The 60,948-nt window shown below is 59.9% G+C and overlaps 2 protein-coding genes across 3 annotated transcripts; both read right to left on the bottom strand.

Moving 5' to 3' along the window:
- Positions 1 to 7,631: 7,631 nt before the first annotated feature.
- LOC141974375 (rho guanine nucleotide exchange factor 19-like) lies at positions 7,632 to 19,657 on the bottom strand. The gene is made up of 11 exons (XM_074934049.1): positions 19,393 to 19,657; positions 18,639 to 18,828; positions 15,929 to 16,005; positions 14,628 to 14,869; positions 12,505 to 12,665; positions 12,182 to 12,334; positions 11,096 to 11,225; positions 10,547 to 10,621; positions 8,886 to 8,978; positions 8,251 to 8,411; positions 7,632 to 7,797 (listed from the first exon to the last, which is right to left on the bottom strand). Exons 1-11 carry the CDS (start codon positions 19,655 to 19,657, stop codon positions 7,632 to 7,634), a joined length of 1,713 nt encoding a protein of 570 aa, XP_074790150.1.
- Positions 19,658 to 31,222: 11,565 nt separating this feature from the next.
- Positions 31,223 to 60,184, bottom strand: LOC142000856 (rho guanine nucleotide exchange factor 19-like). 2 transcript variants are annotated; one of them, XM_074975487.1, is made up of 17 exons: positions 59,845 to 60,184; positions 54,915 to 55,051; positions 48,986 to 49,620; positions 45,236 to 45,628; positions 44,469 to 44,565; positions 43,390 to 43,466; positions 42,565 to 42,845; positions 41,242 to 41,402; positions 40,595 to 40,747; positions 39,160 to 39,289; positions 36,625 to 36,699; positions 35,930 to 36,019; positions 34,865 to 35,028; positions 34,108 to 34,266; positions 33,340 to 33,419; positions 32,756 to 32,860; positions 31,223 to 32,627 (listed from the first exon to the last, which is right to left on the bottom strand). In XM_074975487.1, the coding sequence occupies exons 3-17, from the start codon at positions 49,593 to 49,595 to the stop codon at positions 32,470 to 32,472; spliced, it is 2,733 nt and encodes a 910-aa protein (XP_074831588.1). In that variant the 5' UTR covers positions 49,596 to 49,620; positions 54,915 to 55,051; positions 59,845 to 60,184; the 3' UTR covers positions 31,223 to 32,469. The 2 variants fall into 2 exon arrangements, with proteins under 2 accessions (XP_074831588.1, XP_074831587.1); XM_074975486.1 differs by lacking the exon at positions 54,915 to 55,051.
- Between the last annotated feature and the right edge of the window lie 764 nt (positions 60,185 to 60,948).

The following is a 60,948-nucleotide window of genomic DNA, read 5'->3' on the forward strand; positions in this document are numbered from 1 at the left end:
GGACCATGACACCCCAGTCACCAGGACTGTGCCTCCCCCCGTATCCTCCTAAGCAGCATTCCAGACAGGGGTGCTGTAAAGTCCTATGGCCCTGTATAAATGATACTGCATGCACAAGAGCGCCACCTACAGGGGCCACAGAGGACTGCCACTCTCAGGGGACAGACAAGCACCAGGCTCCACCCTGTTGCTGCCTCAGTCAGTCAAACAGCAGCCTGCAAATGCCAGGTAATTAGCAGAGGGAGAGAGCTGTGGGTGTGGGAAAGGCTGGGTTACATAAGGTGGGAATGGGGCACGATGGGAAAAGATGAAAGTGCATGACACTGCTTAAAAGGACGGCAGGGTGAAGGGTTCAATTCCCGGTTCTGCTACCGACTCTGTGACCTTGGGCGAGTCATTTAAACTAGCCCTTGCCTCACTTCCCCATCTGTGAAATGGGGCTAATGCGGCTCTGCCTGCTGAGAGCATAAACCCACCTACATGCAGGGGGCTCGAAGTGTCACAGCTGCGATCTCAGGAACCTGCCCGCTAGAAGCATCCACTGCCCGCTTGGTGGAAGCAGCCATACGATCAGTCAGCTGCATCAGAGACCCCCTGCCTGCGAGGGTAATTACAGAGCAGGCCTGCCCGGGTCTCGCTACATTGGCTCTCCTGCCCTTATGGGTAAGAAAGGCAGTTTCCTCAGGGAGGCTTTGCTAAAAGGCCACTGACCTGCAGATCAGCAATTCCCCATAGGACTCTGGTTCAGATTCCTGGCTCCTGGAAGGGGAAAAATATCCCCTGCCCGCTACAAAGATGGGTGGGGACACAACTAGCCAGTAGAACTCATTGCCCCAAGGCAGGCTGGAGGCTGAGAGCTTAGCAGGATTAAAAAAAGAAAGTGTGGGATATTTCTATAGAGAACAAGAGGTTGGAGGGTTTTAATAGTAAGAATTAAACCACCACCAAGGGAGGTACAAATGCCTTCAGGGTAGCAGCCGGCCCCCAGCTAATGGGGGTCAGGCAGGAGCTTGCCCTAGGAGGAGGTTATTCCAGAACTGCCCACTAGGGGGTTTCTTGCACAGGCTCCTGGAATTGGCCCATCAGAGGCTGCACTGATCGATCAGATGCAGGAGGGCAACTCCCAGGTCAAAAGCTGAAGCCCCAGCAGGTGGGCAGCCCAGCCCAGGCAGCGAAGGAGGGCTAGAGCCCAGCATGCAGCTTGCTAGGGTGACGGGGAAGGTTGGATTCCAGAGCCGCAGTCCCCAAGAGCCAGCCAGCACACCCAGCCCTGGGCTCCAGCAACACCTGGGCTTGAACCGCTACCCACAGACGAGACTGGTCTGCTGCAGCCCAGCCTGTGGGTGGGAAATGAGGGGGGAGGTGTCTCTGCTGCGATAGAAACCATGGGGTGCCTGTGGAGCCAGTCCACAACTCAGGAGAGGTGTGTGTACAGCACCAAGTGCAAGAGCCTTGTCTTTGAGGCTCTTGCAGGGGCCTAGTGGATCACAGGTTGAGGGGAGAACTGGCATCTAGCCCTGCTTCGCCACAGACTTTGGGCAAGTCGTGTCTCCTCCCCCTGCCTCAGTTTCCCCACCTGTAATATGGGGATAAGGCTACTGATCATAAAAGCGAGCTAGCACCTCTCTCTCAGCATTACATGTGTCTTCCTGCTAAACCGCCCTGGGGATGGAAGAGAGAGAGGGGGTAGAGCACCACCCTGGGCATGGAGTCCTGCTTCCAGGAAGATTGAGGGTGAATGGGTAGCACCTGCCTATGTAACTCCGAGGGACTGAGGGTCTTTTAGCTTCCCTTATACCTGGGAGGTGATGCTAACGGTGAAGCAGGGGGTGGGGTGGATGGAGCCAGGAAACAGCCCTGCCTTTGCTTTCTGGGTACCAGGCCTTCCCACCTCTAAATACTCAGCCTGCGCCCAGACAGCAGCCGCTGTGTGTTTAGTTCAGCGCAGATTGGAGCGGCCAAGACCCTGCAAACCCCGTGCTCTCACATCTGGGAACTCTTCAGCTGTTTTTTTTCCCCCTTGATCTGAAATAAAAGGCCAGCTGGTCCAGAAGCAGAGCGGGGAGTGACACAAACAGGCCAGCCATGGCCAATGCTCCTGGTTTAATGGCAAACCTCGTGTTATACAAAGAATAAGAACCACCCCCCCACTTATCTTTTCAACATCTGCTGGGGTCAGGTTTTGCCATTTGTCCATTTTTTGAGGGGCCTGACTCCTGAAAATTTGGGCTGGAGTCACATTTTAGAGGGTGGGGAAGAGGGGCCATAGGCCAAGGTACATCGAGGACAAGGAAGAGGAAGAGCAGAGGTTGCAGCATCTGGCTGTCCAGGGAAAACTGCACCAGGCTAGAATTAGACAACACGCGCCCAGGTGGTGAAAAAGCCAGGATTGCCATTTCAAATTGCATGCGGAGGACCCTGTTCATTGACCAACCCCTCATGGGGGCTGCTATTTCACTTCTCTGCAGCTAAGAGAACCCTGTGTTTCTCTAGCAACCCCTCTACCAAAGGCAGCACTTCCCATACACAGCAGCAGAAAAATGCAGCCATCTCTGGGGTGGAGCAGTCACCCACCAGCACGGAGGGCTCAGCCCAACAGGGGAGAAATCTTTGGAAGGAGAAGGACATAGGCCATAAGGGCTGAAGCCCATGCAGGAGTGTGCTGTGAAGGCCTGATCCTGTTCCCGTTGGCACCAAAGGGAGTTTTGCTTTAAGGTCTCAGTGCAAAGAATCCCCCACCTCCCGCACTGTATCTCACAGTCTAGGGAGCAGGCTGGAGCAGCTCACCAGTCCCCCCAGAGCTGGTTTTAAAATTTTCCCCTTTGAACAGGCTCCCAAGGCTATAGGGAGGTGCCTGGGCTGACCCCCATGGACAGGAGGCCCCCTGGGAATGGCCGCACAGTCCCGCTGCCTGCCCTCCCTCCAGCCAACCCCTCTGGGGCCGGGGTGACAAAACCTGCCAGTGCTCAGACAGCTGGTGTGCTGAGAGCACTGCCTGCCAGCTCATTCTCGCCTTGTGCTCCTCACTCCCTCTGTAGCCACCGCTGGGCGCTCGGGCTGTCCCGTCCTGCGGCAGCGACGTCCTTTGTGCTGTGGGTTCGTACAGCGCCTAGCGCAACAAGGGCTTGACCATGGCTGCAGCTGAGAGACCACTGCAGTGCAAGTTAATAGACACTGACCACGGGGGCCAAGCCCTCCAGTCACTATCTCCCTCCCTGGGGACGTACGTACCCCTAAAACGACGCCGGTTGCGGCCCATCCCACATTGCAGTCTGGGACCTCAGCAGCCTGGCCTGGGAAGCAGCCCTGAGGGAGCTGGGCCTGGCCCAGTGACTCAGTTTCCTTCTGAGTGGCTCTGGCCCTGCCCAGAGGCTGCTGTGGGGTGACAGGACAGGCACAGGGCCAGCCTAAGGCCAGGGAGCCAGACTCAGAGGCAGAGCTCTGCTGCCCCCTGGTGTCTGGAACTAGGTCCAGTGCTTGGCAGCCCCTGACCCACAGAAAGTGGGGGTGCTGGGTGGAGGGAGACCAAGGATCTGCCAACTCTCCCCTCCCCACCAAAAAATGCAAAATCACAGGAAGCAGCATGCACTGAATGGAGAGCGTGTTTCCCCCCCACACACCCCCGAGCCTGCTGGGCACAGACCGGCGACTCAGAGGGGGATCTCTGCCCCACACAGAGGGGCACGTCCCAGGGGCAGGGCTCATTGCCAGAGCTTTGCTTGCCACTGTCAACTGACAGGACGCATGAGGCAATCCCTCCTACAGGTGTAGGGTACAGAGGGGGCGAAGGTCAAGGGCACATCTCACAAATTGGAACCCAGTGCCAGCATCAAATTGTTCAGCCTTTGAAAAACCTTCCACTCAGCCCTCCTCCAGATTGCCTGTTGAGAAAACACACCCCTGCTGGATTTCCTGCCCCCAGGTCTCGGGCCCCTAGTTCTTTATAACCAATTATTGATTGTATTCAGGTGATGCCCTGGGGCCACACCTGAGATCGGGGCCCCATTGTGCTAGGCACTCTACATCCAGAGCATGAGATGCCCTGGCTTAAGAGTCCCTGCTCCAAGGAGCTTACAGTCTAACCACACGGAGATTTTCACTTCCAGCTGAGGGAAAGTGAGGCCCAGAGCGACTAAGTGACTTGCCCAAGGGCTCCGAGAGGCTCGGGCAGAGTCCGGACATGACCCCATCTCCAGTCCCAGCCTAGCCCCTCTAACCTCAAGACAAAGGCGCTTCCTCTAAGCCAAGGCATTCGGGGAGGGAGGAACAAGGAAGGGGGAAGACAAGCTCAGACCCTAGGTTCTGGAAGCTCAGTTTAGTCCTTACCTGGAGGAGCAGATAATGCGCGGCTGGAGAAAGCCTCAGTCACTCACCAGCCCCTGGGGCAGGCCGGGTGGGAGTTATTGGAATGGTTAAGCCTCCACCTGCCAGAATCTCATTTTTCATGCAGATGCCGTTGCTGGTCCCAGCAGGGGGAGAGATTCAGCAGCCACAGACCAGCCCATGGCCAAAGCTTGGCCCTTGGCGCCTTGTTTTAAATCAAGTTTGCTGGAAACGCCGTGGCTTGGTGGCCTGCAGGCTAAGGGGGGGGTCTCTTCCCCCCACCCCCAAAGGATACTGCTGTAGACACAAGGGCAGGCCGGGTCCTTAAAACAAGGTCAATATTTATTTCAAAACAACAAGAGACTTTGACAAGTGTTAGCCCGTCAGACACACTGCGTGGCTAGAGCCCAGCTGCGGCCTGGGGGTGGCTCAGCGAAAGGAACAGATCCGGCCCTCCTCCCCCAGCTTCTCTGTACTGAGCCCAGACACAGGGCTCGCCCCCTACCAGCTGGGCCCTGGGCCCTCTCCCCTATGCCAGGGTAAGACACAGCAGGGACTAAGCCCCTGGCCTCCCTACCGATCCCAGGAGAGCTGCCCCACACACAAAGCACAGCTGGACTCTGTGGGGTTGAGACCTCAACCCCTCCAATGGAGCCTGGGCAGCAGGTACCAACGTCTGGATAGAGACCCCTCCCCAGCTAACACGCCCCAACCAAGCATCTTCTCTTCCGTCAGTGGTGCCCGGATCAGCCCCTCCCTGTAGCCGTGATTCGTGGGGATTTGCAGGGGGACAGATGTTGGCGACACCTGGTTGTAGCACCCCAGCTTCCTGCAGTCTTCCATCCCCAGCCACCAGCCCTCCCCGCTCCATCGCTGAGCAGTGGCCCCCTGCAGCTCCCCAGCCAGGCATTTCCTGCCCAGCTGGGCCAACAAACATTCCCCAGGATCTGCTAATTGCCCAGCTGGTGTGGGGAAGCAGACAGACACCTCTCACTTTCCGGCCCTGCGGGGGCTGAGGGTCACTGACGCCCGGCAGAGCTGGGGGGAGATCAGCTCGGAAAGCCAGCCCGCGCTAAGGCCAGCAGTTCCCAGGCCGGGCAGGAGACAGACAGGGGGCTTGTACCCTCAGCTGCTCCTCCCAGGAGGAACGAGGCCCCCAGAGCCCCATTTAGAACCACAGCTAATGAAAATCCCCCATCAACCACCCCAAAGTGTGAACAGCTGGACCCACGCGCCAGGTCTTGGTGCTTCTGGAGTGGGCCTGCTCCAGAGGCCCCCTGCCCTGGGTCAATCCAGGCCGGGAACACAGGGTTAGTGCCAAAAGCACCAACCCACACCATGGCCCCATACAGACCAGGACCCAAGACACTGCTTGGTCCAGCCAGCACGGCCTCTGTGGGAATCACCCTCCAAACTTCCAAATGAGCCTGGGTCAGGGGGAACCTACAAGCTCCATTTGCAAAAATAAACCAATGGGAAAGAGGATGTTCAGAGACCAAAGCTCAAATATCCTGCCAGGCAGCTATAGCAAGTGAGAGACCAGCTCCCCCCGAGCGCCCTCCGCAGGATCATGTCCTCTGCAATAGGCACATGTAGGGGACACCCCTCCCCCCCAAGAGGCAGTGGGCAGCATCCTCCCCTTTGCTGGGAGATTTGGGGAGCTTTTGGCTTCTCAAGGGCTGTTCCAGTCAGATCAAAGACCCCATGTAACGCAAGAACTGGAGATTTCCTGGAGAAGCCGGGAACTCGCTTGACAGACAAGCGCTTAGAACCCAGAGGACTTGCTCCCATCTAGTGCTTCCCACTGGCTCCCCTGCAGGTCGAGGGCCGGAACCAGGCTTCTGGCTCAGACCCCATAAGTTTTCCAAAGGGTTTCTTGGCAAAGGGTCTCGCCCCCCAGAACACTACTGGCCTGATGCACGCCAAGGCTTGGCGCTACTTGGGCAGCGAGCTGGGAATCTGTACCCTCCTCACTGGGGCCTGTCGGGGGACCCCATTTGGGCAGATCCCCCAGAAACACACCAGCACTCAGAGATCGGCTCCTGACCGCAGCTTCTAAGAGCGTATGGCTTTCAGAGAGAGCAGCTTGCCACACCATGCACCGCCCCACCGCTGAGTCCAGTGCAGCCTGCTGCATTCAACCCGCACAAGGTCCCCAAGTGGAGCTCCCAGGCCTGCGAAGAACAGCTGGGCCCGGACAGGGCTCCAAACAGGCGAGGGGCTGCAGACCCCCTTGTGCAGCAGGTCGTCCTCTGGGGGAGCAGCCAGGGACAGGAAAAGGAAAGGCCAAGCATGGAGTCCGGCTGGCCTGGGCCCCAGTGAGTCAGAGACCAGTGCAGGCATCTCTCAGGGCTTTGATCACACCTGCAGGCCGAGGGGACGCCTGGCTGGTTATCAGTGAGATCCACTCCTGCCTCTGGGCCCTAGGAGAGGTCAGACAGAAGAGGGATCACATGCCAAGCCCCCATAATCCACACCCTGTGGGGGAGCGGGGCTGCATCTTTCCAAAAGGGGAACTCCGCAAGCTGCATAGCTACCCCTCAGTTTGAGGCTTAGGTCCCAGCGTGAGCCGGGGCGTGTTCGTGGAGGGGCTGGGCATTCCTAATGTCTCCCTCCCTAACACCATCCTCCTCTTCCTCCCCTGTGGGCCACTCAGACCCCACCACGCCTCCCCCAGCCACATCCCACCAGTTCACGGCCCCCCAAGAGCTCACAGGAGGGGGCTGGGAGCAGGACATTTGTGGGGAGGGGTCCTCATTTCCAGAGCCCCTTTGATGTGTCAGAGCTGGAGGCACTGGCCTCAGGACACTGCAGGGCTCCCGTTTTCCCAGGGGCCCCCAGGGGACGGAAGGGCTGGTTTGGCAGGTCCTTGCCATGGTCCCCACCTGTGAGCTCTGGCTGCGTTTGCCCCTCACACTGCACTAGGGCATCGGGTACGTATCTTCCTCCCCACCAAGCCAGCTGCCTCCCAGCCCCCTCCCCACAACACACCCACGTCTCGCCAGGGAGAGGGTCTGCAAGCCCATGCACCTGCCCCTTAAGGCCTCTGCCAAGGTCCCCCAGGTGGCACTCGAAGAAACCAGGCTACAAAGCTCCCTGGATGTTGAGCTGCTAGCAACTTACAGCTTGGCAGATCTCCTTCAAAACCCCCTTCCTGCCAATGGTGCCAGCTTGGCAGGCCCAATGCCCCCCCGGCAGCTAGCATGGCTTTGGGTCTGCAGCAGCCCCACACGGCCACCAGCCAGCCAGCTAAGGAACCCACCTCCCACCCCACCAGCCACCAGTCTCCCCGAGCGGGAGCCCCGCACTCACTCGCTGGCTGCTTTGAGGATGAACTCGGTGCTGGCCCCGCGGTGGTTGCGGGAGAGGCACAGGAGGAAGGTTGGGTCAGGGAGCCCCAGCGGTTTGGCTCTGAGGAGCTCTGCTCTCACATGGCAGGTCTGGGCGTAATCCTTGACGGAAAACCTGCCATCGCTGCGGGGGAAGTACAAGGGGCAGCGTTCGTGGGGTGGAGCCGGGCGATGGTGCCCCACCCCTAACGCCCAGCTCCTGGCTTCCTGGCAATGCTCACTGCAACAGGCCATTAGATCCTGTACCCACAGACGGGGCATCCCCACCTGGGACCTCCAGCTTTCCCTCCTCGACAGAGAGATGGGCACTGCCACCGTACCCACCCCACCCTGCCCCACTGCCTGCTCCTTCTTCCAGGGCTGGAGACAATGCAACCCCCCGATGGCTCGCCCTGCCAGCTGGATCCACCAGGACACTGGAGGGGAACTGCAGGCGGGCAGTGGGCACGGGAACAGCAGATTGATGCACCCCTACCCCTACCCCCACCCCCACCCCCGGGAGGTTTCGGTGCCTCTGGCCAGGGCAGCAGGGCCCCCAGGGTGCCGAGGGTAGAGCACGGGCGCCACCCAGACTTACTCCCTCTGGCGGGACAAGAGCAGCAGGTCGCTGAGGAGGTGCAGGTGGATGGGCTTGGTGCTCAGGCGGGGTTTGTACCCCACGCCCACCTCCTGGATGAGGACCTGGGAGAACTCCCCTGCCCTGACCAGCCAGCGGCCCCGGCTGATGAGTGGGATGGACTGGGGGGGAAGAGAGAAAGACACGGATCACTTTGCGCAGAGACTGTCACTGTGCTGCCCCGAGGGGCAGGATCAGTCCCAGCCTGAGCCATGCACCAGCGCCCCCTACTGGATCCCTGCAGGACACTGCCTGCAATGCACCCAGGTCCAGGCTGGGAGGCTGGAGGTCCCACAGGGCACTCAGCTACAGAGGCAGATCATGGCACTGTGCAGTTCACCAGATCACATGCATCACTCTAGCCCCTACATGTCCCGCCCCACCCACCCCTGCATCCCCCCCAAGTCTCGTGCTGGTATCCCACCCTTCTAGCCCCCCACGTCCCAACCCAGCCCCTCCAGCGTCCCATCCCTCTAGCTCCCCCATACCTCACCCCAGCCCCTCCATCTGTCTAGCCCTCCCACCACATGCCACCCCAGCCCTCCCCTGTGGGGCTGGATCACCAAGAGCCGCCCCAGTGCAGAGCCAGGCCTCACCTTTGTCTTTACAAACTCGACTTGCTTCTCCAGCAGCACCAGCTCCTCCGTCTGCTTCATCCGTCGCACGTTCTCGTTGCACTCTGACACGATCTGAGGAAGGGCACGGGAAGCTGCAGGCCCAGCACGGGGGAGCTGGGCGCTCTGGCCACGGCTCCCCCCACCCTCTGCCTCCCTTGGTCCCACAGGAGGGGGCAGAGACCAGGGAATCCAGGACACTTGGTGCACCCCAGGGGACGGGAAGGAAGCTTTTCCAGCCGTTGGACACTGCTGGTCTGGGGGATTATGGGACATTTCTCAGCTCCCGCCGAAGGTTGAAGAGTCAGGTGCACATGGCACCTCCCGGCCCATGCGGGTGCCCGGGCTTCGCCCTGGCTGAGAATCAGGGCTGAGCTCTCACTCGCCCTGGGGTGTCACCAGCCAGGTTTGGGATAGGCTGCGCATTAGGTCCCTGGGTGCCAGGGACAGAGGCTCAGACGTCCCACCCTGCAGAGACCTCCTGGGGTGCTGGCACCCCACAGCCCTTTGCACCGGTGATGTTCTGCCTGCGAGGAGACCTCTGCTAGAACGTCTGAAGTGGGGACGGAGGGTTCTTTTCACCACAGCATTTCTGCGGGTTCTAGGTAGGAAATCCAACTCCTGCCTCCCCGGTTACTCCTGGGGAAGACGCCAGGGAGAACCGGCGCGAGTCAGAGGACAAGAAAATGAAGGCTGATTCATTCAGGAGGGAAAGGATTTTTGTTTTTAAACCCGGACTGTTTGTTAACACTATTAACTCCAAGGCCAGAGAAACAGTTGGCAGAAAAGCACTTGTTAAAGATCCAACCTGTGCCCGCAGTGAATAGAGGAGGAAGCTCTAGTTCCCTCCCAGCCCCTCGCTGGAGACCTCGGGGGAAGTCAGGGAAGAGAAGATGGGCTATTACCACACTAGCAAACAAGCAGGAAAAACCCCTATTTAAAAACACCTTCCAGGTGTTCCCAGCAGCATAAAATGGCTAAAGCCTGTTTTATCCCCCCCTTGCAGTCACCTTTTGGACTCCCCAGAGCCTGGGGAACGTGAGACCCTGGACGTTCTGCATTCTGGCCTCCCTTGGGGAAGGAAACCAGGCTGGAGCCCTAAAACCCCACAAGCACAATCACTCCCCAGGAGGAGCGGAGGCCCCGAGTAATGTCCCAGGAAGGCCGCACGGCACGCTGGCTAGACAGCTCAGCAAGCTCAGGTCTGACCAGGGACAGGGGGGAGAGGCCGAGAGAGAGACCCCCCAATGCCAGGGGTTTTCAAAGCACAAAAGGCAGCGGGTCGCTGAGTGACCGGAGCTGCCCTGAGCGCAGAGGCCAGCAGGATGCGGCCCGTGCAGGAAGCGGTGCGGGGCTGAGTCCGCCCCGGGCGGAGTGAGCGGAGACCAGCGCGGGCCGAGACGAGCAGAGAACCAGGAACAGACTCAGACCAGAACCTTCTCCTACCACTTCCCCCAGCTCCGCCAGGGAGCCGAGGGCCAAGCCCCCCACCCCAGAGCATAGCCCATCTCCACATGCTGCCTCGCAGGGCCGCTGGGGCGCGAACGGCGGGTCAAGGCAGGCAGCGTGAGGGCTGCTACCGCGTGGGGACCTGCACAGCCAGCCTGCGGCTGCCTCCCACAAACACCCAATGGTGCCCTTACTTCTCCCACTGCCGCCAGGGCCGCGCTGATGGAACTGGCCAGCTCGGAGTCTGCCGGGGCCAGCTTCAGGATGTTCTGTGGGGCAGAGGGGAGAGCAGGAGGATCTGTCAGGGGAGAGGGTCTCCATCCCGCCCCATCATCTCCCTACAGACCCTTCCCCCTCCCTCCCTCCTGCTCCCATCCCACCTGCCTCCCAACCCCTTCCCCCATCATCTGCCTACAGACCCTACACCCTCCCTCATCTCCCTACAGACCCTACGCCCTCCCTCCTGCCCCCCCATCATCTCCCTACAGACCTTTTCCCCCTCCCTCCCAGCCCCCATACCCAGACAGAGCCTTCCCCTCTCCCCGCCCGTCCCTATCCCTCTCTTCTTGCACAAAGCCACCTCAGTCACCCCAGTGTTTTGTTTTGGCTGCAGCTCAGCGGACGCTGGCCGGGGCAGCCTGTGCCTCTCTGAGGCAGGATCCCTGGGAGGCCAGCCCCAGCCAACCCCCTCCCCCCCACCCCGAGTGAGATCCCAGATATGGATTCTTGCTCCAGCCTCTCACCTCCAGCAGGATCTTCAGGCGGGTGATCCTCTGGAAGGGCAGCACCAGGAAGGATTTCAGAGGCTGCCGCTGGCACACCGGCTGCTCCTCCAGCTTCCTCAGGACCTGCCGGAAGCGCCAGTTCTCCCGTCTGCAGCGTGCAGGAGAAAGGGGGCGGGTGAGGGGCCCCGAGGCCAGAACCACCCCGGCAGAGTGGCCCTGAATTCTCTCGCTCACTGGGCTACAGGCACCAGGGTAAACCCTGCCCAGAGACCCCGGCTGGACGAGCCCAGCTGTGTCCGCACTAAAGCCAGAGGTTGAGTGTGGGCAAGGCCTGATGCTGGGATTCCCAGAGCAATGGGGTGTGGGAGGGCATGTGTGGGGCTATTTCTCTGGGGCATGGGGTGGGAGGGTGGAAGGATATCCTCCGCCAAGCTGGGAAGGTACAAAACTGAAATGCAGACCCATATCAATTCCTGCCCCAGCTCATCCTGCCTGAGGCCAGGAGGGACCTGACCTACTGCTCCCCATGAACCCCTTGTGCACCCCCTAGGCCAGAAGCCAGCAAGCTGCTAGCCATTCCGGCCCCAAAGAGAACGTGTGTGTGTGTGGGGGGGGTGTTCCTCCCTTCCCAAATAGGTGAGCAAGCAGGGGAATGGGGTCAGCCGCCCTCAGGCATCAAAACAATGTGTTAACTCTGGAACTTAATGACAACCACGTAGCGTAACAATTGGTGACCATTTTCAGCAGAGACACCTCTCCACGATGGAGAAGTCGGAGAGGACAGAGACCTAGTGAGTTATGGAATCCTCCCCAAGGGATATTACTGCGGTGTCCCCTACAGTCCACTCCCCTGGGCGGTGCCCAGTCTAGTTCCAAACAGCCCAAGCATCCTCCGGAGGACGCCCTGCAGACTCTCAGCTCTCACTGGCATGAAAGTTTCACTAGCATGAAGCCTCAGCGTCCCCATTGAGAGAGGAGCCATCTAGGAAGGGGCAGATGGGCTGCTCCAAGGGGCACAGACAGTGGGGAGGAGCAATTGGGGCATGAGCAGCCCCCGGTTATTCCTCCCCCCAGGACACCCCCTGAGCCGCCATGGCTCCTCACATCAGCTGCTGCATGAGCTGTTCCTGGTACATCTGATTAGTGACGTAGGGAATGTAGACCCTGTGGAAGGCGGGGCAGTGCTTCAGGACCACGGCCCCCAGCCCCGCCAGGAAGACGTCCTTGTCCATGTGCTCCTCGAGATCCAGGAGAAACCTGCGGAGACCAGGAGTCGAGGGAAAGGATCCTGCCACTGGGCAAGGTTCGGGCTGGAGTAGCTGGGAGCTCCCTCTGCAGCCAGCACCCCTGTCCCCTCCCTACAGCGCCCCCCTGCTGGGTGAGGCTGGGACTGGCATCACTGGGCGTTCTTCACCCACCGCAGTTACCTTTCACTGATGTCCTTCACCTGCTGCAGGTTGGAGAAGAGCCGGTGCACCTCGGCCCTGGTCAGCGTCTCCCGCAGCGCCAGCGATCCCTTGAAGTGGCTCATGGCCACCGAGAGGCTGCACAGGTAGGAGGCCTCCGATGTGATCATCTCAAACATGGCCTGGAGCGGAGACCGTGCGTCAAAAGACGGGGGAGAGCGAGGCAGCGCAGCAGGGCCTGTGAACCCTCCAAACGGTGCAACACACTGTTCCCCTCTAGTGCCCGAAGCCAAGGGGCTCTGGGCCTGCTGGTTCAAGGGACTTAGGTGCCTCCCTGAAATCAGTGGGAACCAGGCATCTAAATCACTTTGCAAATGCGAGTACCCAAGACGAGGCAGTGCACAGCCACCAGGGAAGGGGCACAGCTGCCTGAGCAGCTCTGTGCCAGCCCTGTGGGCTGTTCCCACAGCCAGAGTGGGCTGACATAGAGGAATGCCTTAGCCATGCCCCTTCCCCGGTCCGCCTACAGGAAACACTTCCCTTCCATTACAGGCCTCCTGCTCTGAGGACTCCTGCTGGGAGCGGCAGCCAGACAGGCAAGGGGCATTGCCTTCTGGCCGCTGTAGGGTTGCCAAGCCTCCAGGATTGTACTGGAGTCTCCAGGAATTAAAGATTAGTCTTTCATGAAAGACTGTCATGTGATGAAATCTCCAGGAATACATCCAACCAAAGTTTGCATCCCTGCTGGGCACCGGTACAGGGCTGGGCACAGGGCAGAGCCGGGAATACAATCCAGCTTCCAGGCCTGCGGCTTCATCAACTGACACAGGCACATGAGAACATGGGAACGGCGATAGAGGGTCAGACCAAAGGTCCATCTAGCCCAGTATCTGGTCTTCCAACAGTGGCCAATGCCAGGTGCCCCAGAGGGCATGAACAGAACAGGTCATCATCAAGTGACCCATCTCCTGTCGCCCATTCCCACACCGTGCCACCCTCACCAGAAGGCCAAGATTATAACAGGGTTCAAAAAGGAACTAGATAAATTCATGCAGGATAGGTCCATCAATGGCTGTTAGCAGGGATGGGGTCCCTAGCCTCTGTTTGCCAGAAGCGCCAGTTCTCCCATCTGCAGCGTGCAGGAGAAAGGGGGCGGGTGAGGGGCCTCGAGGCCAGAACCACCCCAGCTCGCCTGTAGCCCAGTGAGCGAGAGAATTCAGGGCCGCTCTGCCAGGGTGGTTCTGGCCTCGAGGCCCCTCACCCGCCCCCTTTCTCCTGCACGCTGCAGACAGGAGAACTGGTGCTTCTGGCAAACAGAGGCTAGGGACCCCATCCCTGCTAACAGCCATTGATGGACCTATCCTGCATGAATTTATCTAGTTCCTTTCTGAACGCTGTTATAATCTTGGCCTTCTGGCGGGGGTGGCACGGTGTGCTAGGAGACCAGGCATCAACAACCAGCCCTGCTGGGAAAACACTGAAATCCAGGCTCTCCAATGGTGTGTCTATTTCTATTAGATCAACAGCACCGGGAACCCCCCAGGGTACTGGGGGCAGAGGTGGGGCAAATGCCCTCTTTGGAGTAGGAAAGCAGGGTGGGTGCCAGGCTGCCAGCCCTGGAGACCACAGGAAGCTGCGCATCCCAGAGCAAGCCACAGGCCCAGCTGCTGCCCTCGAGGCTGATAGAGAGCATCAGTCTCCTGGTCCCCATTTTCAAGGTTGCCAGTTACTGGTTGACCCCCCCCCCCGCCCCCAGTGAGCAAGGTTTTGTCTGAGGTTGACCCGCGTGGTGGCACTGCCCAGTCTCAGCACTGCCCCACAGTCTCCTTCTGCTTTCACCAGGGCAGGGACTGGAACTGCTGGCTCTGGGGGTAGGGGGCATCCTGCTCCCCAGCGCTGCCCGGTCTGCGGTACCATCCCTACACCGCAGCAGGGGCCCCAGTGTGGCTGCAGCAGACGGCAGGTCTCTGCAGAACATTGTCTCTCCCTTTGCCACGTGGGGGGCTCCTCAGCTGGGGCAGCTTTTACTTGGGCTGAACCCGCGTCTGGCGGGTGGGAACATCCCACCCCTACTTGCCAGCCTGCCGTGCAATCAAATGATCAGCCCCTCCCTCCCAGTCTGAGAGGCAGCTGCCCTCCAATACCTCCTGCAGGTGGTGCTGCTGGGGCGTGAGACTCTCCAGGAGCCGCCTGCTCTTCACCTCTGGGATCTCCTGCCAGAAGCAGAAGCTGTAGTCGCGGGAAGAGATCTGCGAGGCCGCGCCGAGCAGGGAGGAGGAGAGGATGCCAGCGATGGATAGGCTGGCGTCCACCCGGAAAGACTGCTCCTTGGGCTTGCGCTCCACTGCCTTGAGGCGCTTCATCCAGTAGTCTTGGTAGAGAGGCTCTGAGAAGGAGCGCAATGAGCGTGACATTAGCCACAGGAACCTGCCCGTCAACGGTCAGCCAAGGGCTTCCCAGAGTGCTTCATGAATAATTGCAGTCCTTGAACGATTCATATAATCCCAGGTCTAGTGACATGACCCGCCTGCTCCGTACATGGCCCTGGACACTGGGAAACCCTCTCCTGGACTTTGGGGTGGTCTTCGCCATTTCTGGGCCCCAGGACAGTGTCCCCATGAGCACAGTTCACCAATGCGTGCCCATAGCCCACTCAGACAGAAGTCACAGCATGCTGCCTTCACCATTAATGGATGGAGAACTGAAGGATCTCTAAGGAGCAGCCATCTCTGTTCCAACCATCCCTTGGGTCTTGGAGATGCCCTCAGCAAATTCAAAACAGCCCTGACCAGATCGCAGGTGTGTGTGGTCTCATGGTTTAGACACAAGAAACCCTGCATCTCGTCAGTGTTTAGACTAGCTGACGCTTGCGGTCCCTTCTAACCCTGTGGTTCTAGCATTTCGCCCCCCACTGCCGCAATTGCAGGAGGCCATTAAGCAATCTGCATGCAAGGAAAAGATCGCTCTCTTCAGAGTGAATTTAGTGCAGAGAGAGCTGTGTAAAAGCATGTCGTGGCTCCAATTTCAGTGTGATGTGTCTAACTCCAACGTGTAGCTTATTTTACCTTAAGGGAAACAACCAGACTAGAAAGAACAAGAGCAGAGTCCCCAGGAGAGAGAACAGGGTGTGGGCTTCCCCTCTGCAGGCCAGGAGAGGTCTTAGACATTTGAGGCCCAGCACACAGCGGACAAAGACATCACAGTTTTGCAACAGCTCAATTCAGTAGGCTCTTAAAAGCACAGCCTGCTCCGGGATACGCTTGTAATGTTTAGTGACTCAGTTTCCCTTTCCTGGCTAGGGCCAAGGTGGTGGAAGTAGCACTCTGTGGCCCATGTAAGGGCTTGTTCACGGCAGTAGCCTCCGGAAGCCCTTCTAGGAATTTCCCTCCATCCCGCCATGCCTGAGACCCTGCAGCCATCGCACAAGGAGCAGGTCAGTACTCACGGGTTTGCACATATTTAGATTCCCTCCTCCACTTGTCCGTGTCCTTTGCTCCTTTCCCCAGTGGTCGGCGGAACAGTCTAAAAGGCAGCGAGAAGAAGCTTCTAAACTGAGTCCCACCAGGAGAGCCCTATACTACAGCAAACATGAACTTTCCCCCATAACTCTGGCTCTTTCCTCATGCCCTACAGTGCCTCCTGCTGGGCTTTGTCACTTATTTGTGTCCTTGTGCAAATCAGAACCTCTGTGCCTCAATGTACACAGGTGTAAAATGGATAGGTAGGAATATGCCAGGTGGATCAGAACTAAGGTCCACTTAGCCCAGTGTCCTGTCTCTGACAGTGGCCAGAGAAGGTGAGAGAACCCACAGTAGCAGTGTGGAATAATCTGGTCCTCAGATCAGGTCTCTTCTTGATTTCTTATAGATAGAGATTGGTTTAAAACTCTGAAGTGGGGGGGTTTGACATCCCCCCCAGAACTGTTACCATAAAGCATGGAAACTCTGGGTATTCTCATTATCCATATTAGCATTCAATCCATTTTTGGATCTTGCCAAATTCTGGAGTCAACGACATCATGAGGCAGAGAGTTCCACAGTCTAACTGCACACTGGGTGATATACAGTTATGTTCTGTACCTCAGGGGAACACCCAGTAACCCCATGTTCATCCTTATCATATGATTCTGTGGTATCTAGTGCAAAGTTTGTCATGTCAGGTGTCTACGGAAGGCTCTTGACACACTGAGCCTTGTTATAGTAATCGTTATAGGTTGTAATTTCATGTATATAGTTATGAGGCTGAGAATGTGTCCTCATGGCTTAAAGCAAGCACAGACAAAAACTCTCCAAGAGCGGAGTGGCAGTTCACACATCATCAGGGCATGTATGGGACAAACCCAGGCAAGCCTCACAGGAACAAAGGACACTGGCCTAGGCAACAACAAAAGGACCTGTTAGACTCTTGAGTGAGTCACTCCCCTTCCTTTGGTCAGTTTGGGACTGCGATGAGGTAATGCTCGCCTGACTCTGAAGGGCGGGGGAAGGAGGCGCAAAGCCAAGAGGGAAGAAAGAACATGATAAAAGGGAGAGACGTTTGCCATACTCTTCCTCTGTCTTCCGCTTCCATCTACAGACACCACCACCAAGTGACTGAAGCGCTGATCAAAGGGGAGAGCCTGGCTGAAGGGCAACCAGCCAGCCCGTGGTGAGAAGCATCTAAGTTTGTAAGGTCATTAAAAGTGTTAAGATCGGCTTAGAATGCATTTTGCTTTTATTTCATTTGACCAAATCTGACTTGTTGTGCTTTGACTTCTAATCACTTAAAATCTATCTTTGTAGTTAATAAATTTGTTTATTCTACCTGAAGCAGTGCATTTGGTTTAAAGCATGTCAGAGACTCCCCTTGGGATAACAAGCCTGGTACATATCAATTTCTTTGTTAAATTGATGAACTCATATAAGCTTGCAGCATCCAGCGGGCATAACTGGACACTGCAAGAAGGAGGTTCCTAGGGTTGTGTCTGGGACCGGAGATATTGGCTAGTGTCATTTGGTTGCACAATCCAAGGAGCAGCTTACATGCCAGAAGCTGTGCGTGAACAGCCCAGGAGTGGGGGTTCTCACAGCAGAGCAGGGTAAGGCTGGCTCCCAGAGTCAAGGATTGGAGTGACCTCACAGATCACCGGTCTGGATAACACCAGAGGGGAACGTCACAACAGTGTTAATTATCTCCCACGCATGGTGTGTAAGACCATGCCTCAATCTTTGTATTGTATTGATCCTCACAATACCACTGTAAGGAAGGAAGGTGCTCTTATGGCCATTTTATAGATGGGAAACTGAGGCCCAGAGAAGCCACGTGACTCGCCCAAGGTCACACAGGAAACCTGTGGCAAAACAGGGCTCTGAATCCAGCTTTCCCCAGTACTAGGCTTGTGCCCTACCCACTGGGCTATCCTTCTGCTCTGAAAGGTACCAGAGAAATAAGGTCATAGTCAGAGCCAAGACTGAATTATAAAACCCAGCTCTGCTCCAAATGTCCCCAAAGTTCCAGATGTTTGGATCATCCCATTATAGCAATAGGTGGCAGCTGGAAAGGCCAGCTTCAGGGTCCGGGAAGTGTAAGGATCTGGGCAGGGGTTGAATTGAACCAACCTGCAGAGGCTCAGAGAGCCAGGCCATTTTCTGGTCGCTGCCATCTTGCGCTCGAAAATCTTTTGTTTCAACCCAAATGAAGCTGCTAGCCCTTTGGCTCCAACGATAACTATAAAAATGGGAACTGAGGGGGGTAAAACACACTAAGCCGGGAGGCAGCCTGGAACCACAGTTACGGGAGACCCGACAGGAACAGCCCTCTGCTTAATCCAAGGGGTTGTTCTCTCTGAAACCTAAAGATGGCACATACCATATCAATGCTCAAAGCACCAGAGAACTTAGAAATGCAATCATATTACAAAGATTTGCCCAAAGACTGGCACTTCACAGGCAGAGCTTGTTTTGTGGTGGGAACTAGAGGGCATCGCTGGGTCCCCTCCCATTCAGCTCCTGCACCCCACCCGGAATGATTACTGGATATTGCCATGGACATGCCCGTAGCTTAAAGAAAAAGGAAGCAAGAATCCCTCTCTATGCACAAGCTACATCGCAACTAAGACAATCTCCCAGCCCCAGGGCAGTGATGCGGAGAGCTCCCCGGGGGGGGGGGGGGGTTACCTGCGCTCCGGACTTGGCATCTGCATAGCTGTGGCTTTGGAGAGATCTTCGAGGGAGCCATGCAGGACCTTCCTCCCGGGGATCGGGGTGGGCTGCTTTGTCCTCATTTCCAGCAGGCCAGCGGGGCCCGTTGGCCCTGCAGAGCTAGGGGGCTCCTCCAGGCCCGTGCTCTCGAGGGCTGCCAGCTCCGCTGTGGGAGGAGAGGGCTGGCAGCGGAGCGGGACAGGGACAGCGCTGCCTGGCAGGTCAGCCCCTAGGGAGAGCAGGAGCGAGGGAATGAGGATGGTGCAGGGACAGAGCAGAGGGGTCGGCTAGCACCACGCTGCACCAGAGCCACGTCGTCAAAACAAAACCCGCGCCCGCCTCTGCTCCCCATCGCCCCCAGGGAGCTGCCAGCCCCACGCCAGCAGGGCAAGCTGGAGAACTTGCCTGAAGCCAACCTACCGTCACCTGGATAACAGGAGAGCACTCGCCTGCAACAGCAGGGGGCTGCAGGTCAGGACTGAGGGGCCCTGGCAGAGCTGGGGGGCTGCAGGTCAGGACTGAGGGGCCCTGGCAGAGCTGGGGGGCAGGGCTGGAAGAGTGGGTGCTGTGGGTCAGGCCTGAGATGAATTTCTAGAGTTAGCAGGAGTCAGGCCCAGGACTCTGCCTGGTCCCAGTTATGGGAACTGAAACTCACCCCCTTCAGGGCACTCCCCCCATGTTTACCTGGGGTGGGGAGAGGAGAACACCCATGGCAGACGGGCACACAGACCTTCGGAGTTGTCCACCAGAAGCGGGACCCTCTCCTCCGCCGCTGAGCCTGGATCCTGGGACCCCCCCCTGCGGGCTGCGGAAAGGCCCTTCTGGGCGCTCCTGGGGCGGAAGAGGCCGGCCAAGAAGGGGCCGAGCTCCGGGCGGCTCTCCGGCCTGGCCGGCTGTGGTCTCTGGGCCACCGGACAGGAGCCATGCCTCTTGACCAGCGCCACTGCCCTGGGCGGCGAGTCTGAGCGCACGCGCTTCCGGCAGAAGAAATCCATGGGGGCGATGAGATGCCTGGCAGACAAAGGAGAAGGGGGCTCAGTCCTGGCCGGGCGGCTTGCTCCCACTTCGGGGGCTGGCCTCTCTCAGCAGCTGGGCACCAGGAAAGGCCCCCAGGAACACCAAAGGGTTTAAGTGCCCTCCTGCCGTGCTCACCGGGCCACCCGACGCCGCACCCTGAACGCCAGACACAAAAGCTGGGCTGTGACTCGCCGGGCAGGTCCCTGGGTGGCACTGGGAGGGCCAGGGTGGCCTCAGCAACCCCCAGCTCCATCGGTGCCCTGGCTCCGAGGCTGCTAGCCCAGGGCTCAGCTCAGGCCCCCTCTGCAGCTCTAGCCACCTGTCTGTGCTTGGCCCACAGCCCAGCGTCTAGCCTAGAGAGCAGGGAAGCCCTACAGTGCTCTGGGATCAGGACCAGCCAAACAGCTAAAATGGGGGCAAAGCACCCAAAGGGAACTCTGCTCTGGGCTGGGCAGGCCCGAGGGGCCAGCTGGGCCCCTCCCACCCATGGCCAGGGAGATTCAGTGCAAGGGCCACACCACTGCCCACCTGCTCAGCCCTGGGCGCATCACACTGCCCTTGGCAATAGCTCCTGGCCAAGGCCACAGCTCCCAGAGCTAAAGCAGTCTCTTACCTGGAGGATCCCCCCAGACAGGGAGAGCAAGAAGGTACAGCTGCTCCCACCTGCAAATAAATAACCTCCAGGACTCCCTCGTTAGCGGCTCCTTAAAGGGGCAGCGCACCAGGGGCCTCATCAGCCGAGGGCAGCAAGCGTGGGATCCCAAAGGCTGCCCTTGGCTGGCACCCAACAGAGCAGATGGCAGCAGGGCAACGAGGGCTGTGCTGGGGGGGTTCCTTGGCTCCCCCAGGTGGGGGCTATTTACCATCCTAACTAGGAGCAAGGACGGGACGTGGGGAGATCTCCCAGCACGAGTCCATTCCCAGTTTGTAAGCTTGGGAGGGGAGCTGGTGGAGGCCTTCCCTTAGGGCCAGTCTGCAAACAGGAGTCCCCGAGGCCCTGGGGGATTAGCCCTGGAGGCTGGCCTCAATCCCAGCTCTGTCCTGTCCCGGCTGCCTGCATGAATTGCTCTGCTCCTGCGCATGGGTCCACTTCAGGGGTGGGCTGAGCCCCGGGTGTCTCCACCTGGCTTGTGGTGGTCCGCGGAGCCAGGGGCTGGGAAGCCCGCAGAGATCTGTGGGAGGAAGGGGCAGGAGAGGGGCCGAGGGTGATGGGGATACCCCATGGCTCACGCTGCCGTCTGTCCCAGCAGAATTGCCCAGGGGAGGAGGTTGGAGATGGCTGAGTGCGAGAACGGAGCCGGGGAGCAGAGATCCCTCCCTTGTGTGAGTGAGCACCAGGGATCTGGACACGGACCCCCAGGTGGGATCTCCAGGACTGGCTGCCTCTGCTAGGGAGGGGATAGGCCAGGCCCCTCTGTAGTGTGCTGCACCGGGGCTCAGTCAATGCTCCCCAGCCTCCCCAGCGCTAGCCTGGCCTCTGGCTGACCGCCCCATCCGAACGAGGGCTTTCCCAGCCTACTGGGCTCCTCTGGGTCTCGCCCCTTGCCTTAGGTTCATGCTGCAGGCTGCGGTGGGCATGGCCCCAGGAGGCCGCGGAGCTCGCAGGTGCCGCCGGCTGTGTTGCCAACTTAGCCACTTTGTCACCAGATTTAGTGACTTTTTGGTTCCCTAGCGAGCAAATAAGTGTCCAAGTGACCAGTGACAAATCTAGCGACTTTCGCTGCCAATGACAGTGGCATTCAGAGAAAGACGTCACCAACAGGCGTAGTCACCAAATCATTCACAAGCCGCTCAATAGTTTTCATAAAATCCACTCCGTGCTCTTCTTACTATGTTCTGCTGCACCCCAAGTCAGTGTCATTACGTCCCAGCTGAGCACGGCCTCGGAAGGAATCGCCTTCCAGGGCTGCTTGGGCTGAGATCACGATAACCTGCCGGCGAGGGAAAGAAGTTTGTGGAGGCTAATTAAATACGTTGCTAAAGCCAGGTGCACGTTGGAGAGAGCAGCACCTTAGCCAGGGCTTGTTTTTACCCAGATGTTCGTTCTCGCTGCTCAGTTGTAGGTAGCCCAGCCTGTGATGCAGGGGAAGAGGGCTAATGAAGCGGGCTGGGCCGGGGAGGCAGTTTAGCCAGCGAGGACAGCCGCACAGATGGAAGGTGGGATGAGACAGGGCCATGTGCCCCAGTGGGGCGGGGGGCACCAGGCCTCCGGCGATGAAGCCCTTACTGCAGGATAAAAGGTGGAGCTAGCTTGATTTCGGTTCCCCTTTACTCCTTTCCCCGGCTTGGCCTGGAGTTACCTGCCCAGCTCTTTTCAGAAATGAAACCCTGGAAGTGGGGGGAAGGGGTCTGGCTAGTGGATTTTTGTTTTTAAATCTGCTTTCTTGGCTCCCTGCAGCGCTGAACTCAGGTCAGGTGGATGCCCTCTTCCTCCCCCAGCTCCGGGCTCCCCCTTTCACTCACCAGTCAGCTCAAATCCAGGCTGGCAAGAAAGGGAAGCTGGGCTGAAATGACCCAACCCCAGCTGTACTGGGCTGCCCTGGACAGAGCGCCCTGCCCAACGCGCAGAGGGCGCCCTCCTGATGATGACAGTGTCCTGGTGTAGTTGCTTCTGGTGTGCAAGAGAATGTAGTAAGAAGAGCATGGAATGGATTTTATTAACACTATTGAGCCACTTGTGAATGATTTTGTGACTATACTCGCCTGTGTGTGTGTGTGTGTAACTTGCCTGTGTGGGGGTGTGTGGGGGGGGTGGGTGCATAATTCTCTGCTGAATTCTCTGGAAATTTTGTTCGGTGACATTTTGGACTCCGAGTGCTTAAACAGCTGCATCTAGCCACTTTTCAGGGTTTGTCTGGTGACTTCCAGCTTTGTGGAGTTGGCGACACCGCGGGGCTGACTCGGGGCTGGCAAGGCCCTTCTCTTTGCGTTGACTTTGGCCTGTCAACTGCCCTGCCCCAGCCAGGCCTTTCTCCCTGCAGGACCCAGGTGGGAACCAGGGTGGGCTTGGCCCCCCGGGCGGGGAGTTGCTGGGCTCTGGGGGGGGCTGGGCTGTGAGGTACCTCCTCCCCTGGTTCCGGTGCCGGAGAGGGAGGCCGCAGTGGCCAGGAGTGGCCCCTCAGCTCAGTTGCTTGCTGGGGCCAGACTCCCGTTGCTTACACCAATGTAACCCCACTGGCGGCAAGGAGACACCCCGATTTACTCCAGCACGTGAGTCTGGCCCTTGTGTTCACGTCTGATGCTCTCCCCACCTTACACTCTGCTCTGCAGCAGGGCTGGGGGCAGGGCTGTTCCTGGCCTGGGCCCCCAGAGCCTCCTCTTCTGCAGAACACGAGAGGGCCTGTCTTTGATTCTTTCGCTACCACCCTGGCCCGAGCCCAGGGCTGTCACCAGCCCCAGCCTCCAGCCCCGGTTCTGCTGCCCCAGGACGGAGAGGGCGCTCCGCAATCTGCAGCAGGGCCCGGGCCAGCCAGCAGAGCAAAGTCACGGCACCCCTTGGCCCAGACGCTGGGAACGGGGGAGCTCCACTGAGTGCCTGGGGTTCATCCCTGCCGGAGACAGCCCCTCCCGTCAGCCAGTAACACGGTGTCACGGAGTGTGGGGGAGTCCAGGCCCTGCACCCCTCTTCCTGGGATTCACTGAGACTCTCAGCCAGCCAGTAAAACAGAAGGTTTATTGGACAACAGGAACACAGTCCAAAACAGAGCTTGTGGGTACACCCAGGACCCCTCAGTGAAGTCCTTCTGGGGGAGTAGGGAGCTTAGACCCCAGCCCTGGGGTTCCCTGTGTTCCTCCACCCAGCCCCCACCTGAAACTAAACCCACCCAGCAGGTTCCCTGCTGCAGCCTCTGTTCACATTCCCGGGCAGAGGTGTCACCTCCCCCTCCCCCTCCTGGCTCAGGTGACAGGCTCTCAGGTCTCCCGTCCCCAGGGCACATTCCCAGGTCAACACTCCCCCCTCCCTGCTGCGTCACATCGTCACATCTCTCCCCCCTTCGAGACTGAACTGAGCGGGGTCACTGTGACCAGTGACCTGGGGAAGTTCGGGGCCCCCTCTCCGGGACAGCGCATCCGCTATCAGGTTGGCACTTCCCTTCACATGGACCACGTCCATGTCGTAATCCTGCAGGAGCAGGCTCCACCTCAGGAGCTTGGCGTTGGCTCCTTTCATCTGGTGCAGCCAGGTCAGGGGAGAGTGGTCGGTGTACACAGTGAAGTGTCGCCCGAAGAGATAGGGCTCTAGTTTCTTGAGGGCCCACACCATGGCCAGGCACTCCTTCTCGATGGCCGCATAGTGTCGCTCCCGGGGTAGCAACTTCTTGCTCAGGTACACGATGGGGTGTCTCTCCCCCTTTTCATCCTCCTGCATTAACACCGCCCCCAGTCCCGTGTCGGAGGCGTCGGTGAACACCACAAAGGGCTTGTCAAAGTCTGGGTTTGCTAGAACTGGGCCACTGACCAGAGCCTCCTTCAGCGCCCGGAAAGCCTCCTGGCACTGCTCGGTCCAGACCACCTTGTCTGGCTTCCCCTTCTTGCATAGCTCAGTGATGGGGGTGGCTATGGCGCTAAAGTGGGGCACAAATCTTCGGTAGTATCCTGCCATCCCAATAAAGGCTTGGACCTGCTTTTTGGTGTGGGGAGCGGGCCAGTCTCTGATCACCTCCACCTTGGCCGGTTCCGGCTTTAGGCGGCCGCTCCCCACCCGATGGCCCAGGTAAGATACTTCAGCCATCCCCACCTTGCACTTCTCCGCTTTGACAGTCAGCCCAGCCCCCTGGAGTCGGTCCAGCACTTGTCTAACCTGGGACACGTGGTCCTCCCAGGTCTGGCTAAAGACACAGATGTCGTCAATATACGCCACGGCAAAACTCTCCATCCCCCTCAGGAGCTGGTCCACCAGGCGCTGGAAGGTGGCCGGCGCTCCCTTGAGGCCGAAAGGCAGGGTCAGAAACTCATAGAGCCCCAGAGGGGTGATAAAGGCCGATTTCAGCCGGGCATCTGCATCCAGCGGCACTTGCCAGTAGCCCTTTGTAAGGTCCATGGTGGTAAGGTACCGAGCTCCTCCCAGCTTGTCTAGGAGCTCGTCCGGCCTGGGCATGGGGTAGGCATCCGATACAGTGATGGCATTGAGCTTCCGATAGTCCACACAGAACCGGACTGACCCATCCTTTTTGGGGACCAGCACCACCGGCGAGGCCCAAGGGCTGGCCGATGGCTGGATCACCCCCAAAGCCAGCATGTCCCGGACCTCTCTTTCCAGGTCCTGAGCAGTTTTCCCTGTGACTAGGAAGGGGGAGCATCTTATCGGCGGGTGTGACCCTGTCTGCACCCGGTGGACAGTCAGATTAGTGCGTCCAGGCTGGTTGGAAAACAGCTGTCGGTACGGATGCAGCACCCCCCGACCTCAGCTTGCTGGGCAGGGGTGAGCTGATCCGAGAGGGGGATTGTTTCCAGGGGGGAACCAGCTCTGGTCCCAGGGAATAGATCTACTAAAGGGTCATCTCCCTGCTCCTCCCACTGACCACACACAGCTAACACCACATTCCCCCTGGCATAATATGGCTTCATCATATTCACATGGTACACCCGGCGGTGGTGCGCCCGGTTCGACAGCTCCACCACATAGTTTACCTCATTGAGCTGCTTGACGACCTTGAACGGGCCCTCCCAGGCGGCCTGTAGTTTGTTCTTTCTCACGGGGATGAGAACCATCACCTGATCCCCGGTGGCGTAGGCACGGGCCCGCGCCGTGCGGTCATACCAGACCTTCTGCTTCCTCTGGGCTCTGGCCAGATTCTCCCTGGCCAGGCCCATGAGTTCAGCCAGTCTCTCTCGGAAGGTCAGGACATACTCCACCACTGACTCTCCATCGGGAGTGGCCTTCCCCTCCCACTCGTCTCTCATCAGGTCCAGGGGGCCCCTCACCCTCCTTCCATATAACAGTTCGAAAGGCGAAAATCCGGTAGACTCCTGGGCCACCTCCCTGTACGCGAACAGCAGGTGAGGTAAGTACTTGTCCCAATCCTGCGGGTGCTGGTTCATAAAGGTTTTCAGCATCATCTTTAGCGTCCCGTTAAACCTCTCCACCAGCCCATTGGACTGGGGGTGATACGCTGAGGCCCAGTCATGCCGGACCCCACATTTCTCCCACAAGCACCGGAGCAGGGCCGACATGAAGTTGGAGCCTTGGTCTGTCAAGACTTCCCTGGGGAACCCCACTCGGCTGAAAATGGTCAGGAGCGCATCTGCCACGGTGTCTGCTTCAATGGAAGCTAAGGGCACTGCCTCGGGGTAGCGGGTGGCGAAATCTACCACCACCAGAATGTATTTCTTCCCCGACCCGGTCGTCTTGCTGAGAGGCCCCACGATGTCCATGGCCACCTTCTGGAAAGGCTCCTCTATGATGGGCAAAGGTCTCAACGCCGCTTTCCCCTTGTCCCGGGCCTTCCCCACCCTCTGACAGGGGTCACAGGATCGGCAATACTGCCGGACGGTGGTAAAGACCCCGGGCCAATAAAAGTTCTGTAGCAACCTCTGCCGGGTGCGCCAGATTCCCTGGTGCCCTGCGAGGGGGATGTCATGGGCCAGGGACAGGAGCTTGCGGCGGTACTTCTGGGGGACCACCAGCTGCCTCCTGATCCCACAGGACTCCCCTTCCCCTGGGGGAGCCCATTCTCGGTACAGGAACCCCTTCTCCCACAGGAACCTCTCCTGGCAGCCTCTCCTCATGGTCCGTCCCTCACTGAGGTCGGCCAGGTCCCTGAGCTTCTGCAAGGAGGGATCTTTCCTCAACTCGGCCTGGAACTCAGCGGCTGGGGAAGGGATGGGGCCCGGTTCCCCCTCCGTGGCCAGGTCTGAGGCCGCAGCCTCTCTGAGCCGTGCCCCTCGGCGCTCCCTCCCCACCCGAGTAGGGTCTTGCGCCTCCAGTGTGGTACCCTCCCCAGGGTCAGGTCGCAGTGCCCCTCGCCGGCTCTGGCTACGGGTCACAACCAGGGAGGTCTGGGGGTCGCTTGGCCAGTCCTCTAGGTCTCCCCCCATCAAAACTTCAGTGGGCAAATGGTGGTGTACCCCCACATCCTTGGGGCCCTCCTTGGTCCCCCATTTCAGGTGTACCCTTGCCACGGGCACCTTAAATGGGGTCCCGCCCACCCCCGTCAGGGTCAGGTAGGTGTTGGGCACCACCCGATCTGGGGCCACCACCTCGGGCTGGGCCAGCGTCACCTCCGCGCCCGTATCCCAGTATCCATTGACCTTCCTCCCATCCACCTCCAGGGGAACAAGGCACTCTCTCCGGAGGGACAGCCCCGCACCCACCCTGTAAACCGAGCACCCTGAGTCCAGAGCCTCCAGCCCTCTGGCGGGGCTGGCTGGGGGTACTCTTCCCTCCTGAGCAGGTGGCAAACTGGTAGCCCCCCTTTCCTGGGTCGCCTGCCCCTCGTCCAGCTGAGTCCCTACCCAGTTAACCCTGGGTAGGTTGGGTCTGCTCAGTTTGTCCCGGAGCCCGGGGCACTGGGCCCGTACGTGGCCTCTCTGGCCACAGTGATAGCAGCTCAGGTCACGTTGGTCCCCTCGAACGGGTCGGAGGGGCCCGACACCAGGCGTTCCCCTTTGGAGGGGGTTCTCCCTATTTCCCCGCTGGGAGGCCCCATGGTGACTCTCTCTCTGCATCGGGGGGGGCCTGTTCTTTTGGGACTCCTCCCGGCTACCCCCTGACCGACTGTTCACAAACTCGTCGGCCAGCTGCCCTGCATGCTGGGGGTTCGCGAGCTTTTTGTCCACCAGCCACAGCCTCAGGTCGGAAGGGCACTGTTCATACAGCTGCTCCAGTACGAACAGGTCAAGCAGGTCCTCTTTAGTTTGGGCCCCCGCTGTCCACTTGCGGGCATATCCCTGCATCCGGTTGACCAGTTGTAGGTAGGTGACCTCAGGCGTTTTACGCTGACCCCGGAACCTTCTCCGGTACATCTCGGGGGTCAGCCCAAACTCACGGAGCAGGGCCTGTTTGAACAGTTCATAGTCCCCTGCCTCTGCCCATGTCATCCGGCTGTAGACCTCCACGGCTTTGGGGTCCAGTAAGGGGGTGAGGAACTGGAGCCTGTCTGCAGGGTCAACCCTGTGCAGCTCGCAGGCATTCTCAAAGGCCGTCAGGAAGCTATCCATGTCCTCCCCCTCCTTCCGCTGGGCCAGGAAGCACTTATCAAAGCTCCTTGCAGTCTTGGGTCCCCCCGCACTCACCGCAGCCGGGGCCCCACTGCTCCTCAGCCTGGCCAGCTCCAGTTCATGCTTTCTTTGTTTCTCCTTCTCCTGCTGCTCATGTTGACGTTCCCTCTCCTTCTCCTGACGTTCCCTCTCCTTCTCCTGACGTTCCCTCTCCTTCTCCTCCTGCTCATGTTGACGTTGTTTCTCCTTCTCCTCCTGCTCATGTTGACGTTGTTTCTCCTCATGTTGACGTTGTTTTTCATGATCCTCCAGCTCCCTCATTTTCCTCTCCCTCTCCCATTCCAGCCGCATCCGCTCCAGGGATGGGGAGCTCCGCTGAGAGGATCCCCTGCTGGCTGCTGGGGTCAGGGGGCCCTCGGTATTCGCTGGGCTTCCCACAACCCCTCCCCCAGGCATAGGTAGGAAGGGTCTCAGGGTGTCCTGGGCAGCAGTCTGACCCCTCCCAGCCTGGTCAGGCCCCAGGGCCCACGCTGCGTCCGCCGGGCGGCTTCCCTCAGGGACAGGGATCGGGTCATCCAAGCGATCCCTCTCCTCCAGCTGGGCAATCAGCTGTTCCTTGGTGGACCTCCCGATGCGCAGCCCCCTCTGCCTGCACAGCTCCACCAGGTCGCTCTTAAGGCGTTTAGCGTACATCTCCCGGCTGGCCACTCGCAGGCCGGGCAGCTGTCCACGGTTTCCAGGAAAAGCCCCTAGTGTGCCAGTCCTTCTTGAGGTCACCACCTCTTTGCCAGGGTCGAGCTGCAGACTCCTCCGCCCCTGGGACCGCTCGCTGCAATCCCCCGGGGGACCCTGTTACTGCAAAAGTCCTTCTCTCTGGTCACACGCTCCCAGGGGTTAACCGCCCCCTGAAACCGTCTCTCTCTGAATCTTCAGCACACCTGGTCCCCGTCAATCCCCCTTCGTTTTACTGTTCCCCAGTCACTTACTGCAGGAAGCGCCGTTCACGGGGTGCAGTAGATCCCACCGCTGCCACCAGTTGTCACGGAGTGTGGGGGAGTCCAGGCCCTGCACCCCTCTTCCTGGGATTCACTGAGACTCTCAGCCAGCCAGTAAAACAGAAGGTTTATTGGACAACAGGAACACAGTCCAAAACAGAGCTTGTGGGTACACCCAGGACCCCTCAGTGAAGTCCTTCTGGGGGAGTAGGGAGCTTAGACCCCAGCCCTGGGGTTCCCTGTGTTCCTCCACCCAGCCCCCACCTGAAACTAAACCCACCCAGCAGGTTCCCTGCTGCAGCCTCTGTTCACATTCCCGGGCAGAGGTGTCACCTCCCCCTCCCCCTCCTGGCTCAGGTGACAGGCTCTCAGGTCTCCCGTCCCCAGGGCACATTCCCAGGTCAACACTCCCCCCTCCCTGCTGCGTCACATCGTCACACACGGCACCCGCTCCCCCAGAACCCCTGGCTCCTTCCTGCTAATCCTGGGCCACGGAGAGCCCTGGGGTGCACTTCCCACAACCTGGCCCCGGTGGCACTTGCCCTGGATCGGGGCTTGGGCCCTGCACTGCTGTCCAGCACTTCCCCCCAGCAATGCAGCAGCCAGCTCAGCTCAGGCCTGGGCTGGGCTGGAGATGGGCCGGATCCAAAGGTCTGGGTTGGTCACGTCCAGCTGGTTGGTTCAGCCATTCATTGGGGGCCTGTAGCAATGTTTGGATCTGGGTCTAGGTTTGGATCCAGACCCTCCCCCCACGCCCAGAGACTGGGGGGGGTCGTTGACTTTATCTTGACTTTAGCAAAGCTTTTGATACGGTCTCCCATGGTATTCTTGCCAGCAAGTTAAAGAAGTATGGATTGGATGAATGGACTATAAGGTGGATAGAAAGCTGGCTAGATTGTCAGGCTCAGTGGGTAGTGATCAACGGCTCAATGTCTAATTGGCAGCCGGTGTCAAGTGGAGTGCCCCAGGGGTCGGTCCTGGGGCCGGTTTTGTTCAACATCTTTATTAATGATCTGGAGGATGGTGTGGATTGCACCCTCAGCAAATTCACAGATGACACTAAGCTTGGGGGAGAGGTAGATATGCTGGAGGGTAGGGACAGGGTCCAGAGTGACCTAGACAAATTGGAGGACTGGGCCAAAAGAAATCTGATGAGGTTCAACAAGGACAAGTGCAGAGTCCTGCACTTAGGAAGGAAGAATCCCATGCACAGCTACAGACTAGGGACCGACTGGCTAAGCAGCAGTTCTGCAGAAAAGGACCTGGGGACTACCGTGGACGAGAAGCTGGATATGAGTCAGCAGTGTGCCCTTGTTGCCAAGAAGGCTAACGGCATATTGGGCTGCGTTTAGTAGGAGCATTGCCAGCAGATCGAGAGAAGTGATTATTCCCCTCTATTCGGCACTGGTGAGGCCACATCTGGAGTATTGCGTCCAGTTTTGGGCCCCCCACTACCGAAAGGATGTGGAGAAATTGGAGAGAGAGTCCAGTGGAGGGCAACAAAAATTATCAGGGAGCTGGGGCACATGACTTACGAGAAGAGGCTGAGGGAACTGGGCTTGTTTAGTCTGCAGAAGAGAAGAATGAGGGGGGATTTGATAGCCGCCTTCAACTACCTGAAGGCGGGTTCCAAAGAGGATGGAGCTCGGCTGTTCTCAGGGGTGGCGGATGACAGAACGAGGAGTAATGGTCTCAAGTTGCAGTCGGGGAGGTTTAGGTTGGATATTAGGAAACACTAGTTCACTAGGAGGGTGGTGAAGCACTGGAATGCGTTACCTAGGGAGGTGGTGGAATCTCCTTCCTTGGAAGTTTTTAAGGTCAGGCTTGACAAAGCCCTGGCTGGGATGATTTAGTTGGTGTTGGTCCTACTTTGAGCAGGGCGTTGGACGAGATGACCTCCTGAGGTCTCTTCCAACCCTAATCTTCTTCTTCTTCTATGGTTTAGGCCCCTCCCAACAACACACCTTCCCTGGCACCCCTCAGTAGTGGGTGATTGCCAGGCCTGGGCTAAGCAAGTGCTAAATAACCAAGCAGGCCACGCTCATGTTGGGGGGCCAATGGGCAAAAGCGAGTGACCTGGGGCGGGGGCGGCTGCTCAGGAGTGGAACAGCAGGGGGGCTGCGGGTCAGGATTGAGGGGCACCAGCAGAGCTGGAGCGGGGGGGGGCTGCTCAGGAGTGGAACAGCAGGGGGGCTGCGGGTCAGGATTGAGGGGCACTAGCAGAGCTGGGGCAGGCGGGGGTCAGGAGTGGAACAGCAGGGGGGCTGCGAGTCGGGATTGAGGGGCACTAGCAGAGCTGGGGCAGGCGGGGGTCAGGAGTGGAACAGCAGGGGGGCTGCGAGTCGGGATTGAGGGGCACCAGCAGAGCTGGGGCAGGCGGGGGTCAGGAGTGGAACAGCAAGGGGGCTGAGGGTCGGCATTGAGGGGCGCCAGCAGAGCTGGGGCAGGCGGGGGTCAGGAGCGGAATAGCCCGGCAGTGGGCGCGGCCCAATGGAACCCGTGAAAGAAACACCCGTGCAGTGAATTAAGGCCTTTACTGACGCGCGGCTTGTGCAAACCCAACCCTTGCAGCAGGTCTCTGGCCTCTCCCAGCGTCTCCCTCCTCCTTTGGCTCGGTTCGAGCTGGAACAGTGGGAGAGACGTCAGCGGGGGCTGTTTCCGCCCTGGCTCCTTTGCAGACCCGCTAGCCATGGGCAGAGGATCCAGGCCGAGGCAGGAGCTGGGCCGGGCCGTGGTGGAGGGAGCCATGGCTGTCCCCTGCCATGACAACGAGGCCGATCCAGCCCCCCAGGCCATCGCAGGGGAGCGCCGGGGGCAGAGTCCTGCACCAGCGGTGCCCGGGCTGGCAGAGCAGTACAACCTCCACGGAAGGGGAGGGGCCTGGAGCCCGGCTTTGGCGATGCTGTTTCGGGGGCGACCCCCTGCCTTGCAGCCTCCCTCGAAGATTGGGCAGCTCCAGGGATCACTAATGGGTCCCTCCTCCCTGGTGTGACGCTGGCCCAGGATGGAAGCGGCAGGAACTTGCCCCCACCCTACCCCGAGAAGCCTGGGCCATGGAGATGGTGCGCTGCTCCCCCCGCAAGGTGCCCATCCCAGCTGGGGAGACGCTTGCCTGGCTGGTCCCTGCCCTCCAGGCAGATGATGCTTTGGGTGGGTGGCGCCTGAACACACGAATAGCCCCACTGGGTCAGACCAAGGGTCCCCCTTGCCCGGTATCCTGTTTCTGATAGGGGCCAGGGCAGAGAGTTTGTTGCCAGATGGTTCCCCCGGCCGGCCGTGCCCACGGGGACCAGGCCAGGATCCCACCCAGGGCAGCCAGTGCCACCTTCCCAGAAAACCGTGTAGAGAGCACAGAACAGCAGGTCCGTTTGTGGAGAGGGTTCCTGGGGCCTCGTTCCCTCCCTGGAGCCTCAGCCAGCAGCGGGGAGCATGGAGGCCGCGGCAGATCATCCACCAAGCCGCGGCCTGTTGCTACCATCGCCCGGTGCCGTTTGGTGGGTGTGCCCAGGATGCTCGCTCAGCAGCCCCTTAGCAACGGGAGCAGTCCTTCCCCCACCGTTCTGCCCATCGCCCTGCCACGACGCAGGGCTCTGACTGTGTTCCCAGAGTCTCCCCTGGCCAGCGCCTGGGCCGGCTCATGCCTGCTCCTCCTCCAGCTTGCTTGTGGCATGCTTGATGCGGTCATTCTCACGCAGGTTACGCAGCCGGGCACCCCGGCTGGTGATCTCCTCCACGTGCCCCTGAGGGACCCAGCCCCTCTCCCCGTCTGACAGACGGATCCCCTCAAGCCAGCCTGTGCGGGAGAGAAGGAAACATTAGCCGGGGGGGGGGGGCACTGCCCGGCCTGCCAGCTGCTGTGGTGTTGGGGCTGGAGAGGGCAGCTTGAGGGAGAAGAAGAGAGACGAAGCCAGAGCCCCTCACCGTCGCTGGTTCTCGTCTTGACCCCCAGGATGTCCGCCTTCTCCAAGGTCAGCTCGTCGTGCTCCTGGGCCTTGTAGGCTTTGATGCACTGGACCTGGGCGGTGTCTGGAAGCAGTGGCAAGACAGAGGGTCACGCACCGCCCGGGACCCTGGGGCAGGGGTTTGGGATCCGAGGGAAGGCTGCTTCTACCCACTCTGGGACCCTTGAGGTTCCACCGGGGACAAAATCTCCCTAGTGATGTGGCCGGACACATCCCCCCTGAGCCAGTCCAGCTCTGCCTGAGCTCTGCTGGGAGCAGTGAGGGGCGCGTGACTCCAGAAACGGGGAGGCTGGCGCTGGCCTGACAGAGGACTGACTGCTCCGTGGCACCATGTTACCTGTGTGTGATTGGGGCACCTGGATGCTAGGTGCTTGGGGCAAGGGAGTACCCAGGGATGAGGGACAGAAGCCAGAAGTCACAGCAGAGCTGTCATGTCCGAAGCAGGGTCATGCCTCTGGTACCCGAGATCCTGCTGCAGCCAGGCTGGTCCCTTGCTGGGTTCAAGCCCTGGCAGGAGGGGGGCGGGCGCGTTCTCAGGGGTACCTGCATTCTCGGTGACATGCTCCCTGTCCGTCTGGGGGCTGGAGGGGACCATTGCCGAGATCCACCGCTGCTTCTCACTCCTGCAGGGCCAGACGGAGCTGGTCAGCCCAGCCCTGCCCGATAGGACAGGCGAGGCTCCCAGAGAGTCACCCAGACCGCCCCCCTGATCTGAACAGGCTCAGAACTGGGGAGATCCCCAATTGGCAGCGGGTCACCCATCTCCACACAGGCCAAACCCAAATCCCACATCCTGATGCCCCAGAACTCCGGGATGGTTCTGATCCAGCCCTGGGGGCAGGGCCAAACTTGGCAGCCTGTGGACCAGCTCTGGTCCTTGCTGGAGTCCTGTGGAGCTGCCCTGATGGGCACTATATGCTTCCCACTCTGGTGAGCCTACCTCCAGAGCCAGCTGGGTCCCTCCCTACCCGGCAGCCTGGTGGCTTGGGGGATGCGGGCTTGGTGCCCGTGTCAGCTGTGCCCGCTGCTGGGACACTGGCACCGCTCAAGGGCTAAGCAGGCCCCCTGCTGCGGAGTGAGAGACAGCTCCCCAGCCATCGCTCAGCAGGAGCTCCCCAGAAATGCTGGCTCTCCGCTGGCCAGGTCCCCACCAGCCAGCCGGCAATAAGGGCTCCCGTCCCAGGCTGGTCGTAACCCTCCCCCGAGCCAGGTGACAGTGAGAAGGAGCCTTCTCTCCCCCTCCCCTGGGGAGCTGGGCTGGGGTGTTTGGGGGTGTCACATGGAGACAGCCCTGCCCCACTGGGCACTCACTCGGTCTGTGCCCGCAGCAAGACCTGGTGCTTCAGCCGCTGGCTGTCGAAGAGCTGGAGGTGGAAGATTTGTCCCGGCACCCCGTGAAGCTTCCTGCTCAGGTCGGTCACTTTCAGCTCCGGCATCTTGGCGTGAACAAAGACCGCGAACTTCCCCGTCCTGGGCGAGATGGGCAAAGGGAGAGAGACGGTGACCGAGGGGCAGCAGCGCCCGCTGCTCAGCGCCGGCGCGTGGCAGGCGCTGATGCCTGGGGAGCAGGACACGCTGCTCCTGTGCAGGAGGGAACCGGGAAACGAGGCACGGGCAGGATCGGCTTTCACCCTGGGGCCTGCCCAGCCTGACAGACGGGCCCAGGCCGCACATCCCCCAGACTGCGCCGGGACCTCTCCCCTGCGGGCCAGAAACTGCCACAAACTTGTCTGGGCTCAGAGCGCCGACCGCAGGGTGAATGTGGAGCCTCAAGCACCTGCTCCCGAGCTGTGGCCTGCTTTCTCCTCCCAGCACAGGGGAACCTGTGAGTGGGGCATCCAGTTGAGACCCGGAAGGAGAGCTGTCTACAGCCTGTTAGCCCAGGTTCTCGTCCCACTGCTGGGAGGACAGCGCACCGCCCCCTCCTGCTCCTCCGGCCCTGTGAGTGTGAGGGGGCCAGCGCGTGAACTCCAGCCGAGGAGAGCCAGGCCGGCTAGACCCACGCTCCACAGGACTATCCCATCCATCCTGCACAGCTCGCCTTGCCCCGCCCCACCCCACCACTCACTCCTTCCTCCTAGAGAGCAAGAGGCAGTCATTGAAGAGGTGGAGATACACCATCTTGGTGGAGAGCTTGAACTTGGCGGCGAGGGTGCTGATGAGCTGCATGTCCACTTCCACCAGCTCCCCATGCTTCACGAGCCAGCGCGACTGCGAGATCAGCGGGAAGATCTGCCGAGGGCCCCAGCCCAGAAAGGAGAAGGAGACGTCAGAGCCGGAGGGTGTTGTAAGGCTCCATCCTGGAGACACAACGATCACCAGCCCACGACACATCAATGGTCCAATGGCCTGGCCATGGCGTGAACCTCCCATGATGCAGCTGCACCAGGAGCTTGGCTGGTGGAGCCCAGTGGCTCAGCTGAAGCCTGGGGCTCGGTAAGGATGGGGAGCCCTTTACATTTTATTCTGGCTGTGGTGGGAGTGGGAGTGGCTGGGGGATCAGTGAAAGATACAGAGCGTGAAGGGCTCTGGTCACAGGAGCAGCAGTGGCCCGTGCAGATGGCTGCAGAGGTAGCAGCTCTGGGGGCAGTTCTGAGCAGGAAGCTGGTGTTTCCATGGCGGAATAGGTGGCCATATGGAGGAGGCATCCAGTCAGCATGTGAACTCAGAGCCCATCACCTGCATGCTACGAGACTGGACTTTAAACCCACTGGAGCCTGGGTTCCTAGGCAGGGCTGATCGAGCATCACCCTGTCGAACTCACACAGTATCGAACCCAGAAGTGTCTGTGTCTAGAACACTTTTGGGTGGCGGCACACCCTGTTCAGAGCCTGGGGCCAGATCCCCATGGGGTGTATGTCTGTCTCTCTCCACTGGACACAGATTGGCACCAGCTGAGGATCTGGCTGATTCGCCCCTTTGGTAGCTCCCGCAGTCCCTGGAGTTGGCCCAAGACACACCTGGCCCAAGACGCACACGCCCTGGCTGTGCTTTCTCTGGTAGATCCGGTCTGTGTTCTCTGTGTTCTCTGGGTCCGGTCTGTGTTCCCTGGGTTCGCTGCTTTCTGGGGGGAACCGGCTTTCCGAGGACTCTCCTCCCCTCCCCTTTCCCCCAGATGAGTCCCCGTGCTCACCTTACTTTCAAAGTGGATTTTCTTGTTCAGATGAATGAGCTCCTCGGTTCTCTTCATGGACTGGACGCTGGCATTGCACTCCTTCACGAGCTGGGGAGGCGAGGGAGCCGTTAGCCGCCACCACGCCGAATCTCCACTCAGCCAGTGCAGAGGGGCAGAAAGTCCCCAGGGCCGGCCAGCTGAGAATCTCCCCCGGACAAGGGAGCTCCCAGATGGTGCAGAGCCAGCAGAAATGGCCCCGGCGTCATCCCCAGAAAGCTCTGGGCTCCAGACAGACCCGGCTGGCATACAGTCCTCTGGGGACGGGGGGAGTGTTTTTGCCAGCTGGTGGAAGTTAGAGCTGCCCCAAGGCTGCTCTAACCTATGCCAATGGCCAGGGTGTTGCCGAGGTGTAAACGATTCCCTAACAGGCCCCTCTGTGCCACACCACATTGCTACTCAGTGTCATGGAGAATCTGAGCCAAGACAACAGAGAGGACCCACAATTCTCCCTGCAAGGACACCTGTCCCAGTCAGACACAACCCCAAATCAGAAAGGCCCCAAGGTACACCCTCCCTCCCCACACACACACAGCTCCAGTCACGGAGACAAAGCAGTGCCCATCCTGCTCTCCCACCGGCCAGCCCAGTCCTCGCAGCCCACGTGGAGAGATTTTATACCATTCTCAAAGCGCTTCCTGGCCTTCGCCAGTTACCTTCTTGAGCTGGTTGAAGGCCTTGGTGGCCGTGGCCTCGTCCCGGGAGCCCTGCAATGTGCGTTTCAGGATGTTCTGCAAGCAGGAGGCAGAAAACGTACCGACTTAAGAAGCGTCAGATGCCCCGGGTGTCAGTCCCAAGCCAAACACCTCAGCACCAGAGATCAGCAGTCCTGACCAGCACCGGGGGCACAGATCAGTAGCATGAACCCAATGCGAAGTGCCCCAGAAGCAGAATGGGTCGATGGCACCAGCTGATACCAGAGCTACAGACTCAGACCTGTAGCGTGTTTGAGGTCGAATTCGGCTGGCGCCCTGTGAATCCAGGGGGACTTCGGTGATCTCAGCACAGGCGCTCGGGAGCACAATGGGGCCCTCGTGCGAGTGTGAGCTCTCCGTGGCAGGGGACTTTGCTGGTGTAGGCTGAGCCCGATGCACTGTGACTCTGCCCCTTGGGCAAACCTTTACAGGGCCCTTTGTGCTCTGCTCTGGCCTCCTGGCGAACACAGACCAGGGCAAAGTGATGGCAAAACCTGCCAAATCCAGGCGGTAACAATCCGCTCTCACTCTGGTGCCGGTGATTGTCCGCCCCATCCAGAGCCACGAGGAACAGGGTCCAGTCTGTTCTAAAAAGCAGCTTAGGAGCTATTTAATAACAGTCCTGGTCCCGGGCACAGTACCTGGCCATGTGGGTAACACTTTACAGTATTTGAGGGGCTTATATTGGGCCCTCCCACCCCTGCACTGGGAGCTCCAGGCAGCTGGGGAAATCTCGTGGCAATCTAGAGTGTCTGATCAGGGTTCAGTGCAAATCGGTAGCTTTCCATGGAGGCTTTGGTCTCTCCTGCACATTGAATAACAATAATAGCTAGCTCTTAGACAGCTCCGTTATCAGGAAATCTCAAAGCACAGCCCAAAGGAGATCAGTATCTTCACCCCCATTTTACAGCTGGGAAACTGAGGCACAAAGGGGCTGTGACTTGCCTGAGGTCACCTAACAAGGCAATAGCAGAGCTGGGAATAACACTCAGGTCTTGCTCTATCCACCAGGCCATGCTGCCTCCCTTGGTTCCCTGAGTACTCCGGACCGGTTCTAAGCACCACGGCAGCAGCCAGTGCAGGGAGTTCGTTTCCAGACACTGAGAGTTAGGGGCCTGGTACCAAAGAAAGGGATAGCCCAGCAGGTGTGTGGATCCAGTGAGGCATAAGGGAGAGGGGAGGATGGGTGGCATACACTGACTCCAGTCTGCCACTTGAGGTCACCAGTGCCCTACATCCCAGGCCTCTGAAACCCTTCAGCTCACGCCATTGGTCTAACCGTGAATCCCAGAGGCGGCTGCTGCCACAAGCCTGTGGCTCGGCTATCTAGGCCTGTGGGAAGCGGCACGTGGGACAGTCTGGGAGCTGTTTCTTTATATCTGGAGCAGGCCATCAGGCAGGGCTAAGATGGGGGAAGCCCTAGGTAGAAGCTCTCCAGGGAAGCAGAGAGAGTTCCTTGTGCAGTGTTGGAAGAAAGTGGCTCCCTCTGCTATTCTGTCCCATTGTCATCCAACAGCACCGACAGCTCGCGATCGTGTTATGTTTGCCGACAGCTGGGGGAAGATTTCATAACAGAGCTGGGCGGGACATGGGTGTTCCCATCCTGTGACAATTTTCGAGGTTTCAAAAAAATTTCCTGTTTCTTATTGGGATCACAGCTGAAATTGTTCAGAGAGAGAGGGAGAGACCCACCCCACAAGAGCCAGAAGCCGGGTGGTTAGAGCACTCACCACGGTTGCCAGAAACCCTGCTCTGAATCAGGCAGATTCAGCCTGAGTTCCCTGGCCTTGGACAAGCCACGTCGCCCCCTCCGTGCCTCAGTTTCCCCATCCGTAAAATGACACTTGCTGCCCTTGTAAGGCACTTAAAACACGCCTACCCCGGTCTGGGGGAACCTGATCTCTGGGCTACAGAGAGAGCTAGAGAGCAGAAATGCCTGAATGCCCTGCAAGCAGGTTTTAAGCAATCCCTGCATTGTTGGGTTGCTAACACGGCAGGCCTGGGCTCGGCGTGAGAGATGCAAAGTGAAACCGCCTAAGATGGACCAATGCAGTGCCACTGTTGGTTGGTGATGAAACATGACACGGGTTTTAACAACCTCCGGGGGACATCCTGCCATTCTGACAATGGCTTAGCTCCGCTTGTCACTCAGGTGCAGCCCCCAGGGAGCCCATCGGGAGTTTGGCTCAAGTAATAACAATACAAAGAGAATCCGAACAACGGGCCGTGTAGTCACACTGAGCCCTCCTCAGCTGCAGCTCTCCAAGCACTTCACAAAGGTAGGGTATCTGCATGGGACGGGGGAGGGGAAGCACCGTGCCCAGGGGCAAACAGTGAGTCAGTGGCAGAGATAGGCCTTAGATTGCAGTGTGGTGCCCTATAATTCAGGGCACTTCCCTTTAATGCCAGACCGGCTCTGGCTGGAGTGATACTCTCCAATTACACCCCCGCTCCCCTCTCCCCCCCCCCTCGCTCCCCCCTCCCCCCGGTGCTCACCTCCACCAGCATCTGCAGGCGCATGACCCTCTGGAAGGGCAGGATGAGGAAGGAGGTGAGAGGTAAGCGCTGACACATTGGCCCCTCTTCCAGCTTTGCCAGGATCCCTGGGAATTTAGGATTGTCCTGCCTGGAACAATGTGGACAGGAATTTTAACAAGTCCCCAGAGCCGTGGTGCTAGGGGCAGAGGTTCCCGGGATGTCAGGGGCAGCACACCCAGCTGGGTCCCCAAAGCCCACAGGAGTTAGCGGAGGCTTTCCACTGACATGAGTGGGCTGTTGGATCAGGCCAGAAGCAAGCACTGAGCCTGTGCGACGCACCCGGGGCTCTCCATCGAAGCACCCTCTCCAGGAGCTGTCACCACAGGAAGGGCCTGGCCCTGGGCAAGGGCCCCCCCACCCCCACTCCAGGAGACATCCCCGCAGGAACTAGCAGGATCCAGGACTGGGCGTGACAGGAGCCTTCGAACTGGCCAGGGAGGGAGGTGGTGGGAAGGGGAAGCTGGTGAGAACCGTCCTGCATCCCTGATGGACCAAATCCCTGAGGAGCTAAGAGGAGACAGAGCTGGACATATAGAGATAAGGGAAGGGGGAAGGAGGCTGTGGGGGACACAGGGGACCCCCAAGCCCAGAGCTCCCCCCTGACTGCTCAACAGTCCCCCATCCTGAGCTCCCCGCCACCTGCTCACTGGCCCCCGCAGCCCAAAGCTCCCCCCCACCTCCTCACCAGCATCCCCAGCCCAGAGCTCCCCCCGACCTGCTCACTGGCCCCCAACTCCAGAGCCCCCGCAGCCTGCTCACCGGCCCCCCAGCCCAGAGCTCCCCACCTGCCTGCTCACTTCCCCTCCCAGCCCAGAGCTCCCGCACCCTCCTGCTCATCACTCACCCCAGCCCAGAGCTCCCGCACCCTCCTGCTCATCGCCCGCCCCAGCCCAGAGCTCCCCCTACCTGCTCACTGGCCCCCCACTCCAGAGCCCCCCCCCGCCTGCTCACCGGCCCCCCAGCCCAGAGCCCCCCCCACCTGCTCACCGGCCCCCCAGCCCAGAGCCCCCCCCACCTGCTCACTGGCCCCCCAGCCCAGAGCTCCCCACCTGCCTGCTCACTTCCCCCCCCAGCCCAGAGCTCCCGCACCCTCCTGCTCATCACTCACCCCAGCCCAGAGCTCCCGCACCCTCCTGCTCATCGCCCGCCCCAGCCCAGAGCTCCCCCTACCTGCTCACTGGCCCCCCACTCCAGAGCCCCCCCCCCGCCTGCTCACCGGCCCCCCAGCCCAGAGCCCCCCCCCACCTGCTCACCGGCCCCCCAGCCCAGAGCCCCCCCCACCTGCTCACTGGCCCCCCAGCCCAGAGCTCCCCGCTCAGCTCTCCTCTCTGCGTGGCCCCCGGGGCGGTGCTGTGGAGCAGCAAGGCCTGCGGGCGGCGTGGGGCTCACGCACAGCAGGCGCTGGTAGGTCTGCTCCTGGTAGGCCTGGTTGGTGACGTAGGGCAGGTAGACCCGGCGGAAGGCCGGGCAGTGGCGCAGCACGATGTCGCAGATGTCGAAGTGCAGGATGTTCTCCTCCAGCCGCTCCTCCAGCTCCAGCAGGAACCTGCCGGGGAGCCAGGGCGTGAGGCGGGGCCTTAGGGGGCAGGCGAACCCGAGGCCCCGAGGAAACCGCCGGCCTTTCCCAGCACTGGGTGGGGGCGCGATGCCGCTGCCCTGGTCACGCCCGGGGATGCTCGAGGCCCCGGCTCTATCTCAGCATCGCTGGGAATGGTCTCCCTCCTGTCTGGAGAAGGGTCCTCAGCCCCCGACAGCCCTGGACTAAGGTGTTAGACCCTGAGATGGGGCCGCAAAACAGCGCCCGAGAGCAACACAAGTCTGCACCACAACCCCATGGTGCTCTGAGCACCAACATCTCCAGAACCTGGGCCCCCCTGGACCAGGGCGCTGGGCAGAGCTGCAGGGAGAAGAGCCTGAACCAGGTTCCCCGGTCACCTGAAATGGCCTCTCGGCTCGCTCCTGTCTCACCCCCCCGCGCCGCCCCTCCCCAACAGCACCTTGCAGGAGGTCAAAAGGCCCCATCCCCTGGGAGGAGCTGACCTTTCGCTGACATCCTTCACTTCGGGCAGCTTGGAGAAGAGCCACTGCTTCTCCTGGGCTCCCAGGCACTCGTTCAGCTCCCGCGAGTTCATGAAATGCTCCACCGCGATGGAGAGGCTGTGGATGTAGGAGGCCTCCGAGGTGATCAGCTCAAACTTGGCCTGCCGGGGTGAGAGCGAGGGGGAACCCTTGACAGGTTGGTCTTGGGCGGCGCCAGGGCGGCGTCCTCCTCCTCTGCCAGGGCGTCCTCACGCTGCGACCACTCGAAAAGGGAACTTGGCAGTATCCAGTCGGCAGGGCTGACCGGACACTAAAAGTCCGGTTACCTGCAGTAACTGGCCTCCGCCACTGGGGGGTGGGAAGAGCAGCAGCTGCTGCTGGAGCCTGGCGGAGCACTCAGGAATGGCTCTGGTGGAGAGGGGTACCAGCGGCTCCCCTATCCTGCCCCACTCACCCCCCCTGAATCCCAGAGCCCGGCTCTCCCTCCCCCACCCTGCCCCAGTCACCCCTCCACCCCTAGAGCCCTGCTCAGCTGGCAGGGGGAGGGTGGTGGAAAGAGCAACGAGCCACGGTGGGGGGGGGAGAAAGAGGAGCAGGGGTGGGGCCTCAAGGGAAAGAGATGGAGCAAGGGGTGGGGCCTCGGGGAAGAGGTGGAGCAGGGTGCGGGGCGATTCCGGTGCTAAGTGTCTGGTTTTCACAAATGAGAAAGTTGACCACCCTAGAGAGGGCACGGGTTCTGTGACGGGGGCGTGCAGCACCAGTAGCATTGTGTCTCCCTGGGCTTCCCCCTCCCTCAGCTCTGCCAATGCCCCTCAGTCCTGACCCGCAGCCCCCTGCTATCCCAGCCCTGTGCTCCCCCCTTCCCCAGCTCCCAGTGCCCCTCAGCTCTGACCCGCAGCCCCCTGCTAGCCCAGCCCTGAGCTCCTCCCTTCCCCAGCTCCCAGTGCCCTTCAGCCCTGACCTGCAGCCCCTTGCTAGCCGAGCCCTGGGCTCCTCCCTTCCCCAGCTCCCAGTGCCCCTCAGCCCTGACCCACAGCCCCCTGCTAGCCCAGTGCTGGTGATGGCCCTGTGAATGCGTTGGGGGGAGCCCCGGGGAGGGGGAAGAGCGACTGAAGCGAACGGAAACCATGGGCCCAAGAACAATGGAATCAGTGGGAGGAACCCGCTGGCCCAGGAAGGTCCTGCCAGCCCTGGTGGCCCCGGGGCAGGGACGATGCCCAGTAAGTGCCAGGCCTGGCTCTGTGTCGGCGGTGGCTGGCCAAGCGCTGGGAAACGCTTTACGTCACGTGCCCACACTCCGAGCAGGGGTCCGGCCCCCCTCACCTCCTGCAGCTTGCACTCCTGGAGGCTGATGGTGCTGAGCAGCCCGCTGCTCCGCACATCCGGGATGTCCTGCCACAGCGAGAAGGTGGAGCCGCGGGACGAGCGCTGCGAACAGAAGGAGCTGCTGGGAGACAGGTTGGGCTTGGGCAGCGCCAGGGCGGCCTCCTCCTTCTCCTCCTCCTCCTCCTCCTCCTCCTCCTCCGCTGCCAGGGCGTCCTCCCGCTGCTGCCGCTGGATCTCCCGGGCGGTGGCGGCGTCGCTGTATTCCTGGTACAGGATGGCTGGGGGGAGGAGGGGTCAGCTGGGCCGAGGGGGCCCTTCAGCAGGGAACGAGACGCCATCCCCGGGGCAAATGAGGCACCCCTCCGGGGGCCCTAGGGTAACCCCATGTGGGCATGGTCTGGGTGTGGGAGGGGGGCACTATGGCTAGGAGCAGGGGGACTGGCCTGGGTCTAAGGGCTGGGTTGGGGAGAAGGGGACTGGCCATAAGGGCAGAGGGGAGGGTCCGTGCCAGCTTTGCCCTCTGCCATCTAGCCAGGCCAGAGGCACAGGCCAGCAGCTCCTTCCCTCTGTGCCCATTTCAGGCAGGCACTTCTCTCTGGCGTCTGTGCCCTGTGCTGTCAGCTGGTTCTGGACCAGGCAGCAGATGCCCAAGATAGGGGTTCGCTGGCTGGCTGGGGAGGGGGGGGCTGCAACCCCTGCCCCGGAGTTAAAGGGCTTGGCACGGCTGTCCTGCCAGCTGCAGCCTGAGCACAGCTCCAGCTGGGATGTGGGTTCCTAAAGGCAGAGGGGAAATCCCCCGGGAGGGACGAGCCAGCTGCTTACAGTTCAGGAGGAACCTCGACTGCCGCTTCTCGTGCTGGACCAAAGCGCTCAGGCACCCATCCGGCTCCGCCTCGCTCCTACAGAGAGGAACACATGGAGGTGGGGGGTGAGGACTGGAGTCTGCACCCCTCCCCCCCATTGACTTGTAGGGTGGAGGATCAGGGCCTGAGGGCTGAGTTGCACCATGGGGCCTGATCCTGAGCTCACTCACCCCAGTGCAGATCAGGAGTGAGAGCAGGTGTCACCCAGACCCAGATCAGGCAGCGGGAATGAGCCAGCGGGACCAGGGTCTCTCTGCTGTCACTACTTTCACCGCCCCACCCCCCGGCAGGTGGAGACACTGTGCCCAGCCCTATGGACACAGCTCTGCTCCTCCATTGCCCTGCACCTGGGACAGGCATCACACCAGTCCAAGGGGTGTGACATGCACCTTGCAAAGCCATCAGCATGTTGCAAGGAGGGTGGGGCCATCCTGGCTGGGTGTTCCCTCCTGCTTCCAAACACCAGAGTGGCCAGAGCCTGCCTATTGGGCCAGGTGTTAGCACCAGGTGAACACTGAGCGGATCATTTATTGGTTATTTTAGGATCTTAAAAAAATCAAAAACTCAAAAAAAAAAAAGAAAAGAAAAGGAGAGAGATAAAAGATGATTAGAAAACAGAGAGGCTGAGAAACGCCTCTCGTGTGCCTCTCCCCTTGGCATCCAGCCTGGCTCAGACATGCCTACAGGGCTGCAGTGGGTGAAATGGGGGACACACTCCCCACATTGTGGGGCCGGGCTCAGGCCCACGGGGTGGATGCCATGGGGGCTCACCCCCTTCTCCATCAGGATGCTGAGTTTAGTTAGTGGCGCTGGGTGTCTGGGGTCTGGTTCACAGCTCTCACCGATAACTGGGTTTGCAGCCCAGTCCCCGCCAGCCCATGCCCTGGGAAATCCAGCTCCTCCAAGGAACTCGGCATCACCTTCCTCCATCCTCCCTCTCTTGATGGTCCAGATCCCTGCAGCCTGCCCATTAGCCTGTGCCTTCTGGTGGGCTGGGAACACCCCCCTAGGGCCATGGGCTCTCCCCGCACGCCTTACCTGGGCCAGACGTTCCCTGGCTCACTGGGTGACTCTGGGGATGGGAGGCCATCACTGCCCATGCTGCTGCAGCTCTTCTCCCTTCCATTCAGTTTACCTGCAAGGATGGACGGCAGCTTCACAGCTGATCAGGAAGGAGTTGGGCTGGTGTCTGTGTCAGGGCGCCCTTCCTCCCCTGCCTCCACTGGTCCATCGCTAACCTGCCTCCAACAGGCCTAACAGCTCAGGGGAAGAGGGAGAATCCCATCATGCACCTGTGCGATGATGGGGGAAGACAGGGACAGCGGTCCAGGATTCCACCCAGTCTCTTCACCATGGCCATGGAGACTCCACCCCCTTCTCACACTTTCAGGGGGTCCCTGCTGGGTGGGGGGAGCTGGCATTACAGATGTGCCCCTTCCGCCCATGTCTCCTCCCAGGAACATGGTTCTCCACCATCTTCATTTGGGGGGACCACTCGACGAGAGAGACCTTGTGGACCCACCATCATCACTCCCAGACCTCCCCACTGAATGTGGACTGGGAGGGAGATCCCCCAGGATGGGCACCAAGGACCACAGGCCTGTACACCATAGCATGAAAGCCGCTAACCTGGCGCTACAGTGGGATAGAGCATTTGATGCAAAGGGGTTGGAGTCGAAAGAAAGAAAGAAAGAAAGAAAGAAAGAAAGAAAGAAAGAAAGAAAGAAAGAAAGAAAGAAAGAAAGAAAGGCCCCAAGCCAACCATACCGGTTTGACCAGTAAGCCCAGTGTGAGAATCCCAATACCTTCCTGGCTCGCCCAAGCCCCTTTCTCCTTGGAAGTGCTCCTGGCAGAGAGAGACTTGCCCAGCTTGAGGGAGAAGGTGGCCCTGCGCTGAGACAGCTGCAGCTTGTTCATGAGCTCCGAGGCTGAGAAGCGTCGCCTCTCCTGCTCTGCCGAGCCCTTGGCGCTCCGGCCAGCCGAGCAGGGGGGCAGCGCCAGGTCTAGTGTCTCGGGCATCTCGTGGGGAGGCCCCTCAGGAGCTGGTCTCGGGTCCAGCGGCTCCATCCCCTGCAGCGCGAGCTCCCCCGCACACCTGCCGTCCTCGTGGACTGGGGACCCTGGGAAAACGGTGTCTCCATCCAGGCTGGGGGACGTGTCACTGAGGATCTCAGGGGAGTAGACCCTGATCTTCCTCCCTGGAAGGAGAGAGGAGCCATGGTGAGGATTGGGCCCCAGCTAGCAGGAAAGCGGGCATGTGGAAGCAGGGCTGATTGGGTCCAACAGAGCGGAGCTGCCCAGGGGAGACAGCTCATTGGGCTGCTCCATCCCCTGGAACTCAGGGCCTGCCACGCTGGGAGCTTTCCCAGCCTCACAGTGCTACCCGCCACACAGGGCATCAGTACGGCTCAAGCCCAGGAGTGCTAGCACAGACCTCTGCCACTTGAGCTGAAGGAGGAGCTCCACCCCCTGGCAGCAGCAGAAGGCTATTATCCTCTCCGTGGATTAATCATCAGAAGGGAGCACGAAACACACAAGGCATGTGTGTGACCTTCCACCCCCAGGACCCCAGAATGCTGAGCCCGTCTCTGCCTGCTCCTACCTGTTTTCACAACAATGCCCAACCTTTACAGCAGCTTCTGGCCAGGGGTCGCAGCGAATCAAGCCCCACATCTGCCCCTTCCTCTGCCCCCATTGTGAGACAGGATGTTTCCTGTTCTACAGAGGGGGAAACTGAGGCACAGAGGAAGCCGATGGCTGATCCTGAAATAGAATCTGGGCCTCCTGACTCCCAGCTGGCAGGCTGGCCTCATTCTAGGTGCAGCGTGAGCAGCCAACGTGCGGTTGCACCAGCAAGCAAAGCTGTGGGCTTGTGTGTGCACGTTACTGTTCACAGACATGTTTCCAGATGGAATTAGTTGGGCCCATGGGAGTTAGGCACCTAAGCTCTTTGAGGAGCTGGACCTCGGACCCTGGCACGGCAGGACTGTGTCCCCCCTGGGGCACCAGGGCGTCTGATGTGCACATAGCCAGCTGGATTTCACCTCCAGCCTTGTTCCCCCTGGACAGCGGGAGCAGATGGCAGGCAGTGCGCATCTGCCCAGCTGTGTGTCACAGGGGCTGCCTCCCGAGAGGTGTGGGCTGCCCTCTGCTCCTGTCACACGTGCAGGAGCCAGCTCAGCTTGGGGAGAGGGCACTGGAGTTTGCTCCTGGCGCAGCCCTGCGCCGGGCCAGGGAGCTGGATTTAACTCCGGGTCCTGCGTAGTCAGTGGCAGTGCTAAGTGGGTTCCAGCTGAACCCGGGGCTCCCAGGCGAGGGCCCTAAAACCACTGGGCCGTCCTGCCTGTCAGAAACCAGACACTGCACAGTAAGCAAATAAACAGCATTTTCCAGGATCAGCTGCCTTCCTATGATCCCAGCGGGCACTATCCAAGGGGGGCTATTGCAGGGGGCCATGTGTGACCAGGACAACAAGGTGATATGATCTATTGCGTGTTAGTGTTTCGAACTTTGGATTGCGGCTCACTGAGCTCCTCTTATCTGCTCCCTGAACAGGTCCAGTCCTTGCAAACACGGCCTGGACGATACCTCCAAGGCCCCTTGGGAGCATGGCAGGGCTTGCTAGTTTTGCAGAAATGCTATCCCAGAATGCTTTGCAGCATCCGGCACAGCAAGTTACTGCTCTCTCTCGGGGCTGATGGGCTCCGTGGTCCGTCGTTTACTGACAGGGGTTTGCCGTGCCCGCACTGCGACGCTCTCTCGGCATGGGTGTGGCACGGAACGCAGGAGCTGGGGTTGCCACTTCTGGGGTACAGAACAGCAGGGCATCTGGGATGATCCTGAGCCTGTAAAACTGGCCTGGCAGTGGGAACTGGGACCCTGACAGATTTACCGGGGCAGCTACCTCAAACCAGGGACAACCCTGGGAAACCCTGCACAGGGGGCCACCCTAAGCTCAGCCTAGAGGTTTGGAGACTGGTTCCGCACAAGAGCCTCCCAGAAACCCCCTCAGCACCTGCCATAGGGTCTATACTTGCCTCCTGGAGTCCCCAGGAATTAAAGATTATGTCATGCAATGAAACTTCCAGGCACACATCCAACCAAAACTGGCGTCCCTGGCGGGGTCCCACATCCAGGCTCTGGCGGGGGGTCAATTCCAGCGCTGGTGTGATGCTGGCAGACCAGGTGCCAGCTCATGCCACGGTCCCCCTGCCTCAGCTGAATACTGACAGCTACCTAGCTGCAAGCCGTCTGGCTCACCTGGGCGTTGGGATTGCTAAAACAGGCACTACACTTATCCGAGTGTATTTAGCGTTCCGACTTTATGGAATGCTGGTGCATGGCTGCCGGCCTTCATCTCATGTAGAACGCCTGCAGCCCGTATTGCAGGGCAGTATTTGAGCGTTTGCCTCGCGAGAGCCTCTGGGACTGTGTAAATCGCCCGAGAGGAGAGAGACACTGACGAGTGTGAAATGCTGGGCTCCCACGGCAGGATTATGTCTGCCCAGCGAGGAAGGCAAAGGCCCATCACACCAGGCGGACTAGCCTGGAACGTTAAAGAAGACAAAAGACTTTGTTGTTTACTCTTCCCCCCCATGAAGATGAGGCATGCAGGTGAATTCTTCCCATTAGCTGAGTTTGCGGCTCAGAGCAGAAGAGGGGAAGGGGAAGGGAAAAGCCCTAAATGGAAGGAACTGTATCTTTATGCTGCCTGGACTTGGGGGGAAAGGGGGCAAGGTTTACTGGGCAGAAGCAAAAGATCCCCAGTGCTTCTCCTGGGTTAGCCCTGAGGGACACACAGGGCTTGCGTCTTCGCTTTTCAGCCTGTGGGCCGCAGACCCCTGGGGGTCCACAGACCGTGTCTACAATTTCCAAAGGGGTCCACACCTCCATTCGAAGTTTGTTAGGAGTCCGCAAATGGGAAAAGGTTGAGAACTACTGCTCCAGAATAAATCTTCAGATCATTTATTACAGGACTGACTACAAATGTTGTCTTTGGTGTAGGCGCTAAAATTCTATTGACCTGGGGTAAGCGACCGGTCCTTTGGGACTGGGAGTAATCTGAGTATTGCTGTGATCCTTGGTGTACGGGACCATCTATCACAAAGGCAGACTCATCTGGGTGGCAAGACAGATCGGAGTGCCCACAGGGACTGGCTAGGACTCCATGGTTAGGGCTGTTACAGGGCCGGAGGGGTTTGCCCTTGATCCTTTCTTGGTGAAATCCAAGTATTGAACTCACAACCAGTCGGGGGGTTCTGCCCTAACACTCTGCCCTGAGGTTAGCACTCATGCTTTTAAGTCACTGCAGGAACCCCCTGCATCTGGGGAGCTTGGGACTACACCCTTGCTCCTTCTGTTCGAACACCACAGGCCTCACCCCTGTGCAGGAGGAGCATGACCAGAGAGTAGAGTGGAAGATCATAAATGTTCCCTTCTGGCCTTTAGCTCTATGCCTCCTCCCTAGCATGCCCTGCCAGATGGACCCCCTCTACCTGCCCTCCCTCTCCAGCCTCCCCCGTGAGGCCCGCCTTTTCCTGGCACGCAATACTCACAGGCCAGCTTCTCCTTCTCCACTCCATGGGATCCTTGCCCCTGGGACTTGGGCAGCAGCGGGGGGCTCGTGGGCCCACTGACGACGTTGTGGACAGGCGAGGGCAGCTCGAAGGAGGTGCCGTGAGGCCAGCTGTCTGCTTTCCTCACCACCTGCCGTCCCTGGGGGGCAGCAATCCCCACCGGCCCTGGGTGAGTCCCAGAGCCCCCACCCGCAGCATCGCCTCCAATGGGGACCCGAGAGTCTGGGATCCAGCCCAGCCTGGGGTGGAAGTCTGGGTAGCTGTGATGACTGGGGAACCAGCCTTCGGGGCTCAACTGCGGGCTTCCCCGCCCGTCCATGGGGCTGCTGTGGGAGATGGGGAGCCCCAGACCCTCCGAGGAGCATGGGACAAGACTAAAGTCCCCCTGACTAGGAGGCTGGAGGTTGGGCAGCTTCACGAAGGACAAACTCTCCTGCTTGCAGACGGCCACATGGTGCCTTGCTCGGCAAGGCCTGTCCCCCAGGGCCTGGGGCCCGCCCACAGTGAGGATCCCCATCCGCTGGCTCCCCGCTTGGTAGGGCAGCGACGTCAGGTGTGGCTGGAAGTCCGGCTGGGGGCGGTATTCCATCACCGAGGGCCGGCCTGCCCTAGACCTGTAGGGGAGGCAAAACAGGAGCGTGTCAGGCACGGGGTGGGAGGTGACGTGACAACCAGAAATGCCCCCCGAGGTCCGGCTGGGAGCAGGTGGGGAGCTAACTGGGTCAGTGACGGGGGGTGCCTCCGAATGGGATCAGCCCCCCACCCCCAATTAGAAGGTAGCGTCTGCAGCAGCCATTAAACAGCCCAGTTCTCCCAGCTGGCCTGGCCAGCCCGAGGGGAAGGGAACAGGGCACCCATCTGGCTGTCCTGCAAGTGGATCTCAGAACCCATCTCCAGATGTCACCCTTCATCCCCACTCCCTGTCTGCTCCCAAGTCCCAGCCTGTCCGCTGCTCGCATCAGCACGTGCCCGGCAGCCCTACAAGGCAGCGGACCTGGGTTCGAGACCCTCCTCTGCCGTGCGGGCTCGAGCAAGACTCATAGACTATCAGAGTTGGAAGGGACCTCAGGAGATCATCTAGTCCAACCCCCTGCTCAAAGCAGGCACAATCCCCATTTTTTTTTGCCCCAGATCCCTAAATGTCCCCCTCAAGGACTGAACTCACAACCCTGGGTTTAGCTGGCCAATGCTCAAAGCACTGAACTATCCCTCCCACGAAACGCTTGGGTCCCCCATCACACCTGCTGCTTTTGCCCCATTCCCTGCAGCTCCTCCTGCTGGGAGAGGCTGGGGCTGGAGTAGCTGGGAATGCCCGCACCGTCAGTGGTCCTGCACCATTTCCCACAGCGCCTCCTGCTGGGAGAGGCTGGGGCTGGAGTAGCTGGGAATGCCCGCACCGTCAGTGGTCCTGCACCATTTCCCACAGCGCCTCCTGCTGGGAGAGGCTGGGGCTGGAGTAGCTGGGAATGCCCGCACCGTCAGTGGTCCTGCACCATTTCCCACAGCGCCTCCTGCTGGGAGAGGCTGGGGCTGGAGTAGCTGGGAATGCCCGCACCGTCAGTGGTCCTGCACCATTTCCCACAGCGCCTCCTGCTGGGAGAGGCTGGGGCTGGAGTAGCTGGGAATGCCTGCACCGTCAGTGGTCCTGCACCATTTCCCACAGCGCCTCCTGCTGGGAGAGGCTGGGACTGGCGTGTCCGCGCTCCCCCACCGCCTGGGCCCCGGCACTGTTCCCCATCACGGTGACCCTTCCTGGGAGAGGCTGGGCCCAGAACGGGGATAGCTCCCCTTCCTGCCCCCAGGGGCACGGGCTGCAATAGGTGCAGAGACACCCCCCCCCGCGTGGGAAGTCCCCTGCTGCACCCCTCATCCTGTCACATCCTCACTGCCACCCAGACAGACCCCTGCCCGGCAGAGCAGGGCTCTGATCGCTGCTAACAGCTGTGGAACAAAAACACCGGCCAGCATGTGCAGCGGCCCTGCTCCCCTGTGCCAAACTCCGCCTCAACCCCCGGGAACCCGGGAGCCTCTCGGCAGCTCCACGCCTTGTGCTGCCCCCACCCGGGGGGGCTCCCAAGTCACAAACTCCTGCAGTCGGTTTGGGTGGGGCTCTCCTGCTGTGTGCAGGGGGAGCAGCGGAGCAGCTGGGAACAGGGGACGTGTCTCCTCGTGATCTGGGTCCTAAGAGGGGCTGTAGGATAAGGCCAGATCCTCAGCTGGTGTAACTCAGCCTTCCTCCATTGAAGCCAATGGGCCAGATCCCACCGGGTGTCATTCACTGTAGCTCCATGGAAGCCGGTTGAGTTCCCCAGCTGTGATCACAGTCCTGGGGCAGAACTGGACAAGCTGTGGGTGGGGCTCAGGTGCAGAAGAGCTGGATTCACTTTTCTGGGCCTCAGTTTCTCCCATCCATAAAATGCGGCTAATGACTCGACCGTCCCTTGAAATGCTAGGGTGCAGCGCTCCATGGCAGGGCTGCCCACCCGGGTCCTTCCCTGCCAGACTCAGAGGGCAGCGGCGGACCAAGTCTCCCCCTCCCCAAGGTCTCTCCTGTGTTTGCAGGGTCCCCTCCTGGTCGTGAAGCTGCAGGGAGGGCAGTGCCAGCAGCGTGTGGGGTGCCATGCAGCCCTGGTCACTCCTCCATCAGGCCCACCCTGCTTTCCCATCGCTTGGCCATGCTAGGAGCCTGGGAGAGGAGAGTTGACTGGACGTGGTGCAGGTGGGTAGCAGGGAGCGCCTGGAGGAATTGGTGGGGAGGAGGGGGGCACCCACCCTTTGCCAAGGTGGTTCACAGTCTAAGGGGCCTGTAAGGAGCCCCAGCGGCTTCTAGGTCCCCAGATGGCCAGGGAGTGTAACCTGCTCCCCAGTGTGCACCTGAACCACAGAAGGTCGGAGTCTCTTGCAGCGCCCGGCTGTCCCAGCTCTGGAGGTCCCCAATCACAGCCCAGCGGGGGGCCACCCTACAACCCCCTCCTTCTACATGCTGGCTAAGTAGCTGGGGAGGAGGGCTAGCTCAGTGGTTTGAGCATTAGCCTGCTAAACCCAGGGTTGTGAGTTCAATCCCTGAGGGGGCCATTTAGGGATCTGGGGCAAAAATTGGGAATTGGTCCTGCTTTGAGCAGGGGGTGGGACTAGATGACCTCCTGAGGTCCCTTCCAACCCTGAGAGTCTATGATTCTATGGACCTGGCCATCACTATGCGAGCTGAGCCGGCTCTCACTGGGCTGTTCCCCGATGGGGGGCGGCCAGTGCAGAATGCCCCAGACCCCGCAGGGCAGTGAGGCGTTGTGACGAAGTGGGACTGTTCTTAATGTTTCCTCTGAATAGTGTGGGGGTGCCTCAGTTTCCCCAAGGCAGTTCTTAAGTATGTAGGGGGTGGGGTAAGGGTGTATGATCGTTGCAGAGCCCTAGAGGGCAGGTGTGTGCAGGGGTCTGGACACAGAGAATGGCCGACACCCTGTTTCCTGGCAACTGATGGCCTGGGCCCTTCCCCCCTGCAAGGTGAGAGCTAAGGGGTTGGAGAAGGAAGGAATCAGGTGACCTCCTGGCCCTGGACAGGGACAAAGCCCAAAGGAGGAGGGGCTGGAGGGAGTTTTTCAGTTTGGGGCTGGCTGGGACATGGAGTGAAGTGCAGACGGGGTTGTCTGGCTCACTGCCGCCCAAAATGGAGCCAGCTGAGAGGTCCTGTTCTCTGCACCTACAAGCTCTGTTTTAAACCATGTTCCTGTCGTCTAATAAACCTCTGTTTTACTGGCTGGCTGAGAGTCATGTCTGGCTGCAAAGTTCGGGGGCAGGACCCTCTGGCTTCCCCAGGACCCTGCCTGAGGAGACTCGCTGTGGGAAGTGCACGGAGGGGCAGAGGATGCTGAATGCTCTGAGGTCAGATCCAGGAAGGTGGAAGCTGTGTGAGCTGTGTGTCCTGCAGACAGGCTCCTCACAGGAAGGCGACTGCCCCAGAGTCCTGACTGGCTTCATGGGGAGCAGTTCCAGAGCATCGCCCCGGGGACTCCGTGACAGGCGTCCCCTCCTGGCACAGGGCCCCTGTGCACCAGGTGCTGCCCTCGTTGCTTCCCAGTGCGATCCCAGGGTCTCGAATCCACACAGCGCCCCTGGGATGGGCCCCGCCAGCCTCAGCGGCTGGGCGCTCCCTTTACCGTCTTTGGATCTCCACTGTCCCGGAGGGCTTGGGGGTAAGGAAACAGGGGCAGGTTTCCGGCTTCTAAACCGCCCTTGGAGCAGCTCCACAGAGCTGGAGCCAAGCCAGCGGGTGTTCCCAGGGCCCAGGCACCCTCCTACTCCTGCCAGAACTGGCGTAGTGCCTCGGGGCTTTGCTGAGGGCCTCCGGAGGTGGGGGGGGAGGGGTGTCAGGTTGTGAGGTCCATGTGTGCTGCCAAGCCCAGCCAGGCCCCCCAGCCCCAGCCAGCCAACTCTGGAAACTCCTGGGGGGAAACCTGTCCTTAAGAGCTGGAGCGTCCCTCCATGGTGATGCCAGCCCACCGCAAGGCCCGGAGGAACAGGAGCCCGAGGAGACATCCACCCCCTTCCAGGCTTGCCAGGCTCCCAGTTCCTGCTGGCACAGGGGGCCACAGAGTCAGGTTAGAGCCAATGGCACCAAACGGGGCTCAGCTCTGGGTTCTCGACCTCGCTGCTGGCCTGGGAGCCTTGCAAGCTACTGATGAAGGATCCTTCAGGATGTGCCTCTCATGGTAACAAGCTGAGGGGCAGAGCTGCCCTGCTGGGATCCGCAGGGAATGGCCCCTGGCGGGTTAACACTAGGTCCCGTTTCTTAGGGATCTGAAAGCAACCAGTGTCTGAGTTCACTACAATCAATGGGGTGGGTCCCCCTGGCATCAGGACTTTCAGTGGGCAAGATGCCGCGATTTATTCTTTGTACAACAGCAGAACCTGGAGCCGCCAAGCTGAGACCAGGCCCCCATTGTGGCAAGCGCTGTACAAATACGTACCCCGAAGAGCTTACAGTCTAACTGGACAACCAGGGCCAGGGAAACTGAGGCCTGGAGTGGGGACACGACTTGCCCCAGGGGACCCAGCAGGTCCTGGGCAGACCCAGGACCAGATTCCAGGTGCCCCGGGTGCCAGTGCCACGCCCTGTCTCACTTCCCACACTGCGGTGGTACTTTCAGGAGGGAAGTGGTGACTCCTCTGCATGCACAACGGGAGGCTGCTATGGGCGAGCTCACAGTACCGGCGCTCGCCCTGGGTTCGGCGACACCGAAGGACCTAGGGAAACCTAAAGGGCTGCTCCATTTGTCACCTTGCCCCCGGCTCGGAGGGTGAAACCAACTCCTGGCTGCCCAGGTCTCACCCGTCACAGACTGGCCGAGAACCCTCGCACTGTGACCCCGGGGACTGCCTGGGAGCCTGGGAGTGGGCGGCAGAGAATTCAGAATGGGGCCTGTTCTCACTGCCAGTACAACCTGCCACCCCGGCTCTGTTACAGCCAATGCGGTGAGCTGCGTCCACACACCACCGCACTGAGCAGCCACAGTGCTGCTAGGGTGCCAGTGGGGAGCACAGGGACTTAGCGAGGGTTTATTGTCCCAGCCAAGCTCACGGGGCAGCTGAGCCCGGAGGCTGCTGAGTTCCTGGCACAAGGCACTCGGGGATATCCCATCACACAGAGAGCTGGGAGGAAGGAGGACATGCCGGTCCAGTGACATGGGGGATCCCATCTGCCGGGGACAGCCCCGAGCCAGCCAAAGCCTCTGCAGAACACGGCGCACAGCTGGAGACTGGCCATGTTTAGATCCAGCCCCTTCACTAACTGCTTCCATATTCAGTTAACACTGGAGCGTGTGCAGGGCCCAGTGGTTCAAACCCTTCCAAAGATCAAGCGCCCATTTCACCGGGGTCACAAGGATGTAGCGAGTGACTCCCTAGGACTCACCAGCTCCTGGCCCCGGACCTTCAACACCCGCATGTCTGACTTGGCGCTTCCACCTGCCCTGCAGATACAGGGAGGTCCAGACAGTTTGCTCTGCGGGGATCTTTCAGAAGAGACCCCCAAACCGAGGTCCTCTCTCCCTGCAAAAAGAAAAGGAGTACTTGTGGCACCTTAGAGACTAACCAATTTATTTGAGCATGAGCTTTTGTGAGCTACAGCTCACTTCATCGGATGCATACTGTGGAAGCTGCAGAAGACATTATATACACAGAGACCATGAAACAATACCTCCTCCCACCCCACTCTCCTGCTGGTAATAGCTTATCTAAAGTGATGTTTCATGGTCTCTGTGTATATAATGTCTTCTGCAGTTTCCACAGTATGCATCCGATGAAGTGAGCTGTAGCTCACGAAAGCTCATGCTCAAATAAATTGGTTAGTCTCTAAGGTGCCACAAGTCCTCCTTTTCTTTTTGCGAATACAGACTAACACGGCTGTTACTCTGAAATCTCTCCCTGCAGTGGATAAGCCATGGGATTTGCTGAGATGTCCTTGGCCAAAATTACTCCTTCCCCAAACTGTGCACCATGCTGTCTGTGCCCTACCCCAGACCTGGCTGCATTTCGGCAGCACTGTGACGAAAGGTGCTAGAGAAACTTAAAAGATGTGGATGAGGAGGCTGGGGAGGCCAGGACTGGCGCAGCCTCGGGGCTAAGACCAAAAAGCTCATCACAGAACCCTGCCTGGGCTGCCTGTCTGCCCCTGGTCCGGGCTTGGCAGGCAGGAGCACTTTTCGCCTGCCACAGTCATAGGTAAAGGCTGGGGTAGAGTTTACTGTCCAGCCAGGAATGGAGTCCAGGTGCAGATCAAAGTAAAGACCTTGGCAGGGGAACTCCACCTGCTTCCCCAGGACTCTCCTGGTGGCGCTGGGCCCAGACACACAGCCAGAGCCCGCCCCAGAGGCAGGTGTGTGGTCCACATGTAATGCCAGGCAAGTTGTGCCAGGGCTGGAAAAGGAGGGAGAGTCAGTGGGGAAGGTGAAAAGGAGCCAGGCAGCAGGAGAGAACAAAGAGGAGGGACAAGCCCAGGGAAGGAGGGCAGGAGGGGAGAGAGAGGACCAAAGGGATAAAGAGAAGATCAGGAAGGCAGCTGAACACACACAGGGAGCAACAGAGGATCCGGAGCTGGGCACAGAGGAGGTGGGAAGGGGAGACTGAGCCAAGCGAGACGGCAGAAGTTTGCAAAGGCTTTTTTTCCAGCCCTCACCATCCTCAAGGGCAGATCTCACCAGACTCGGCAGCGATGGGTACCCGGAGGTGAGTCCCCCACCGAAAATCCAGGGCGCTGTAGGAAGTTACTCAGCAGGGGGGACTCGGAGCCAGTGTCCCAGCACCATGGTAGGGGTGCTGTGCTGCAGGAAGGGGGGGGGTGACTCAGTATGCCTCATCAGGGCTCAGGGGAGGGTAGTCTAAATTTGGGGTTGTCTGAGTAAGGCGTTCCTGAGATACAGGCCCCCTACAAAGATCACCCACTCCCCAAAACGTTCCAGCTCTTCTAACATGTGGGCTCCAACCCTGGCTCTGACCTGCCCCACTCTGAGGCAGCCTGAGCAGGGTTGATCTCTGCCAGTGCTGGCACTTACTGACCCTTTCGGGAAGCAAGATTGAAGAAGTGAATCGGGGTAAAGCGTGGAACTATCAGATGGGTGAGGCAGGGTGATGCACCAAACAAAGCAAAGACCAGGGCTCTGATGCAAGGCAGGGGACTTGCAGAAAGCCAGCTGTCAGAGCCCGCTGCCATGCTGGGGTCATTAAACCCGAGACCTATCCACCCTTTGCGAGCTGAAGTCCAGCTTTTCGCGGATGGGTGTTGGGCACATTGGCTGCATTCTGCAGAGGCTCCTGTTCAGAGTTTTGCCCTCAGTGCTCCAAAAATCCATCGGCAGACTCCGATTTTATGGCAGCAGCATTGTCAAGAGTATTAAACTCAAGGGAAGAGGAAAGACGGTAACTTACAGCATCATTCCTGTAAAGTAATCCTGGGTTTCCTGAACAATGGGACTGAGTGTGATCAAAGAAAAGCAAGTAGCTGCAACTCTCAGTGGCAGCCTGATCAAGGGGGTCACCGTGCACCAGGAAATGCACCCATCACAGAAAGCCCTGTTGTAAAGACTGGCACAGTGCCCACCTTGACTAACGTGGTACCAGGATTCTGGCTTCAGCCAAACAGCCATTTGTTTTTCCCATGAGAAATCAATGCAGAAAGCAAAAATCCAACTTTTGACACCAATCTACACAAACCAAGGGATGCCCCCTGTCAGTTACACCCCTCAAAGGGCTGTTGTTCCTTGGTTTAAAGGAAATGTCAGACACTGGAAAAATGTTCCTTACCTAGCCCTTATTAAAACAGACCTAGCAAATCTCACTCGCCCCCAAGCTATGGGACATCAAACAATAGGACCATAGAACTGCTTGAATTAAGCCGTGTGCAAACTAAACATTTAAAGACAATCCTCTAGCCCCCAAGGCGGCATTTCTGTAGACCTTTTCCACCCTGTTAAAATGGAAACCCTGGTGCATCCTGTGCTGGGTCTCGGGGCAGACTTGCAGAAGGTTCCCTGCCTGTCAGCCTGGCCTTGAGGGTTTCTGACCTGAAGCAGGGTTTTCAGGCAGCAAGCAGAAGAAGCTTGGCGTTGTCCTGTAGGGCTCATGGGCTCGGTTCTACTGTTGGGTCTCTACGGGAACTGTGCAGGTACGTGCTCTCCCTGCCAGCCAATCCCTCCACCGTTCTGCTGCACCAAACCATGGGATTCGAATCAGTGGAACCCAAAACGACTACAGTCTCCCAGTCCTAACTCAGGGCTTCGGATGGCACCACCCCATTGAGCTATTCCCTGCCGCTGTTGCCAGCTCCAGGGGGCAGAGTTAAGGAGAGTGAGGGGGATGGGGTGTTCTTTAACTCCATATTTCCCAGTTTTCAGAGGGCTAAGTTTAGCCGCTCACCATGTTCCAGAAGGGCAAGAGGTAGCCCTGGGCAACCTGAGCTCCCTGTTACTTAACAGAGGAGAGGGGTACAGCGGGCGACTTCCCAAGAACTAAGGTGCCCACGGGGCTCAGTCTTGGAATTAAGACCAGGAGGACTTGTGGCACCTTAGAGACGAACACATTTATTGAGCATAAGCTTTCGTGAGCTACCGCTCACTTCATCGGATGCATTCAGTGGAAAATACAGTGGGAAGATTTATATACACAGAGAACATGAAACAATGGGTGTTACCATACACACTGTAACCAGAGTGATCAGGTAAGGTGAGCTATGACCAGCAGGAGAGGAAAAACCCACCTATCCCCGTTCTTCCATCGGCCACAAGGCTCCAGCCCGAGTTCTTCTCCTCTCCGGGGAGGGGAGGGGATTGGTAGCAAAATATATTCCAGCCGTGCACAGGATCCCCTCCCCAGCTGACTTCAGTTCAGGCCGCAGCATGTGGGACACAGGGAAATCCCGGAATGGAGTTAAGGGTTCCCCTGAAGTGGAATCAGGGAGCAACACGGCGCTTCCGACCGGCCACGTTCTGCCGCCGGCGCCGGGGCTGGGGGGAAGATCCAGCGGCGCCCTGGGCGCACAGTGATCGGCCCCGGTATGGCCGGGTTCTTACATGGGTTCGATGCCAACCAGTGGCCCAGGCTAGGACTCCTGGGTCCCACCAGCTCCAGGGCGAGAAGGGCTCTGCTGAGATCTCCGACCCTGCCAGCCGTCCATGAAAGGACCAGTGTCTCCCTGACGGCGCCAAACGGCTCCCTGGCATAACTCCACTGACCTGGATGGAGTCTCGTGTCCATAAGAAGGGGGTGGGGAGAGGCCTCCCTGGGGTGCAGGCTCTTCCTGGTGGGGCTGCCCCCAATCGCCTCTTCTGAAGGGGGAGGAGGGTGGAACCCGGCGGGGTCCCAGAGCTCTGGATCTGACGTCTACCCAGCCGTTTTGCAGCCCGAGGCAGCTGACAGGAGCCAGCCACGGGTGTAGATGTCCCCTTAGATACCGGAGCCACGTTGTGTCCCCCCCACCACCCCACCACTGCTGCCAAGCGCCGGTCCCTCGAGCCAAGGCTCAGCCTGGCCGGTACCCCGGGCGGGCTGCCACAAAATCGGATCATTGTACGGGAGGGCTGCGAGCTAGGAAGAAGAGCCTGAGGGGCCGGAGGTATCCGTCTCTCATACGCAGCTGCCTCTGGGGTGGAACAGCACAGCTGTCCCAGGGCAGGCAGCGAAGCCGCACGGGAGCTTAGGACGGCCAGTGGCCCGTATCCATCTGAAGCTGCAGGCAGGAGGTTAGCGAGGTCACGGGTGCTAAGCCCTGACTCTTGGAAGCTGGGAAACGTGCCTGGGGGTCGTTAATGGCCCCCGCGGCTGCCCAGCGCCCTGGGACAGCACCGACCGGGAGGGGCGCGCTGCTCAGCTGACCCCCCCCCCCCGCCTCGTCTGGGGTCCCCCCGCGGGAGCTCGCTCGCCCACACAGCGCCCGGGCTCCTTTCCCGGCTCACCCCGGGGGCAGGGCTCTGAACCTGGCAGTGCCGGAGAGGCGAGTGGGAGCCGATTGGACTCGCCCAGCCCGGTCCGCGGCTCCCCCTTCGCTTACCCCTCACTGAGCCCAGGGGCTTCCCTTTCCCTAGAGACCGTCTGAGCCCCTCAGTAGCTCTGTGCCCCCACCCCGGGACCACCCTGTCCTGCTGCCCCGCACTCAGTTAGGAGCCCGCGGTCCAGCCCCACGTCCCCTCTCGGGTAGCCCTCGCCACCCGCCCGCTGGCCGCACGTGGCATCCAAAACAAAGGAAGGAACCTGCCCCCCCCCCCGGGCCCGGCGCCCACCCCACGCAGGGTCACATCTCTCGGCTCGCGGGGGGGGAGGGGGGGAGAAAGGGACAGGGCCCGACGTGGTACCTCATCTGCGCGCCGGCTCCCGGCCTCAGCTGTCGCCGCAGCTCCCCGGCAGCTCCCCACCGCCCCAGGGTCCATCCTCAGCCCACCGGGGCCCCCTGCGCCAGCCCCCCGAGCGGCCCCGGCAAGGGAGCCCCCAGCCCACAGCGGACGCCGGGAGCAGGGGGGCGCCTCAGCGGCCGTGCGACAGCCCGGAGCCGCCCCGAATCTCCCCCTGCGCCGAGAGGTTTCTTCGCTTCATCTCCGGCACCTGCTGGAGCTGCCTGCGCCGGGGCTGGCTCCGGGTAGCCTGGGGCCCCCGCTGGCGTGTGCTGCTGAATCCCTCGTCTGTGCTCCCGCTGCGCCGGCGGTGGAGCCGGGCGGGGGCCCGGCGGAGCGTGGGGCTGTGCTGACTTGCCCGCTGGCTTCCCCCCTCCCCGCCGCACCCTCCCCGCTTCCCGGGGGACATGTCTTCGCAGCAAAGCAAACAGGTTTGGCGGGTAGCGAGGCAGGAGGCAGACGGAGCCGGGAACGGTGCCAGCGGTGGGGCGGGGGCGGGCGAGCCGCACAATAGCCGCCCTGTGCTCCGGGCAGGCTCTGGAGCGGGCCAAGCAAGGCAGGAGGGGGAGAGCCCGCCACCTGCCCACGGGGAGCCAGAGAGGGAGGCACACAGCCGAGCAGGGGCTCGGTGACCCGGAGTCCCCAGGGCCGGGGCGATCCCAAGAAGTCAGTGGGAGAGCCGAGTTCTAGTCCTAGCTCTGCCATTGGCCTGCTGGGTGACCGTAGACAAGTCACTGCCCCTTCATGTGCCTCAGTTTCCCCTCCTGCAATAGGGGGATAATGCTCCCGCCGGCCTCCATAAAGCACTTTGAGCGCAGCTGGTAGGCAGCGCGAGATACGAACCGGGCGGTTGCTGTTGGGAAAAATGACTTTGTTTGGAGCCTTGCTGGTGGCAAAGAAAACTTCCGAAATATGCAAGTGCTAGTCCTGGAAACCAGCCACATCCGAGAGGTGTGAACTGGTTCTGGGTGGTAACTAGCAGCCTGATGATGCCAGAGTGAAAGGCACCAAGGTTAACTATTTCACTGCCTGGCGAGCAGGCGTGGAGAGAAGATCTTGCCTCATCCA

This window comes from Natator depressus, chromosome 18, assembly GCF_965152275.1.
Source record: "Natator depressus isolate rNatDep1 chromosome 18, rNatDep2.hap1, whole genome shotgun sequence".
Taxonomy (NCBI): Eukaryota; Metazoa; Chordata; order Testudines; family Cheloniidae; genus Natator; species Natator depressus.

Excerpts from the sequence above, each read along its gene's own strand:
- LOC141974375 (XM_074934049.1), bottom strand. The coding sequence starts at position 19,657 with ATGGATTTCTTCTGCCGGAAGCGCGTGCGCTCAGACTCGCCGCCCAGG. Across the intron at positions 12,666-14,627 it reads AGCAGCACCACCTGCAGGAG|GCCATGTTTGAGATGATCAC; the intron begins GTATTGGAGGGC and ends TCTCCGCTCCAG. Across the intron at positions 11,226-12,181 it reads CAGCTCATGCAGCAGCTGAT|ACGGGAGAACTGGCGCTTCC; the intron begins GTGAGGAGCCAT and ends TGCACGCTGCAG.
- LOC142000856 (XM_074975486.1), bottom strand. Across the intron at positions 36,020-36,624 it reads CCTTCAACCAGCTCAAGAAG|CTCGTGAAGGAGTGCAATGC; the intron begins GTAACTGGCGAA and ends TCGCCTCCCCAG. Across the intron at positions 33,420-34,107 it reads TTGCTGCGGGCACAGACCGA|GAGTGAGAAGCAGCGGTGGA; the intron begins GTGAGTGCCCAG and ends CTGGCCCTGCAG.